Source organism: Rissa tridactyla, chromosome Z, assembly GCF_028500815.1.
Source record: "Rissa tridactyla isolate bRisTri1 chromosome Z, bRisTri1.patW.cur.20221130, whole genome shotgun sequence".
In the NCBI taxonomy this organism is placed as follows: domain Eukaryota; kingdom Metazoa; phylum Chordata; class Aves; order Charadriiformes; family Laridae; genus Rissa; species Rissa tridactyla.
Window position 1 is genome coordinate 30,816,329 of NC_071497.1, and position 71,348 is coordinate 30,887,676.

Here is a 71,348-nt window from a genome sequence, read left to right on the forward strand (position 1 = left end):
ACCTAAGTGGCACCGTTCGAACCACTTCCAGGAAATGCCACCCAAGGAAGAAATATTACCTTGCACCCAGCTACGTTTCATGAAGTGGGCACTTAAGAAGGTCTTGTGTGTCGCGTTAGAATGATCAGTTACAAACCCGTGAAAAAGATGGTTTGTGGCCAAATGTTGTCAGGGTAAAAGAAAACCTCGAAGCCGTTGAGTTAGGCTTTTGTAACTTGGCGTGAACTACTACGCTTATAGTCTACACTGGAATATTGAGACCTTAACTTATGGAACGTATGTGTAGAGTATGTGTGGCAGTCTAAAATATTCCATGAGATATTCCAGCAATAGCTCCTAGGGGAGATGGGAAGAAGAAAGCGTCAGTGTTTCCCCAGGCCATTCCTGAAATGCACGCCATGCAATTTAACTGGATGTCCTATTCTTCAAGGACACATAAGCTTCCTGAGTTTTCATTCTTGAACTTCAGAACCTCTGAACTTCTGACCACTAATGGATATTTGAAGAAACTCAGAGGCCAAAATTCACCCTCACCAGGGTTTTGTGGGGCCCAGAGAAGTTGCTGGCACATCAGGTGCCTGGTGGCAGTTCCCCAAAACCACAGAGGAACGGGCTCGAAGACCAATACTTGGTCTCTTGGCATTCCATGTGACACCATGTTGAGAACAGAACTGCACTGGCTCAGGGCAGGGTCAAAACGGTTTTGAGCTCTCTCTGCACAAACTTGAACCTGAAGGGGCTCTGAATTGCACGAGAGCAGCTGACTTCAAGTGGAAGTCCTCAACATCTGCTCAGTTCTATGGCAAAATGCTGCTTCTCTCGGGTTCCCTATCCAGCCAAGAGATGTTCACGGACATACGAGGAATAAATTTGGCTTTTACATTTCCATGGCGTTTTCTTTTGTGTGTTTGCACTGTGCCATGAAAACCCATCTGTCCTCGGGGAAGGAAAAGGGCAAAACCAGAGTGGTCGTTAAAATGATGTGGTACTTCTTTGGCCTCGCCTTTGTTTGTCTGCTTGTTTTTCTTGTCTTTGTTGGTTGCTGCGTGGCCAAGTTGCACACCGTGTTATAAACACAGGATCAAAATACCAATGACTTTAACCCCCAAACAGCAATCTGCCTCCCCCCCAAAATCCTATGTGAGCAAGGAGAAAGACCATGCAATACGATAAGTAATCTTATGCTTTAACCGTTTAGATCACGTTGCACCACTGGTCTTCAGGTAGAGTCTGTGAGGGTCTCCCGGGCATTCTGGGCGTTCTGGGCATTCCAGCCCCAAAGCCCTGTTGCAAACGGTATCAACAAATCTCAGGAGCGTTGCAAAGTTCAAAGGAGGGGAGGGGAGGGAGATTTTTATCTCAAAATAAAATTGGTTTTTTCACCCATTCACACGCATGCTGTCATTCATATCCACCTATCTGAAAGCAATCAAATGTGTATTTCCACCTAGTCTGGACAGAATTAGCGGAGGTGAAAGAGAGGACAAGAGACACAACCTTTGGAGGCCTCTTCCTGTCTCCTGCATTGTCCCTGCCTGGGTGTCCTGAGAAGCTGCACGCAGATGTGATCTTGACGAAGTGCTAGTGTCAGTGCCATCAACACCTGCCCTTCTCACAACCCTGATTCTGCAAGACCCAAGGCTCCCACGCTCAGAAGTTCCTCTTCATCCTTGGTCACACCAATCACCAAAACACAGACCCTCTCCTACTAGAAGGGGACGGAGGAGGTCTCTCATTCAACACTGGCTCAGGGCAGGGTCAACGATGGGTATAGACCTGTATGCTCTGGGTTGGGGCCACTGAGGTTTTGAAGGTTGACCTCCAGGCCCAGGGATCCCACCCCCTCACTGGGCAACCCTCTCCAGTGCTTCATGATCCTCGCAGGGATTTGGCGGTTAATCCTTTATCTCCAGTCTGAACCTCTCCCGTTTCAGGAGATGCCACCGTCTCTCATCCTCCCACCGGGCAGTGCTGGCGAGCGCCTGTCCCCATCCCCTTGATGCCTTCCCCGTAGGCACTGGGGTGTGCCGTGAGGTGCCCCAACGCCTTCTCTGCTCCATGCTGAACCAGCCCCAGCCCCACAGACCCTCCTTGCCTCCCCTGAGCCTCCCCTCTGCTTCCTGGCCTCCCTCCTGCCCAGGATGCCAGAAAGGGATGTTGTGCCTGGATGAGGCCTGATGGGTGCTGAGCAGAGGGGACCACCCTTGTGAGTCAAGTGCTGCCTGTGTCCCACCATGGGAGGAAGCAGGGCAGCCCAGAGGGCTGGCCAGCAGTGCTGGGGTGTGGGCAGAGCTTGTGGGACTTTGTCCTGCAGCCTCCCAGGGAGGCACGAGGTGTCATCCAATGAACCCTCGTGCCACATGTGCCTGGAGACATCTGCCACAGCCAGAGTGACCTGAGGGGGGCCCGGGAAGACATGGCTGAGGCCTCGGTGACTGGCGTGAAACACTGATGCCGAGCACAAGACAAGGGAAGGAGGCGATGGGTGGAGCGGGCAGTGGCGCTGCAATAGCCCCAGGCGTGTGTGCTGTGGCCACAGCACTGCTGGGCTGAGCACCGCGGTGGAAAATGGCCCGCTGCGATGTCCCTGAGCAATGGGTTCCGCTGTCGCCTAGGGGCAGACTGTGAGGTCAGCTAGTGATGGATTGTAACCAGGTGCCCCGCTGCTCATATCTGGGCACTGAGTCCCAGCCAGCCGGCTCGTGTCCACACTCCAGCTGAGCAAGGTTGCGAGGCTGGAGTGCTGAGGGAAGCCTGGTGCTGGTGCCTCGCCTGGAGAGTTGCTTCTTGCAACTCTCCATAGCAGACCCAGAGCCACTCAAGGACTCGCCCCGGCCCTGCCACGTTCCGGCAGCCGGGGCACCCAGGAGGCGCGCTCGCAGCAGCGCAGGTGAGCTGGGAGGGGAAACCTCAGCCTGGGCAGCTGGGAGGCTTTCCTTCTTGAGGGACCTGGGCATTTCTTCCTCCCCTGCCCGGAGCCGGCAAATGACTGTGGCCTCTCTTCCTTTTCTAGCGTGACACCGGCTGCTGCAGGGCCAGTGGGCAGGGGCAATTTAACATCCTTGGCTCCCCCCAGCCCACCGCAGAGCGTGGAGAGCATGGCCACGGAGCTGGAGGACCGCTGTCCCATCTGCCTGGGCAGCTGGGAGGAGCCCAGCTACGTGCTGCCATGCCTCCACCAGTTCTGCTACACCTGTATCTTGCGGTGGGCTGAGAACAAGCCCGAGTGCCCCCTCTGTAAAAGGAGGGTGAGATCCATCTTGCACTCGGTGCGGGCGGACGACGACTTCCAGGAACATGTCATCTCACCTCCTGTGGCTCCATCAGTCGTCGTCCGCCACCAGCGGGGAGGAGCGTCGGCACAGGCAGCCGCCCACCGCCCCCGTCACCCGGCAGCACCCCGGCCTGCAGCTGCGTCGCCGCTGCCCTGGGCTCCAGAGGGGGGCTTCCATGCCCTCCTCTTCCGCCTCTACCCGGCTGCCCTCCAGCCCCTGCTGCCCTGGCTGCAGCAGGAGCTCGGGCAGCTCTTTGAGGACGCCCAGCAGGCAGCAGCAGTGCAGAGCCTCATCACGTCCAGCCTGCGACACCTTGGGCTGGATGAGGAGGCTCTGGCCCAGCGGCTGCAGGCCTCCCTGGGCTGGCGCACGAGGGCCTTTGTCAGCCGGCTGATTGAGGCCGTCGTGCGCCGGTGCAGTGGGGTGGCCCCACGTCGCGTGGGCCTGGGGGTCACCCGTGCTGCCGGGGGGCGGGAGGACAGTGCCACGGCTGCCCCTGTCCCCGCTGCCTCCCGAGGGGAGCCTCCTGCCCCCAGCCCGGCTCTCCGTGGGGGTCCCGGGAGCCCCCCCTCCACCACCGTTCCCACCCACGGGGAGCAAGAAGAGCAGCCGGAGGAGGCTGTGCCAGGGCCCTCCAGCCACAGCCAGGGCAGGGACCGCTCCCCTGAGGAGCCCCGGCGAGCCCCAAAGAGGAGGGCCGGCAGCCCTGAGGACCCTTCCCAGCCCCCCAGGAAGCCACCCCGCCATCGGTGAACCTGGGAGGGTGCCTCAGGGGCTGCCAAGGCGAGGCCGCAGCTGGGGGACGTGCTGACACCTCTGCGGCAGAAGAGCTCCCCAGCACCTCATCGGCTGCTGTTGGTGGGGGTCCTGCCAGCACCCCTGACGCCCCCGTTCCCACCCACGGGGAGCAGGAAGAGTTCCCAGGACTCTTTACAGCCACCCGAGACCACGACGCCCCGCCAGCAACACTCGAACCAGGCCCCAGGAGCTGCCAAAACCAGGGCCAGGCCAGCAGCTGGGGCACGTGTCAGCTCACAAGACAATCGGCAGGCAAGTGCTGCTCAGCAGTCAAGTGCCCGAAGGCGGGACAGTGTCAGATGCTCTGCATGCCTCCAGGTAGATGATGTCTGTGGCTTTCCCCTTATTCACTCAGGGTGCAGATAAAGCAAGGCTGCAGCTGGGGGACGTGCTGCTGAGGAATGGGAGGAGAGCCCCGCGGCTGCCCCCGTGCCCGCTGCCTCCCAAGAAAGGTCTCCTACTGCTGGCCTCACCCACTCCAGCAGCGTGGAAACAACCAGCATGGATGACCTCCCCAGCACGTCAGCAGCTGCCCTTCATGGGAGTGCCACCAGCACTCTTTCTGCCCACGTTCCTGTTGCTGGGGATCAAGAGGAGCCCCAACAGGAACCTGAGGATGCCGTGGCAACTCCATCTACTTCCAGTGGCGGCAGGGAATGCTCCTCTGCGGGGCCATAGTGTTCTCCGACGAGAAGGAACGGCAGCCCCAAGGCCTCTAAGTCTAATTAGCAGACTGTAAAGCAAATAAAGGCCTTAAGACTGCATGAGATGTCTTGGTGTGTCACTAGCTGTGCACGTGGCGTTGCTATCCCCACCCGTGTTACTTTCTACCCCTTTTCCTGGGGCTGTGCCCACCCTTTCCTGGGTGGACAAACACTGGAACAGGCTTCCTAGGGAGGTGGTCCATGCCCCCAGCCTCTCAATGCCTTAAAAAGAGGCATTTGGACAGTGCCCTTAACAATAGGCCTTAATTTTGGTCAGCCGTGGAGTGGTCAGGTACTTGGACTACATGATCCTTGTATGTCCATGCCAACAGGAACTCCTCCTTTCCATTCCATTCCATTCCATTCCATTCCATTCCATTCCATTCCATTGCAATCAGTGCTTGTGAAAGCTGCTGCACCAATGGAAACAGGAAAGTGTTTTTTTGACATTGCAGCTTAGGGAAGCTGCTGCACCTTTAGAAACCTTTGCTCCCTTTCCCACTGGCAATGTGTCTCTGCCAGTACTTCAGTGAGCATCCCTTCATGGGCTTGTGACAGTTGGGCTACAGCTTGGGGACACTCAGGTCTTGAAGACCTCCAGGCTCTGGGATCCCACCTCCTCTCAGGGCAACCCTCTCCAGTGCTTCATGATCCTCGCAGGGATTTGGAGGTTCATTGCTTATCTCCAGCCTGAACCGCTCCCGTTTCAGGAGGTGCCACCGTCTCTCACCCTCCCACCAGACAGGGCTGGCAAGTGCCTGTCCCCATCCCCTTGATGCCTTCCCGTAGGCACTGGGGTGTGCTATAAGGTGCCCCAACGCCTTCTCTGCTCCATGCTGAACCAGCCCCAGCCCCACAGACCCTCCTTGCCTCCCATGAGCCTCCTCTCTGGTTCGTTGGCCTCCCTCCTGCCCAGGACCCCAACTGGGATGTTGTGCCTGGATGAGGCCTGACGGGTGCTGAGCAGAGGGGACCACCCTTGTGTCCTCTGGCTAGGGGTGAAAGACAGGAGAGAACCCATGAGAGTGAGCCAAGGGCTGCCTGTGTCCCACCATGGGAGGAAGCAGGGCAGCCCAGAGGGCTGGCCAGCAGCGCTGGGGTGTGGGCAGAGCTTGTGGGACGTTGTCCTGCAGCCTCCCAGGGAGGCACGAGGTGTCATCCACGGAACCCTCTTGCCGCATGTGCCTGGAGACGTCTGCCACGGCCAGAGTGACCTGAGGGGGCCCTGGGAAGACACGGCGGAGGCCTTGGTGACTGGCGTGAAACACTGATGCCGAGCACAAGACAAGGGAAGGGGGCGATGGATGGAGTGGGCAGTGGCGCCATGGGTAGGGACGGCCCATAGTGACGTCCCCGAGAAACGGACTGTGATGTCACCAAACGATGCATTGTGACGTCACCAAGCGATGCATTGTGACCTGGCGTCCCTCACTGCTTATATCCGGGTGCCGAGTCCCACTCAGCCAGCTCGTGCCCACATTCCATCGCTCTTTGCAGGACATAGCATCGCGCATCGAGCAGCTATGGAGGAGAGCAGCTCTGCTGGAAGGGACGGCAGCACAAGCCGGACACCACAGGCAGAGTCGGCGACAGCAGCGGCAGCAGACTCCCAGTGCCCCATCTGCCTGGGAGACATCAGAAAGGCAGCCTACGTTGCCTACTGCATGCACTGCTTCTGCTTTGCGTGCATCCGGCGGTGGGCCAGCAGGACAGAGACCTGCCCAGTCTGCAGGCAGCCTTTTGAGCGGCTGCTGCACTCTGTGCGAGGGGACAGTGACTACAAGGAGTACCTGGTCGGCTTGTCCCCCTACCAGCGCAGGAGGCTGGCCATGGAGAGGGCCCGCAGCAGGTCGCCGCAGCACCGCTACGATCTGCGCAGGCGGCCCACTGACAACTAGCCCTCGGCTGGCAGCAGCGGGCCTGCCGGGACCAACCGCACAGCTCCCAGCAGGCTCCCGCACCCAGCACTTCTCAGGAGCCAACACCGCTGAGCGCAGGAGTGCGCCCGCCTGGCCCTGCTCCTGCTCCGGACACCGGCAGTGGCACAGTGTGGCTGTGGCCCCTCACCATCCCCCTCTGGCGCCTCCAATAAAGACCTTGATGCTTTCCAGGGCGTGTGTGCGTGTGTGTTTCTCGACCGCAGAGCAACCTGATGATTAAGGAGCCGGAGCATCCTCTGAGCAAAGGCTGAGCGAGCTGAGACTCTTTAGGCTGGTGAGGAGAAGGCTCGGGGGGGACCTGATCGATGCCTAAAAAGGCCTGAAGGGAGGCTGCAGAGAAGATGGAGCCAGGCTCTTGCCGGTGGTGCCCAGCGACAGGAGACGGCATATCGAAGAGCACTCTGGACATGATCCTGGATAAGTGGCTCTAGCTCAACATCAACAGCAAGATCTCCCATCTCTACTTCCATGATTAGAAATACTAACATATCGAGGCCAGCCGCATAAGCTGTTAAGAATGCCTTTGGTACAGACGATGTCTATTTCTCTGGTATGCATTGCTGACAATCCACTTCTGGAAAAACAGTTTCTCATATACTTCCTCCCATCCAAAAAGAAGTTCTGCTCACTGGTTCAGTTAGGGATGCAAAGGCCGGGATTCCAAATAAATTGTGCGATTATGACTGTATACATCACTTAATTCGAACCCGTTCTGCATTTGTGCTGAGGCAGCTCAACTGCATCAGATAGTGATGTCCTGCTTTTTCTGTACTCTACAGAGACTGTGGGTGTTAGAACACCATGGTGGGTTTGGCCAACTAGCTTGATACTAGTCGCACGCACCTGCCGTACTTTTTGTAAGGCAGTTCTATAAATGCTCTCATAAATATAAATATAATGCTCCCATAGAAATGCTGTCCAGGAGGTCAGACCGTGTGGACAGGCCCTGTGGCCTATGCTAAATGGTCCAGGCCACGCCTGGCATTGATGCTTGCTGGTGTTTATTTCTCAGCATTCAGGTATTATATATTCTCACCACCAGTGTGACGCAGTGCAAGAAGCATTCGGCCTAGGTTCATGCCCAGCAGATGGGTATTCGGGCAACGTTTGTCAGCGGTTTACCCTCAGTTTGTTTGACTTAACTTGTAACGGGACTGTAAAGAATGGGTGACTACACATTTTCCTACGGACCACTTTTGATAACAGTCTGGCATGCACGCAATCGAACACATACTGAGAGGTCCATGTCAAGATATGCGCACGAGAATACACCCTATAATATATTTGGGTTTTTAGCACCAAGGTTACGCACTTCAATGTTAATTGTGATGCCTCCGTAACTTTGCAACACTTACTCTTTTAACTTGCTTTCCCCCCCAAACTCTGTACATATTTTCACTTCAAATAGTGCGGCCTTTCTTCTCGTGTGGAGCTATTAAAAAGAGAAAGAAGAAATACTGAATCGGGAACTTCTCTTGCTAGTCCTGTGAAAAGCCTCTGCAACCTTGAAAAGGAAGAAGGACCGTCCAGAATCTGGGAACGGATCCCACAGACATTTCTACTTCGTGCACCTGAAGACGTTTCCTGCGTGATTTTTCTTTACGTGTGAGAATCGTCCCATACCTATCTTTGCTGAAGTACAGCTCCTGTACTTGCACAAAACCAGTAGATCATCAGCCATCAGGTGAGACGTTTTACAGCCCCCAAACGTGAAGGTTTATAAATTAGATGCACTTCTATGCAACTGCAGAGAATAGTGAAATACCCTCCAGGACATTATCTTTTTGAATGGGAGGTGTTGTGGTTGAAGCTATTCTTTTTAATCAGCTGAAGGAAAAATTTGTTCGTTACTTGTAAAAGTGCCTAGATCATGCTCTGGAAGCGAAACGGTATGCAGAGCTGAAATGCAACCCCTCATCAGAGAGTGTTCTGAGGGCCCCGCAAGCGGCACCACTCACTTTTGAGAGGACTGAAAGCTGGGAAAGTCTTTGTCGACATCAAGGAAATACTGCCCTCTTCTGATTCCATTTGATCTAGAGGTGGCTGCACTTGCGACGAGAGAAAAGAGATCTGAAAAAAGAATAAGCGGACTAGAGATGTGGCTTGGCAAAGGGATGAACCTTCTCCAGCGGTTGTTTAGCGGGGAACCTCCGCCATTTCTGAGTGGCAAAGACAGCATCGAAGCAAGAGACATGCACAGCCTGGATAAAAGCCACATGCGCTGCGCCTGTACATTCTAGGATAATAGCGTAATGAAAAGAAAGGTGGCGTGAAATGCAAGCAGCCGACAGATGATTTAAAGCAAGGAGGAGGAGGGGCTCCTGTAAGTATGCCATGGAGCTTCTTGCTGCCCAGTTTTGCGCATACTGAGCTTTTCAAATGTTCAAAAGCAAGGAACCCAAGCCCAGAAAGAAAAGCACGTTGGAGAGCTATCAAACATCGAGACACGTTCAGGAAGCCTCGGAGCTGCAAACCCCTGAGAGAGTGTGCTGCAAAAATATCACCATTTGCTTCCCTTTTTCTCGTGCCCTTTCCTAGATATTCTCTGCTGGCAACTGCCACTGGCTCCTTTCTGGTATCTTCTGGGCTCTTCTTGGAGAAGCATGCCATCTTTAAGTGCAAAGAATGAGCTTCACACTAGCCACTAGGTGAGGCATTTTGCAGACCTACAAGCAGAAAAACCTCCAAAAATAAGGGGCAGTGGTAGGGAAATCTGGACACGGCGAACCACTTGTCTGATTAGTTTGACCGCTTCTACGATAACTTCCTTACAGAGAATTTCACACCAGAATGATACGCAACGTTCTCCCGGCTGCAAACCGCCACACACTATGAAAATCGGATTGCTTTTCAGAGCTGTCACAAAGGAGACTGGCACAGAAGGATCTTAGCTTCATCGAGCATCTGCACAGCTAAAAGTCTGGGAAATAGCTTTACCCTTTCACAAGATGAGGCCTAACCCTTCTCGCGTGTCCTGCAGCTTCTGCTGCGTGGATGAAAAGTGCTCTTGTTCATGCCTTCCCTTTTTTTGATTTGTCGGCAATCCCATGGAGAGAACTGAGGAAGTAATCCTTATGCCCCCGTCCTGGGAAAACCCACAGCCCCATTCAGCTTTTACACGCGTGCAAAAAAAAAAAAAAAAGAAATCGCCATTTAGGGAAATTTCTGCTTTCTCTCCACCAGCGTGGACTAGCATGGATGCAAATTCCATTTTGACACAATTTTACAAGTGAAAGAATGCTCAAACACAACCAGTTTACAGACAACAAAAATGGTTTGGTACTGAAATAATTTATTTGTGTTTGTACAATTGTATTGTAAAAAATAGAACTGTAAAATACATGTACCGAACAACAATTTAAATTATAGAAATTGTGTCACGTTTTAATACCTGTCAAACTCAGTGCACTTTTGTGCAGAATGTGTAACAGCAGGTGATCTGCTATTCATGTGCATATTTCTTAATTGTGTCTTATAAATTTAAGTGTAAGCAAACCTCTTCCCACTGGAAAAAAGAAAGAAAAGGAGAAAGGAAGGTTTTTGGAAAGGAACATTGTGAGCGACATGCTCCATTCCGCCCTCAGGTGCCCTGTTGGGAGTGAGAGCAGAATTCCCATCACAGAATTTTCAGAGTCGGCTTGGTATGAAAGCTCACTTGCAAAGGAGCCAACCTAAGTGGCACCGTTCGAACCACTTCCAGGAAATGCCACCCAAGGAAGAAATATTACCTTGCACCCAGCTACGTTTCATGAAGTGGGCACTTAAGAAGGTCTTGTGTGTCGCGTTAGAATGATCAGTTACAAACCCGTGAAAAAGATGGTTTGTGGCCAAATGTTGTCAGGGTAAAAGAAAACCTCGAAGCCGTTGAGTTAGGCTTTTGTAACTTGGCGTGAACTACTACGCTTATAGTCTACACTGGAATATTGAGACCTTAACTTATGGAACGTATGTGTAGAGTATGTGCGGCAGTCTAAAATATTCCATGAGATATTCCAGCAATAGCTCCTAGGGGAGATGGGAAGAAGAAAGCGTCAGTGTTTCCCCAGGCCATTCCTGAAATGCACGCCATGCAATTTAACTGGATGTCCTATTCTTCAAGGACACATAAGCTTCCTGAGTTTTCATTCTTGAACTTCAGAACCTCTGAACTTCTGACCACTAATGGATATTTGAAGAAACTCAGAGGCCAAAATTCACCCTCACCAGGGTTTTGTGGGGCCCAGAGAAGTTGCTGGCACATCAGGTGCCTGGTGGCAGTTCCCCAAAACCACAGAGGAACGGGCTCAAAGACCAATACTTGGTCTCTTGGCATTCCATGTGACACCATGTTGAGAACAGAACTGCACTGGCTCAGGGCAGGGTCAAAACGGTTTTGAGCTCTCTCTGCACAAACTTGAACCTGAAGGGGCTCTGAATTGCACGAGAGCAGCTGACTTCAAGTGGAAGTCCTCAACATCTGCTCAGTTCTATGGCAAAATGCTGCTTGTCTCGGGTTCCCTATCCAGCCAAGAGATGTTCACGGACATACGAGGAATAAATTTGGCTTTTACATTTCCATGGCGTTTTCTTTTGTGTGTTTGCACTGTGCCATGAAAACCCATCTGTCCTCGGGGAAGGAAAAGGGCAAAACCAGAGTGGTCGTTAAAATGATGTGGTACTTCTTTGGCCTCGCCTTTGTTTGTTTGCTTGTTTTTCTTGTCTTTGTTGGTTGCTGCGTGGCCAAGTTGCACACCGTGTTATAAACACAGGATCAAAATACCAATGACTTTAACCCCCAAACAGCAATCTGCCTCCCCCCCAAAATCCTATGTGAGCAAGGAGAAAGACCATGCAATACGATAAGTAATCTTATGCTTTAACCGTTTAGATCACGTTGCACCACTGGTCTTCAGGTAGAGTCTGTGAGGGTCTCCCGGGCATTCTGGGCGTTCTGGGCATTCCAGCCCCAAAGCCCTGTTGCAAACGGTATCAACAAATCTCAGGAGCGTTGCAAAGTTCAAAGGAGGGGAGGGGAGGGAGATTTTTATCTCAAAATAAAATTGGTTTTTTCACCCATTCACACGCATGCTGTCATTCATATCCACCTATCTGAAAGCAATCAAATGTGTATTTCCACCTAGTCTGGACAGAATTAGCGGAGGTGAAAGAGAGGACAAGAGACACAACCTTTGGAGGCCTCTTCCTGTCTCCTGCATTGTCCCTGCCTGGGTGTCCTGAGAAGCTGCACGCAGATGTGATCTTGACGAAGTGCTAGTGTCAGTGCCATCAACACCTGCCCTTCTCACAACCCTGATTCTGCAAGACCCAAGGCTCCCACGCTCAGAAGTTCCTCTTCATCCTTGGTCACACCAATCACCAAAACACAGACCCTCTCCTACTAGAAGGGGACGGAGGAGGTCTCTCATTCAACACTGGCTCAGGGCAGGGTCAACGATGGGTATAGACCTGTATGCTCTGGGTTGGGGCCACTGAGGTTTTGAAGGTTGACCTCCAGGCCCAGGGATCCCACCCCCTCACTGGGCAACCCTCTCCAGTGCTTCATGATCCTCGCAGGGATTTGGCGGTTAATCCTTTATCTCCAGTCTGAACCTCTCCCGTTTCAGGAGATGCCACCGTCTCTCATCCTCCCACCGGGCAGTGCTGGCGAGCGCCTGTCCCCATCCCCTTGATGCCTTCCCCGTAGGCACTGGGGTGTGCCGTGAGGTGCCCCAACGCCTTCTCTGCTCCATGCTGAACCAGCCCCAGCCCCACAGACCCTCCTTGCCTCCCCTGAGCCTCCCCTCTGCTTCCTGGCCTCCCTCCTGCCCAGGATGCCAGAAAGGGATGTTGTGCCTGGATGAGGCCTGATGGGTGCTGAGCAGAGGGGACCACCCTTGTGAGTCAAGTGCTGCCTGTGTCCCACCATGGGAGGAAGCAGGGCAGCCCAGAGGGCTGGCCAGCAGTGCTGGGGTGTGGGCAGAGCTTGTGGGACTTTGTCCTGCAGCCTCCCAGGGAGGCACGAGGTGTCATCCAATGAACCCTCGTGCCACATGTGCCTGGAGACATCTGCCACAGCCAGAGTGACCTGAGGGGGGCCCGGGAAGACATGGCTGAGGCCTCGGTGACTGGCGTGAAACACTGATGCCGAGCACAAGACAAGGGAAGGAGGCGATGGGTGGAGCGGGCAGTGGCGCTGCAATAGCCCCAGGCGTGTGTGCTGTGGCCACAGCACTGCTGGGCAGAGCACCGCGGTGGAAAATGGCCCGCTGCGATGTCCCTGAGCAATGGGTTCCGCTGTCGCCTAGGGGCAGACTGTGAGGTCAGCTAGTGATGGATTGTAACCAGGTGCCCCGCTGCTCATATCTGGGCACTGAGTCCCAGCCAGCCGGCTCGTGTCCACACTCCAGCTGAGCAAGGTTGCGAGGCTGGAGTGCTGAGGGAAGCCTGGTGCTGGTGCCTCGCCTGGAGAGTTGCTTCTTGCAACTCTCCATAGCAGACCCAGAGCCACTCAAGGACTCGCCCCGGCCCTGCCACGTTCCGGCAGCCGGGGCACCCAGGAGGCGCGCTCGCAGCAGCGCAGGTGAGCTGGGAGGGGAAACCTCAGCCTGGGCAGCTGGGAGGCTTTCCTTCTTGAGGGACCTGGGCATTTCTTCCTCCCCTGCCCGGAGCCGGCAAATGACTGTGGCCTCTCTTCCTTTTCTAGCGTGACACCGGCTGCTGCAGGGCCAGTGGGCAGGGGCAATTTAACATCCTTGGCTCCCCCCAGCCCACCGCAGAGCGTGGAGAGCATGGCCACGGAGCTGGAGGACCGCTGTCCCATCTGCCTGGGCAGCTGGGAGGAGCCCAGCTACGTGCTGCCATGCCTCCACCAGTTCTGCTACACCTGTATCTTGCGGTGGGCTGAGAACAAGCCCGAGTGCCCCCTCTGTAAAAGGAGGGTGAGATCCATCTTGCACTCGGTGCGGGCGGACGACGACTTCCAGGAACATGTCATCTCACCTCCTGTGGCTCCATCAGTCGTCGTCCGCCACCAGCGGGGAGGAGCGTCGGCACAGGCAGCCGCCCACCGCCCCCGTCACCCGGCAGCACCCCGGCCTGCAGCTGCGTCGCCGCTGCCCTGGGCTCCAGAGGGGGGCTTCCATGCCCTCCTCTTCCGCCTCTACCCGGCTGCCCTCCAGCCCCTGCTGCCCTGGCTGCAGCAGGAGCTCGGGCAGCTCTTTGAGGACGCCCAGCAGGCAGCAGCAGTGCAGAGCCTCATCACGTCCAGCCTGCGACACCTTGGGCTGGATGAGGAGGCTCTGGCCCAGCGGCTGCAGGCCTCCCTGGGCTGGCGCACGAGGGCCTTTGTCAGCCGGCTGATTGAGGCCGTCGTGCGCCGGTGCAGTGGGGTGGCCCCACGTCGCGTGGGCCTGGGGGTCACCCGTGCTGCCGGGGGGCGGGAGGACAGTGCCACGGCTGCCCCTGTCCCCGCTGCCTCCCGAGGGGAGCCTCCTGCCCCCAGCCCGGCTCTCCGTGGGGGTCCCGGGAGCCCCCCCTCCACCACCGTTCCCACCCACGGGGAGCAAGAAGAGCAGCCGGAGGAGGCTGTGCCAGGGCCCTCCAGCCACAGCCAGGGCAGGGACCGCTCCCCTGAGGAGCCCCGGCGAGCCCCAAAGAGGAGGGCCGGCAGCCCTGAGGACCCTTCCCAGCCCCCCAGGAAGCCACCCCGCCATCGGTGAACCTGGGAGGGTGCCTCAGGGGCTGCCAAGGCGAGGCCGCAGCTGGGGGACGTGCTGACACCTCTGCGGCAGAAGAGCTCCCCAGCACCTCATCGGCTGCTGTTGGTGGGGGTCCTGCCAGCACCCCCGACGCCCCCGTTCCCACCCACGGGGAGCAGGAAGAGTTCCCAGGACTCTTTACAGCCACCCGAGACCACGACGCCCCGCCAGCAACACTCGAACCAGGCCCCAGGAGCTGCCAAAACCAGGGCCAGGCCAGCAGCTGGGGCACGTGTCAGCTCACAAGACAATCGGCAGGCAAGTGCTGCTCAGCAGTCAAGTGCCCGAAGGCGGGACAGTGTCAGATGCTCTGCATGCCTCCAGGTAGATGATGTCTGTGGCTTTCCCCTTATTCACTCAGGGTGCAGATAAAGCAAGGCTGCAGCTGGGGGACGTGCTGCTGAGGAATGGGAGGAGAGCCCCGCGGCTGCCCCCGTGCCCGCTGCCTCCCAAGAAAGGTCTCCTACTGCTGGCCTCACCCACTCCAGCAGCATGGAAACAACCAGCATGGATGACCTCCCCAGCACGTCAGCAGCTGCCCTTCATGGGAGTGCCACCAGCACTCTTTCTGCCCACGTTCCTGTTGCTGGGGATCAAGAGGAGCCCCAACAGGAACCTGAGGATGCCGTGGCAACTCCATCTACTTCCAGTGGCGGCAGGGAATGCTCCTCTGCGGGGCCATAGTGTTCTCCGACGAGAAGGAACGGCAGCCCCAAGGCCTCTAAGTCTAATTAGCAGACTGTAAAGCAAATAAAGGCCTTAAGACTGCATGAGATGTCTTGGTGTGTCACTAGCTGTGCACGTGGCGTTGCTATCCCCACCCGTGTTACTTTCTACCCCTTTTCCTGGGGCTGTGCCCACCCTTTCCTGGGTGGACAAACACTGGAACAGGCTTCCTAGGGAGGTGGTCCATGCCCCCAGCCTCTCAATGCCTTAAAAAGAGGCATTTGGACAGTGCCCTTAACAATAGGCCTTAATTTTGGTCAGCCGTGGAGTGGTCAGGTACTTGGACTACATGATCCTTGTATGTCCATGCCAACAGGAACTCCTCCTTTCCATTCCATTCCATTCCATTCCATTCCATTCCATTCCATTCCATTCCAATCAGTGCTTGTGAAAGCTGCTGCACCAATGGAAACAGGAAAGTGTTTTTTTGACATTGCAGCTTAGGGAAGCTGCTGCACCTTTAGAAACCTTTGCTCCCTTTCCCACTGGCAATGTGTCTCTGCCAGTACTTCAGTGAGCATCCCTTCATGGGCTTGTGACAGTTGGGCTACAGCTTGGGGACACTCAGGTCTTGAAGACCTCCAGGCTCTGGGATCCCACCTCCTCTCAGGGCAACCCTCTCCAGTGCTTCATGATCCTCGCAGGGATTTGGAGGTTCATTGCTTATCTCCAGCCTGAACCGCTCCCGTTTCAGGAGGTGCCACCGTCTCTCACCCTCCCACCAGACAGGGCTGGCAAGTGCCTGTCCCCATCCCCTTGATGCCTTCCCGTAGGCACTGGGGTGTGCTATAAGGTGCCCCAACGCCTTCTCTGCTCCATGCTGAACCAGCCCCAGCCCCACAGACCCTCCTTGCCTCCCATGAGCCTCCTCTCTGGTTCGTTGGCCTCCCTCCTGCCCAGGACCCCAAGTGGGATGTTGTGCCTGGATGAGGCCTGACGGGTGCTGAGCAGAGGGGACCACCCTTGTGTCCTCTGGCTAGGGGTGAAAGACAGGAGAGAACCCATGAGAGTGAGCCAAGGGCTGCCTGTGTCCCACCATGGGAGGAAGCAGGGCAGCCCAGAGGGCTGGCCAGCAGCGCTGGGGTGTGGGCAGAGCTTGTGGGACGTTGTCCTGCAGCCTCCCAGGGAGGCACGAGGTGTCATCCACGGAACCCTCTTGCCGCATGTGCCTGGAGACGTCTGCCACGGCCAGAGTGACCTGAGGGGGCCCTGGGAAGACACGGCGGAGGCCTTGGTGACTGGCGTGAAACACTGATGCCGAGCACAAGACAAGGGAAGGGGGCGATGGATGGAGTGGGCAGTGGCGCCATGGGTAGGGACGGCCCATAGTGACGTCCCCGAGAAACGGACTGTGATGTCACCAAACGATGCATTGTGACGTCACCAAGCGATGCATTGTGACCTGGCGTCCCTCACTGCTTATATCCGGGTGCCGAGTCCCACTCAGCCAGCTCGTGCCCACATTCCATCGCTCTTTGCAGGACATAGCATCGCGCATCGAGCAGCTATGGAGGAGAGCAGCTCTGCTGGAAGGGACGGCAGCACAAGCCGGACACCACAGGCAGAGTCGGCGACAGCAGCGGCAGCAGACTCCCAGTGCCCCATCTGCCTGGGAGACATCAGAAAGGCAGCCTACGTTGCCTACTGCATGCACTGCTTCTGCTTTGCGTGCATCCGGCGGTGGGCCAGCAGGACAGAGACCTGCCCAGTCTGCAGGCAGCCTTTTGAGCGGCTGCTGCACTCTGTGCGAGGGGACAGTGACTACAAGGAGTACCTGGTCGGCTTGTCCCCCTACCAGCGCAGGAGGCTGGCCATGGAGAGGGCCCGCAGCAGGTCGCCGCAGCACCGCTACGATCTGCGCAGGCGGCCCACTGACAACTAGCCCTCGGCTGGCAGCAGCGGGCCTGCCGGGACCAACCGCACAGCTCCCAGCAGGCTCCCGCACCCAGCACTTCTCAGGAGCCAACACCGCTGAGCGCAGGAGTGCGCCCGCCTGGCCCTGCTCCTGCTCCGGACACCGGCAGTGGCACAGTGTGGCTGTGGCCCCTCACCATCCCCCTCTGGCGCCTCCAATAAAGACCTTGATGCTTTCCAGGGCGTGTGTGCGTGTGTGTTTCTCGACCGCAGAGCAACCTGATGATTAAGGAGCCGGAGCATCCTCTGAGCAAAGGCTGAGCGAGCTGAGACTCTTTAGGCTGGTGAGGAGAAGGCTCGGGGGGGACCTGATCGATGCCTAAAAAGGCCTGAAGGGAGGCTGCAGAGAAGATGGAGCCAGGCTCTTGCCGGTGGTGCCCAGCGACAGGAGACGGCATATCGAAGAGCACTCTGGACATGATCCTGGATAAGTGGCTCTAGCTCAACATCAACAGCAAGATCTCCCATCTCTACTTCCATGATTAGAAATACTAACATATCGAGGCCAGCCGCATAAGCTGTTAAGAATGCCTTTGGTACAGACGATGTCTATTTCTCTGGTATGCATTGCTGACAATCCACTTCTGGAAAAACAGTTTCTCATATACTTCCTCCCATCCAAAAAGAAGTTCTGCTCACTGGTTCAGTTAGGGATGCAAAGGCCGGGATTCCAAATAAATTGTGCGATTATGACTGTATACATCACTTAATTCGAACCCGTTCTGCATTTGTGCTGAGGCAGCTCAACTGCATCAGATAGTGATGTCCTGCTTTTTCTGTACTCTACAGAGACTGTGGGTGTTAGAACACCACGGTGGGTTTGGCCAACTAGCTTGATACTAGTCGCACGCACCTGCCGTACTTTTTGTAAGGCAGTTCTATAAATGCTCTCATAAATATAAATATAATGCTCCCATAGAAATGCTGTCCAGGAGGTCAGACCGTGTGGACAGGCCCTGTGGCCTATGCTAAATGGTCCAGGCCACGCCTGGCATTGATGCTTGCTGGTGTTTATTTCTCAGCATTCAGGTATTATATATTCTCACCACCAGTGTGACGCAGTGCAAGAAGCATTCGGCCTAGGTTCATGCCCAGCAGATGGGTATTCGGGCAACGTTTGTCAGCGGTTTACCCTCAGTTTGTTTGACTTAACTTGTAACGGGACTGTAAAGAATGGGTGACTACACATTTTCCTACGGACCACTTTTGATAACAGTCTGGCATGCACGCAATCGAACACATACTGAGAGGTCCATGTCAAGATATGCGCACGAGAATACACCCTATAATATATTTGGGTTTTTAGCACCAAGGTTACGCACTTCAATGTTAATTGTGATGCCTCCGTAACTTTGCAACACTTACTCTTTTAACTTGCTTTCCCCCCCAAACTCTGTACATATTTTCACTTCAAATAGTGCGGCCTTTCTTCTCGTGTGGAGCTATTAAAAAGAGAAAGAAGAAATACTGAATCGGGAACTTCTCTTGCTAGTCCTGTGAAAAGCCTCTGCAACCTTGAAAAGGAAGAAGGACCGTCCAGAATCTGGGAACGGATCCCACAGACATTTCTACTTCGTGCACCTGAAGACGTTTCCTGCGTGATTTTTCTTTACGTGTGAGAATCGTCCCATACCTATCTTTGCTGAAGTACAGCTCCTGTACTTGCACAAAACCAGTAGATCATCAGCCATCAGGTGAGACGTTTTACAGCCCCCAAACGTGAAGGTTTATAAATTAGATGCACTTCTATGCAACTGCAGAGAATAGTGAAATACCCTCCAGGACATTATCTTTTTGAATGGGAGGTGTTGTGGTTGAAGCTATTCTTTTTAATCAGCTGAAGGAAAAATTTGTTCGTTACTTGTAAAAGTGCCTAGATCATGCTCTGGAAGCGAAACGGTATGCAGAGCTGAAATGCAACCCCTCATCAGAGAGTGTTCTGAGGGCCCCGCAAGCGGCACCACTCACTTTTGAGAGGACTGAAAGCTGGGAAAGTCTTTGTCGACATCAAGGAAATACTGCCCTCTTCTGATTCCATTTGATCTAGAGGTGGCTGCACTTGCGACGAGAGAAAAGAGATCTGAAAAAAGAATAAGCGGACTAGAGATGTGGCTTGGCAAAGGGATGAACCTTCTCCAGCGGTTGTTTAGCGGGGAACCTCCGCCATTTCTGAGTGGCAAAGACAGCATCGAAGCAAGAGACATGCACAGCCTGGATAAAAGCCACATGCGCTGCGCCTGTACATTCTAGGATAATAGCGTAATGAAAAGAAAGGTGGCGTGAAATGCAAGCAGCCGACAGATGATTTAAAGCAAGGAGGAGGAGGGGCTCCTGTAAGTATGCCATGGAGCTTCTTGCTGCCCAGTTTTGCGCATACTGAGCTTTTCAAATGTTCAAAAGCAAGGAACCCAAGCCCAGAAAGAAAAGCACGTTGGAGAGCTATCAAACATCGAGACACGTTCAGGAAGCCTCGGAGCTGCAAACCCCTGAGAGAGTGTGCTGCAAAAATATCACCATTTGCTTCCCTTTTTCTCGTGCCCTTTCCTAGATATTCTCTGCTGGCAACTGCCACTGGCTCCTTTCTGGTATCTTCTGGGCTCTTCTTGGAGAAGCATGCCATCTTTAAGTGCAAAGAATGAGCTTCACACTAGCCACTAGGTGAGGCATTTTGCAGACCTACAAGCAGAAAAACCTCCAAAAATAAGGGGCAGTGGTAGGGAAATCTGGACACGGCGAACCACTTGTCTGATTAGTTTGACCGCTTCTACGATAACTTCCTTACAGAGAATTTCACACCAGAATGATACGCAACCTTCTCCCGGCTGCAAACCGCCACACACTATGAAAATCGGATTGCTTTTCAGAGCTGTCACAAAGGAGACTGGCACAGAAGGATCTTAGCTTCATCGAGCATCTGCACAGCTAAAAGTCTGGGAAATAGCTTTACCCTTTCACAAGATGAGGCCTAACCCTTCTCGCGTGTCCTGCAGCTTCTGCTGCGTGGATGAAAAGTGCTCTTGTTCATGCCTTCCCTTTTTTTGATTTGTCGGCAATCCCATGGAGAGAACTGAGGAAGTAATCCTTATGCCCCCGTCCTGGGAAAACCCACAGCCCCATTCAGCTTTTACACGCGTGCAAAAAAAAAAAAAAAAGAAATCGCCATTTAGGGAAATTTCTGCTTTCTCTCCACCAGCGTGGACTAGCATGGATGCAAATTCCATTTTGACACAATTTTACAAGTGAAAGAATGCTCAAACACAACCAGTTTACAGACAACAAAAATGGTTTGGTACTGAAATAATTTATTTGTGTTTGTACAATTGTATTGTAAAAAATAGAACTGTAAAATACATGTACCGAACAACAATTTAAATTATAGAAATTGTGTCACGTTTTAATACCTGTCAAACTCAGTGCACTTTTGTGCAGAATGTGTAACAGCAGGTGATCTGCTATTCATGTGCATATTTCTTAATTGTGTCTTATAAATTTAAGTGTAAGCAAACCTCTTCCCACTGGAAAAAAGAAAGAAAAGGAGAAAGGAAGGTTTTTGGAAAGGAACATTGTGAGCGACATGCTCCATTCCGCCCTCAGGTGCCCTGTTGGGAGTGAGAGCAGAATTCCCATCACAGAATTTTCAGAGTCGGCTTGGTATGAAAGCTCACTTGCAAAGGAGCCAACCTAAGTGGCACCGTTCGAACCACTTCCAGGAAATGCCACCCAAGGAAGAAATATTACCTTGCACCCAGCTACGTTTCATGAAGTGGGCACTTAAGAAGGTCTTGTGTGTCGCGTTAGAATGATCAGTTACAAACCCGTGAAAAAGATGGTTTGTGGCCAAATGTTGTCAGGGTAAAAGAAAACCTCGAAGCCGTTGAGTTAGGCTTTTGTAACTTGGCGTGAACTACTACGCTTATAGTCTACACTGGAATATTGAGACCTTAACTTATGGAACGTATGTGTAGAGTATGTGCGGCAGTCTAAAATATTCCATGAGATATTCCAGCAATAGCTCCTAGGGGAGATGGGAAGAAGAAAGCGTCAGTGTTTCCCCAGGCCATTCCTGAAATGCACGCCATGCAATTTAACTGGATGTCCTATTCTTCAAGGACACATAAGCTTCCTGAGTTTTCATTCTTGAACTTCAGAACCTCTGAACTTCTGACCACTAATGGATATTTGAAGAAACTCAGAGGCCAAAATTCACCCTCACCAGGGTTTTGTGGGGCCCAGAGAAGTTGCTGGCACATCAGGTGCCTGGTGGCAGTTCCCCAAAACCACAGAGGAACGGGCTCAAAGACCAATACTTGGTCTCTTGGCATTCCATGTGACACCATGTTGAGAACAGAACTGCACTGGCTCAGGGCAGGGTCAAAACGGTTTTGAGCTCTCTCTGCACAAACTTGAACCTGAAGGGGCTCTGAATTGCACGAGAGCAGCTGACTTCAAGTGGAAGTCCTCAACATCTGCTCAGTTCTATGGCAAAATGCTGCTTGTCTCGGGTTCCCTATCCAGCCAAGAGATGTTCACGGACATACGAGGAATAAATTTGGCTTTTACATTTCCATGGCGTTTTCTTTTGTGTGTTTGCACTGTGCCATGAAAACCCATCTGTCCTCGGGGAAGGAAAAGGGCAAAACCAGAGTGGTCGTTAAAATGATGTGGTACTTCTTTGGCCTCGCCTTTGTTTGTTTGCTTGTTTTTCTTGTCTTTGTTGGTTGCTGCGTGGCCAAGTTGCACACCGTGTTATAAACACAGGATCAAAATACCAATGACTTTAACCCCCAAACAGCAATCTGCCTCCCCCCCAAAATCCTATGTGAGCAAGGAGAAAGACCATGCAATACGATAAGTAATCTTATGCTTTAACCGTTTAGATCACGTTGCACCACTGGTCTTCAGGTAGAGTCTGTGAGGGTCTCCCGGGCATTCTGGGCGTTCTGGGCATTCCAGCCCCAAAGCCCTGTTGCAAACGGTATCAACAAATCTCAGGAGCGTTGCAAAGTTCAAAGGAGGGGAGGGGAGGGAGATTTTTATCTCAAAATAAAATTGGTTTTTTCACCCATTCACACGCATGCTGTCATTCATATCCACCTATCTGAAAGCAATCAAATGTGTATTTCCACCTAGTCTGGACAGAATTAGCGGAGGTGAAAGAGAGGACAAGAGACACAACCTTTGGAGGCCTCTTCCTGTCTCCTGCATTGTCCCTGCCTGGGTGTCCTGAGAAGCTGCACGCAGATGTGATCTTGACGAAGTGCTAGTGTCAGTGCCATCAACACCTGCCCTTCTCACAACCCTGATTCTGCAAGACCCAAGGCTCCCACGCTCAGAAGTTCCTCTTCATCCTTGGTCACACCAATCACCAAAACACAGACCCTCTCCTACTAGAAGGGGACGGAGGAGGTCTCTCATTCAACACTGGCTCAGGGCAGGGTCAACGATGGGTATAGACCTGTATGCTCTGGGTTGGGGCCACTGAGGTTTTGAAGGTTGACCTCCAGGCCCAGGGATCCCACCCCCTCACTGGGCAACCCTCTCCAGTGCTTCATGATCCTCGCAGGGATTTGGCGGTTAATCCTTTATCTCCAGTCTGAACCTCTCCCGTTTCAGGAGATGCCACCGTCTCTCATCCTCCCACCGGGCAGTGCTGGCGAGCGCCTGTCCCCATCCCCTTGATGCCTTCCCCGTAGGCACTGGGGTGTGCCGTGAGGTGCCCCAACGCCTTCTCTGCTCCATGCTGAACCAGCCCCAGCCCCACAGACCCTCCTTGCCTCCCCTGAGCCTCCCCTCTGCTTCCTGGCCTCCCTCCTGCCCAGGATGCCAGAAAGGGATGTTGTGCCTGGATGAGGCCTGATGGGTGCTGAGCAGAGGGGACCACCCTTGTGAGTCAAGTGCTGCCTGTGTCCCAGCATGGGAGGAAGCAGGGCAGCCCAGAGGGCTGGCCAGCAGTGCTGGGGTGTGGGCAGAGCTTGTGGGACTTTGTCCTGCAGCCTCCCAGGGAGGCACGAGGTGTCATCCAATGAACCCTCGTGCCACATGTGCCTGGAGACATCTGCCACAGCCAGAGTGACCTGAGGGGGGCCCGGGAAGACATGGCTGAGGCCTCGGTGACTGGCGTGAAACACTGATGCCGAGCACAAGACAAGGGAAGGAGGCGATGGGTGGAGCGGGCAGTGGCGCTGCAATAGCCCCAGGCGTGTGTGCTGTGGCCACAGCACTGCTGGGCAGAGCACCGCGGTGGAAAATGGCCCGCTGCGATGTCCCTGAGCAATGGGTTCCGCTGTCGCCTAGGGGCAGACTGTGAGGTCAGCTAGTGATGGATTGTAACCAGGTGCCCCGCTGCTCATATCTGGGCACTGAGTCCCAGCCAGCCGGCTCGTGTCCACACTCCAGCTGAGCAAGGTTGCGAGGCTGGAGTGCTGAGGGAAGCCTGGTGCTGGTGCCTCGCCTGGAGAGTTGCTTCTTGCAACTCTCCATAGCAGACCCAGAGCCACTCAAGGACTCGCCCCGGCCCTGCCACGTTCCGGCAGCCGGGGCACCCAGGAGGCGCGCTCGCAGCAGCGCAGGTGAGCTGGGAGGGGAAACCTCAGCCTGGGCAGCTGGGAGGCTTTCCTTCTTGAGGGACCTGGGCATTTCTTCCTCCCCTGCCCGGAGCCGGCAAATGACTGTGGCCTCTCTTCCTTTTCTAGCGTGACACCGGCTGCTGCAGGGCCAGTGGGCAGGGGCAATTTAACATCCTCGGCTCCCCCCAGCCCACCGCAGAGCGTGGAGAGCATGGCCACGGAGCTGGAGGACCGCTGTCCCATCTGCCTGGGCAGCTGGGAGGAGCCCAGCTACGTGCTGCCATGCCTCCACCAGTTCTGCTACACCTGTATCTTGCGGTGGGCTGAGAACAAGCCCGAGTGCCCCCTCTGTAAAAGGAGGGTGAGATCCATCTTGCACTCGGTGCGGGCGGACGACGACTTCCAGGAACATGTCATCTCACCTCCTGTGGCTCCATCAGTCGTCGTCCGCCACCAGCGGGGAGGAGCGTCGGCACAGGCAGCCGCCCACCGCCCCCGTCACCCGGCAGCACCCCGGCCTGCAGCTGCGTCGCCGCTGCCCTGGGCTCCAGAGGGGGGCTTCCATGCCCTCCTCTTCCGCCTCTACCCGGCTGCCCTCCAGCCCCTGCTGCCCTGGCTGCAGCAGGAGCTCGGGCAGCTCTTTGAGGACGCCCAGCAGGCAGCAGCAGTGCAGAGCCTCATCACGTCCAGCCTGCGACACCTTGGGCTGGATGAGGAGGCTCTGGCCCAGCGGCTGCAGGCCTCCCTGGGCTGGCGCACGAGGGCCTTTGTCAGCCGGCTGATTGAGGCCGTCGTGCGCCGGTGCAGTGGGGTGGCCCCACGTCGCGTGGGCCTGGGGGTCACCCGTGCTGCCGGGGGGCGGGAGGACAGTGCCACGGCTGCCCCTGTCCCCGCTGCCTCCCGAGGGGAGCCTCCTGCCCCCAGCCCAGCTCTCCGTGGGGGTCCCGGGAGCCCCCCCTCCACCACCGTTCCCACCCACGGGGAGCAAGAAGAGCAGCCGGAGGAGGCTGTGCCAGGGCCCTCCAGCCACAGCCAGGGCAGGGACCGCTCCCCTGAGGAGCCCCGGCGAGCCCCAAAGAGGAGGGCCGGCAGCCCTGAGGACCCTTCCCAGCCCCCCAGGAAGCCACCCCGCCATCGGTGAACCTGGGAGGGTGCCTCAGGGGCTGCCAAGGCGAGGCCGCAGCTGGGGGACGTGCTGACACCTCTGCGGCAGAAGAGCTCCCCAGCACCTCATCGGCTGCTGTTGGTGGGGGTCCTGCCAGCACCCCCGACGCCCCCGTTCCCACCCACGGGGAGCAGGAAGAGTTCCCAGGACTCTTTACAGCCACCCGAGACCACGACGCCCCGCCAGCAACACTCGAACCAGGCCCCAGGAGCTGCCAAAACCAGGGCCAGGCCAGCAGCTGGGGCACGTGTCAGCTCACAAGCCAATCGGCAGGCAAGTGCTGCTCAGCAGTCAAGTGCCCGAAGGCGGGACAGTGTCAGATGCTCTGCATGCCTCCAGGTAGATGATGTCTGTGGCTTTCCCCTTATTCACTCAGGGTGCAGATAAAGCAAGGCTGCAGCTGGGGGACGTGCTGCTGAGGAATGGGAGGAGAGCCCCGCGGCTGCCCCCGTGCCCGCTGCCTCCCAAGAAAGGTCTCCTACTGCTGGCCTCACCCACTCCAGCAGCGTGGAAACAACCAGCATGGATGACCTCCCCAGCACGTCAGCAGCTGCCCTTCATGGGAGTGCCACCAGCACTCTTTCTGCCCACGTTCCTGTTGCTGGGGATCAAGAGGAGCCCCAACAGGAACCTGAGGATGCCGTGGCAACTCCATCTACTTCCAGTGGCGGCAGGGAATGCTCCTCTGCGGGGCCATAGTGTTCTCCGACGAGAAGGAACGGCAGCCCCAAGGCCTCTAAGTCTAATTAGCAGACTGTAAAGCAAATAAAGGCCTTAAGACTGCATGAGATGTCTTGGTGTGTCACTAGCTGTGCACGTGGCGTTGCTATCCCCACCCGTGTTACTTTCTACCCCTTTTCCTGGGGCTGTGCCCACCCTTTCCTGGGTGGACAAACACTGGAACAGGCTTCCTAGGGAGGTGGTCCATGCCCCCAGCCTCTCAATGCCTTAAAAAGAGGCATTTGGACAGTGCCCTTAACAATAGGCCTTAATTTTGGTCAGCCGTGGAGTGCTCAGGTACTTGGACTACATGATCCTTGTATGTCCATGCCAACAGGAACTCCTCCTTTCCATTCCATTCCATTCCATTCCATTCCATTCCATTCCAATCAGTGCTTGTGAAAGCTGCTGCACCAATGGAAACAGGAAAGTGTTTTTTTGACATTGCAGCTTAGGGAAGCTGCTGCACCTTTAGAAACCTTTGCTCCCTTTCCCACTGGCAATGTGTCTCTGCCAGTACTTCAGTGAGCATCCCTTCATGGGCTTGTGACAGTTGGGCTACAGCTTGGGGACACTCAGGTCTTGAAGACCTCCAGGCTCTGGGATCCCACCTCCTCTCAGGGCAACCCTCTCCAGTGCTTCATGATCCTCGCAGGGATTTGGAGGTTCATTGCTTATCTCCAGCCTGAACCGCTCCCGTTTCAGGAAGTGCCACCGTCTCTCACCCTCCCACCAGACAGGGCTGGCAAGTGCCTGTCCCCATCCCCTTGATGCCTTCCCGTAGGCACTGGGGTGTGCTATAAGGTGCCCCAACGCCTTCTCTGCTCCATGCTGAACCAGCCCCAGCCCCACAGACCCTCCTTGCCTCCCATGAGCCTCCTCTCTGGTTCGTTGGCCTCCCTCCTGCCCAGGACCCCAAGTGGGATGTTGTGCCTGGATGAGGCCTGACGGGTGCTGAGCAGAGGGGACCACCCTTGTGTCCTCTGGCTAGGGGTGAAAGACAGGAGAGAACCCATGAGAGTGAGCCAAGGGCTGCCTGTGTCCCACCATGGGAGGAAGCAGGGCAGCCCAGAGGGCTGGCCAGCAGCGCTGGGGTGTGGGCAGAGCTTGTGGGACGTTGTCCTGCAGCCTCCCAGGGAGGCACGAGGTGTCATCCACGGAACCCTCTTGCCGCATGTGCCTGGAGACGTCTGCCACGGCCAGAGTGACCTGAGGGGGCCCTGGGAAGACACGGCGGAGGCCTTGGTGACTGGCGTGAAACACTGATGCCGAGCACAAGACAAGGGAAGGGGGCGATGGATGGAGTGGGCAGTGGCGCCATGGGTAGGGACGGCCCATAGTGACGTCCCCGAGAAACGGACTGTGATGTCACCAAACGATGCATTGTGACGTCACCAAGCGATGCATTGTGACCTGGCGTCCCTCACTGCTTATATCCGGGTGCCGAGTCCCACTCAGCCAGCTCGTGCCCACATTCCATCGCTCTTTGCAGGACATAGCATCGCGCATCGAGCAGCTATGGAGGAGAGCAGCTCTGCTGGAAGGGACGGCAGCACAAGCCGGACACCACAGGCAGAGTCGGCGACAGCAGCGGCAGCAGACTCCCAGTGCCCCATCTGCCTGGGAGACATCAGAAAGGCAGCCTACGTTGCCTACTGCATGCACTGCTTCTGCTTTGCGTGCATCCGGCGGTGGGCCAGCAGGACAGAGACCTGCCCAGTCTGCAGGCAGCCTTTTGAGCGGCTGCTGCACTCTGTGCGAGGGGACAGTGACTACAAGGAGTACCTGGTCGGCTTGTCCCCCTACCAGCGCAGGAGGCTGGCCATGGAGAGGGCCCGCAGCAGGTCGCCGCAGCACCGCTACGATCTGCGCAGGCGGCCCACTGACAACTAGCCCTCGGCTGGCAGCAGCGGGCCTGCCGGGACCAACCGCACAGCTCCCAGCAGGCTCCCGCACCCAGCACTTCTCAGGAGCCAACACCGCTGAGCGCAGGAGTGCGCCCGCCTGGCCCTGCTCCTGCTCCGGACACCGGCAGTGGCACAGTGTGGCTGTGGCCCCTCACCATCCCCCTCTGGCGCCTCCAATAAAGACCTTGATGCTTTCCAGGGCGTGTGTGCGTGTGTGTTTCTCGACCGCAGAGCAACCTGATGATTAAGGAGCCGGAGCATCCTCTGAGCAAAGGCTGAGCGAGCTGAGACTCTTTAGGCTGGTGAGGAGAAGGCTCGGGGGGGACCTGATCGATGCCTAAAAAGGCCTGAAGGGAGGCTGCAGAGAAGATGGAGCCAGGCTCTTGCCGGTGGTGCCCAGCGACAGGAGACGGCATATCGAAGAGCACTCTGGACATGATCCTGGATAAGTGGCTCTAGCTCAACATCAACAGCAAGATCTCCCATCTCTACTTCCATGATTAGAAATACTAACATATCGAGGCCAGCCGCATAAGCTGTTAAGAATGCCTTTGGTACAGACGATGTCTATTTCTCTGGTATGCATTGCTGACAATCCACTTCTGGAAAAACAGTTTCTCATATACTTCCTCCCATCCAAAAAGAAGTTCTGCTCACTGGTTCAGTTAGGGATGCAAAGGCCGGGATTCCAAATAAATTGTGCGATTATGACTGTATACATCACTTAATTCGAACCCGTTCTGCATTTGTGCTGAGGCAGCTCAACTGCATCAGATAGTGATGTCCTGCTTTTTCTGTACTCTACAGAGACTGTGGGTGTTAGAACACCACGGTGGGTTTGGCCAACTAGCTTGATACTAGTCGCACGCACCTGCCGTACTTTTTGTAAGGCAGTTCTATAAATGCTCTCATAAATATAAATATAATGCTCCCATAGAAATGCTGTCCAGGAGGTCAGACCGTGTGGACAGGCCCTGTGGCCTATGCTAAATGGTCCAGGCCACGCCTGGCATTGATGCTTGCTGGTGTTTATTTCTCAGCATTCAGGTATTATATATTCTCACCACCAGTGTGACGCAGTGCAAGAAGCATTCGGCCTAGGTTCATGCCCAGCAGATCGGTATTCGGGCAACGTTTGTCAGCGGTTTACCCTCAGTTTGTTTGACTTAACTTGTAACGGGACTGTAAAGAATGGGTGACTACACATTTTCCTACGGACCACTTTTGATAACAGTCTGGCATGCACGCAATCGAACACATACTGAGAGGTCCATGTCAAGATATGCGCACGAGAATACACCCTATAATATATTTGGGTTTTTAGCACCAAGGTTACGCACTTCAATGTTAATTGTGATGCCTCCGTAACTTTGCAACACTTACTCTTTTAACTTGCTTTCCCCCCCAAACTCTGTACATATTTTCACTTCAAATAGTGCGGCCTTTCTTCTCGTGTGGAGCTATTAAAAAGAGAAAGAAGAAATACTGAATCGGGAACTTCTCTTGCTAGTCCTGTGAAAAGCCTCTGCAACCTTGAAAAGGAAGAAGGACCGTCCAGAATCTGGGAACGGATCCCACAGACATTTCTACTTCGTGCACCTGAAGACGTTTCCTGCGTGATTTTTCTTTACGTGTGAGAATCGTCCCATACCTATCTTTGCTGAAGTACAGCTCCTGTACTTGCACAAAACCAGTAGATCATCAGCCATCAGGTGAGACGTTTTACAGCCCCCAAACGTGAAGGTTTATAAATTAGATGCACTTCTATGCAACTGCAGAGAATAGTGAAATACCCTCCAGGACATTATCTTTTTGAATGGGAGGTGTTGTGGTTGAAGCTATTCTTTTTAATCAGCTGAAGGAAAAATTTGTTCGTTACTTGTAAAAGTGCCTAGATCATGCTCTGGAAGCGAAACGGTATGCAGAGCTGAAATGCAACCCCTCATCAGAGAGTGTTCTGAGGGCCCCGCAAGCGGCACCACTCACTTTTGAGAGGACTGAAAGCTGGGAAAGTCTTTGTCGACATCAAGGAAATACTGCCCTCTTCTGATTCCATTTGATCTAGAGGTGGCTGCACTTGCGACGAGAGAAAAGAGATCTGAAAAAAGAATAAGCGGACTAGAGATGTGGCTTGGCAAAGGGATGAACCTTCTCCAGCGGTTGTTTAGCGGGGAACCTCCGCCATTTCTGAGTGGCAAAGACAGCATCGAAGCAAGAGACATGCACAGCCTGGATAAAAGCCACATGCGCTGCGCCTGTACATTCTAGGATAATAGCGTAATGAAAAGAAAGGTGGCGTGAAATGCAAGCAGCCGACAGATGATTTAAAGCAAGGAGGAGGAGGGGCTCCTGTAAGTATGCCATGGAGCTTCTTGCTGCCCAGTTTTGCGCATACTGAGCTTTTCAAATGTTCAAAAGCAAGGAACCCAAGCCCAGAAAGAAAAGCACGTTGGAGAGCTATCAAACATCGAGACACGTTCAGGAAGCCTCGGAGCTGCAAACCCCTGAGAGAGTGTGCTGCAAAAATATCACCATTTGCTTCCCTTTTTCTCGTGCCCTTTCCTAGATATTCTCTGCTGGCAACTGCCACTGGCTCCTTTCTGGTATCTTCTGGGCTCTTCTTGGAGAAGCATGCCATCTTTAAGTGCAAAGAATGAGCTTCACACTAGCCACTAGGTGAGGCATTTTGCAGACCTACAAGCAGAAAAACCTCCAAAAATAAGGGGCAGTGGTAGGGAAATCTGGACACGGCGAACCACTTGTCTGATTAGTTTGACCGCTTCTACGATAACTTCCTTACAGAGAATTTCACACCAGAATGATACGCAACGTTCTCCCGGCTGCAAACCGCCACACACTATGAAAATCGGATTGCTTTTCAGAGCTGTCACAAAGGAGACTGGCACAGAAGGATCTTAGCTTCATCGAGCATCTGCACAGCTAAAAGTCTGGGAAATAGCTTTACCCTTTCACAAGATGAGGCCTAACCCTTCTCGCGTGTCCTGCAGCTTCTGCTGCGTGGATGAAAAGTGCTCTTGTTCATGCCTTCCCTTTTTTTGATTTGTCGGCAATCCCATGGAGAGAACTGAGGAAGTAATCCTTATGCCCCCGTCCTGGGAAAACCCACAGCCCCATTCAGCTTTTACACGCGTGCAAAAAAAAAAAAAAAAGAAATCGCCATTTAGGGAAATTTCTGCTTTCTCTCCACCAGCGTGGACTAGCATGGATGCAAATTCCATTTTGACACAATTTTACAAGTGAAAGAATGCTCAAACACAACCAGTTTACAGACAACAAAAATGGTTTGGTACTGAAATAATTTATTTGTGTTTGTACAATTGTATTGTAAAAAATCGAACTGTAAAATACATGTACCAAACAACAATTTAAATTATAGAAATTGTGTCACGTTTTAATACCTGTCAAACTCAGTGCACTTTTGTGCAGAATGTGTAACAGCAGGTGATCTGCTATTCATGTGCATATTTCTTAATTGTGTCTTATAAATTTAAGTGTAAGCAAACCTCTTCCCACTGGAAAAAAGAAAGAAAAGGAGAAAGGAAGGTTTTTGGAAAGGAACATTGTGAGCGACATGCTCCATTCCGCCCTCAGGTGCCCTGTTGGGAGTGAGAGCAGAATTCCCATCACAGAATTTTCAGAGTCGGCTTGGTATGAAAGCTCACTTGCAAAGGAGCCAACCTAAGTGGCACCGTTCGAACCACTTCCAGGAAATGCCACCCAAGGAAGAAATATTACCTTGCACCCAGCTACGTTTCATGAAGTGGGCACTTAAGAAGGTCTTGTGTGTCGCGTTAGAATGATCAGTTACAAACCCGTGAAAAAGATGGTTTGTGGCCAAATGTTGTCAGGGTAAAAGAAAACCTCGAAGCCGTTGAGTTAGGCTTTTGTAACTTGGCGTGAACTACTACGCTTATAGTCTACACTGGAATATTGAGACCTTAACTTATGGAACGTATGTGTAGAGTATGTGCGGCAGTCTAAAATATTCCATGAGATATTCCAGCAATAGCTCCTAGGGGAGATGGGAAGAAGAAAGCGTCAGTGTTTCCCCAGGCCATTCCTGAAATGCACGCCATGCAATTTAACTGGATGTCCTATTCTTCAAGGACACATAAGCTTCCTGAGTTTTCATTCTTGAACTTCAGAACCTCTGAACTTCTGACCACTAATGGATATTTGAAGAAACTCAGAGGCCAAAATTCACCCTCACCAGGGTTTTGTGGGGCCCAGAGAAGTTGCTGGCACATCAGGTGCCTGGTGGCAGTTCCCCAAAACCACAGAGGAACGGGCTCAAAGACCAATACTTGGTCTCTTGGCATTCCATGTGACACCATGTTGAGAACAGAACTGCACTGGCTCAGGGCAGGGTCAAAACGGTTTTGAGCTCTCTCTGCACAAACTTGAACCTGAAGGGGCTCTCAATTGCACGAGAGCAGCTGACTTCAAGTGGAAGTCCTCAACATCTGCTCAGTTCTATGGCAAAATGCTGCTTCTCTCGGGTTCCCTATCCAGCCAAGAGATGTTCACGGACATACGAGGAATAAATTTGGCTTTTACATTTCCATGGCGTTTTCTTTTGTGTGTTTGCACTGTGCCATGAAAACCCATCTGTCCTCGGGGAAGGAAAAGGGCAAAACCAGAGTGGTCGTTAAAATGATGTGGTACTTCTTTGGCCTCGCCTTTGTTTGTTTGCTTGTTTTTCTTGTCTTTGTTGGTTGCTGCGTGGCCAAGTTGCACACCGTGTTATAAACACAGGATCAAAATACCAATGACTTTAACCCCCAAACAGCAATCTGCCTCCCCCCCAAAATCCTATGTGAGCAAGGAGAAAGACCATGCAATACGATAAGTAATCTTATGCTTTAACCGTTTAGATCACGTTGCACCACTGGTCTTCAGGTAGAGTCTGTGAGGGTCTCCCGGGCATTCTGGGCGTTCTGGGCATTGCAGCCCCAAAGCCCTGTTGCAAACGGTATCAACAAATCTCAGGAGCGTTGCAAAGTTCAAAGGAGGGGAGGGGAGGGAGATTTTTATCTCAAAATAAAATTGGTTTTTTCACCCATTCACACGCATGCTGTCATTCATATCCACCTATCTGAAAGCAATCAAATGTGTATTTCCACCTAGTCTGGACAGAATTAGCGGAGGTGAAAGAGAGGACAAGAGACACAACCTTTGGAGGCCTCTTCCTGTCTCCTGCATTGTCCCTGCCTGGGTGTCCTGAGAAGCTGCACGCAGATGTGATCTTGACGAAGTGCTAGTGTCAGTGCCATCAACACCTGCCCTTCTCACAACCCTGATTCTGCAAGACCCAAGGCTCCCACGCTCAGAAGTTCCTCTTCATCCTTGGTCACACCAATCACCAAAACACAGACCCTCTCCTACTAGAAGGGGACGGAGGAGGTCTCTCATTCAACACTGGCTCAGGGCAGGGTCAACGATGGGTATAGACCTGTATGCTCTGGGTTGGGGCCACTGAGGTTTTGAAGGTTGACCTCCAGGCCCAGGGATCCCACCCCCTCACTGGGCAACCCTCTCCAGTGCTTCATGATCCTCGCAGGGATTTGGCGGTTAATCCTTTATCTCCAGTCTGAACCTCTCCCGTTTCAGGAGATGCCACCGTCTCTCATCCTCCCACCGGGCAGTGCTGGCGAGCGCCTGTCCCCATCCCCTTGATGCCTTCCCCGTAGGCACTGGGGTGTTGCCGTGAGGTGCCCCAACGCCTTCTCTGCTCCATGCTGAACCAGCCCCAGCCGCACAGACCCTCCTTGCCTCCCATGAGCCTCCCCTCTGCTTCCTGGCCTCCCTCCTGCCCAGGATGCCAGAAAGGGATGTAGTGCCTGGATGAGGCCTGATGGGTGCTGAGCAGAGGGGACCACCCTTGTGAGTCAAGTGCTGCCTGTGTCCCACCATGGGAGGAAGCAGGGCAGCCCAGAGGGCTGGCCAGCAGTGCTGGGGTGTGGGCAGAGCTTGTGGGACTTTGTCCTGCAGCCTCCCAGGGAGGCACGAGGTGTCATCCAATGAACCCTCGTGCCACATGTGCCTGGAGACATCTGCCACAGCCAGAGTGACCTGAGGGGGGCCCGGGAAGACATGGCTGAGGCCTCGGTGACTGGCGTGAAACACTGATGCCGAGCACAAGACAAGGGAAGGAGGCGATGGGTGGAGCGGGCAGTGGCGCTGCAATAGCCCCAGGCGTGTGTGCTGGGGCCACAGCACTGCTGGGCTGAGCACCGCGGTCGAAAATGGCCCGCTGCGATGTCCCTGAGCAATGGGTTCCGCTGTCACCTAGGGGCAGACTGTGAGGTCAGCTAGTGATGGATTGTAACCAGGTGCCCCGCTGCTCATATCTGGGCACTGAGTCCCAGCCAGCCGGCTCGTGTCCACACTCCAGCTGAGCAAGGTTGCGAGGCTGGAGTGCTGAGGGAAGCCTGGTGCTGGTGCCTCGCCTGGAGAGTTGCTTCTTGCAACTCTCCATAGCAGACCCAGAGCCACTCAAGGACTCGCCCCGGCCCTGCCACGTTCCGGCAGCCGGGGCACCCAGGAGGCGCGCTCGCAGCAGCGCAGGTGAGCTGGGAGGGGAAACCTCAGCCTGGGCAGCTGGGAGGCTTTCCTTCTTGGGGGACCTGGGCATTTCTTCCTCCCCTGCCCGGAGCCGGCAAATGACTGTGGCCTCTCTTCCTTTTCTAGCGTGACACCGGCTGCTGCAGGGCCAGTGGGCAGGGGCAATTTAACATCCTTGGCTCCCCCCAGCCCACCGCAGAGCGTGGAGAGCATGGCCACGGAGCTGGAGGACCGCTGTCCCATCTGCCTGGGCAGCTGGGAGGAGCCCAGCTACGTGCTGCCATGCCTCCACCAGTTCTGCTACACCTGCATCCTGCGGTGGGCTGAGAACAAGCCCGAGTGCCCCCTCTGTAAAAGGAGGGTGAGATCCATCTTGCACTCGGTGCGGGCGGACGACGACTTCCAGGAACATGTCATCTCACCTCCTGTGGCTCCATCAGTCGTCGTCCGCCACCAGTGAGGAGGAGCGTCGGCACAGGCAGCCGCCCACCGCCCCCGTCACCCGGCAGCACCCCGGCCTGCAGCTGCGTCGCCGCTGCCCTGGGCTCCAGAGGGGGGCTTCCATGCCCTCCTCTTCCGCCTCTACCCGGCTGCCCTCCAGCCCCTGCTGCCCTGGCTGCAGCAGGAGCTCGGGCAGCTCTTTGAGGACGCCCAGCAGGCAGCAGCAGTGCAGAGCCTCATCACGTCCAGCCTGCGACACCTTGGGCTGGATGAGGAGGCTCTGGCCCAGCGGCTGCAGGCCTCCCTGGGCTGGCGCACGAGGGCCTTTGTCAGCCGGCTGATTGAGGCCGTCGTGCGCCGGTGCAGTGGGGTGGCCCCACGTCGCGTGGGCCTGGGGGTCACCCGTGCTGCCGGGGGGCGGGAGGACAGTGCCACGGCTGCCCCTGTCCCCGCTGCCTCCCGAGGGGAGCCTCCTGCCCCCAGCCCGGCTCTCCGTGGGGGTCCCGGGAGCCCCCCCTCCACCACCGTTCCCACCCACGGGGAGCAAGAAGAGCAGCCGGAGGAGGCTGTGCCAGGGCCCTCCAGCCACAGCCAGGGCAGGGACCGCTCCCCTGAGGAGCCCCGGCGAGCCCCAAAGAGGAGGGCCGGCAGCCCTGAGGACCCTTCCCAGCCCCCCAGGAAGCCACCCCGCCATCGGTGAACCTGGGAGGGTGCCTCAGGGGCCAGACAAACCAAGGCCGCAGCTGGGGGACGTGCTGACACCTCTGCGGCAGAAGAGCTCCCCAGCACCTCATCGGCTGCTGTTGGTGGGGGTCCTGCCAGCACCCCCGACGCCCCCGTTCCCACCCACGGGGAGCAGGAAGAGTTCCCAGGACTCTTTACAGCCACCCGAGACCACGACGCCCCGCCAGCAACACTCGAACCAGGCCCCAGGAGCTGCCAAAACCAGGGCCAGGCCAGCAGCTGGGGCACGTGTCAGCTCACAAGACAATCGGCAGGCAAGTGCTGCTCAGCAGTCAAGTGCCCGAAGGCGGGACAGTGTCAGATGCTCTGCATGCCTCCAGGTAGATGATGTCTGTGGCTTTCCCCTTATTCACTCAGGGTGCAGATAAAGCAAGGCTGCAGCTGGGGGACGTGCTGCTGAGGAATGGGAGGAGAGCCCCGCGGCTGCCCCCGTGCCCGCTGCCTCCCAAGAAAGGTCTCCTACTGCTGGCCTCACCCACTCCAGCAGCGTGGAAACAACCAGCATGGATGACCTCCCCAGCACGTCAGCAGCTGCCCTTCATGGGAGTGCCACCAGCACTCTTTCTGCCCACGTTCCTGTTGCTGGGGATCAAGAGGAGCCCCAACAGGAACCTGAGGATGCCGTGGCAACTCCATCTACTTCCAGTGGCGGCAGGGAATGCTCCTCTGCGGGGCCATAGTGTTCTCCGACGAGAAGGAACGGCAGCCCCAAGGCCTCTAAGTCTAATTAGCAGACTGTAAAGCAAATAAAGGCCTTAAGACTGCATGAGATGTCTTGGTGTGTCACTAGCTGTGCACGTGGCGTTGCTATCCCCACCCGTGTTACTTTCTACCCCTTTTCCTGGGGCTGTGCCCACCCTTTCCTGGGTGGACAAACACTGGAACAGGCTTCCTAGGGAGGTGGTCCATGCCCCCAGCCTCTCAATGCCTTAAAAAGAGGCATTTGGACAGTGCCCTTAACAATAGGCCTTAATTTTGGTCAGCCGTGGAGTGGTCAGGTACTTGGACTACATGATCCTTGTATGTCCATGCCAACAGGAACTCCTCCTTTCCATTCCATTCCATTCCATTCCATTCCATTCCATTGCAACCAGTGCTTGTGAAAGCTGCTGCACCAATGGAAACAGGAAAGTGGTTTTTTGACATTGCAGCTTAGGGAAGCTGCTGCACCTTTGGAAACCTTTGCTCCCTTTCCCACTGGCAATGTGTCTCTGCCAGTACTTCAGTGAGCATCCCTTCATGGGCTTGTGACAGTTGGGCTACAGCTTGGGGACACTCAGGTCTTGAAGACCTCCAGGCTCTGGGATCCCACCTCCTCTCAGGGCAACCCTCTCCAGTGCTTCATGATCCTCGCAGGGATTTGGAGGTTCATTGCTTATCTCCAGCCTGAACCGCTCCCGTTTCAGGAGGTGCCACCGTCTCTCACCCTCCCACCAGACAGGGCTGGCAAGTGCCTGTCCCCATCCCCTTGATGCCTTCCCGTAGGCACTGGGGTGTGCTATAAGGTGCCCCAACGCCTTCTCTGCTCCATGCTGAACCAGCCCCAGCCCCACAGACCCTCCTTGCCTCCCATGAGCCTCCTCTCTGGTTCGTTGGCCTCCCTCCTGCCCAGGACCCCAACTGGGACGTTGTGCCTGGATGAGGCCTGACGGGTGCTGAGCAGAGGGGACCACCCTTGTGTCCTCTGGCTAGGGGTGAAAGACAGGAGAGAACCCATGAGAGTGAGCCAAGGGCTGCCTGTGTCCCACCATGGGAGGAAGCAGGGCAGCCCAGAGGGCTGGCCAGCAGCGCTGGGGTGTGGGCAGAGCTTGTGGGACGTTGTCCTGCAGCCTCCCAGGGAGGCACGAGGTGTCATCCACGGAACCCTCTTGCCGCATGTGCCTGGAGACGTCTGCCACGGCCAGAGTGACCTGAGGGGGCCCTGGGAAGACACGGCGGAGGCCTTGGTGACTGGCGTGAAACACTGATGCCGAGCACAAGACAAGGGAAGGGGGCGATGGATGGAGTGGGCAGTGGCGCCATGGGTAGGGACGGCCCATAGTGACGTCCCCGAGAAACGGACTGTGATGTCACCAAACGATGCATTGTGACGTCACCAAGCGATGCATTGTGACCTGGCGTCCCTCACTGCTTATATCCGGGTGCCGAGTCCCACTCAGCCAGCTCGTGCCCACATTCCATCGCTCTTTGCAGGACATAGCATCGCGCATCGAGCAGCTATGGAGGAGAGCAGCTCTGCTGGAAGGGACGGCAGCACAAGCCGGACACCACAGGCAGAGTCGGCGACAGCAGCGGCAGCAGACTCCCAGTGCCCCATCTGCCTGGGAGACATCAGAAAGGCAGCCTACGTTGCCTACTGCATGCACTGCTTCTGCTTTGCGTGCATCCGGCGGTGGGCCAGCAGGACAGAGACCTGCCCAGTCTGCAGGCAGCCTTTTGAGCGGCTGCTGCACTCTGTGCGAGGGGACAGTGACTACAAGGAGTACCTGGTCGGCTTGTCCCCCTACCAGCGCAGGAGGCTGGCCATGGAGAGGGCCCGCAGCAGGTCGCCGCAGCACCGCTACGATCTGCGCAGGCGGCCCACTGACAACTAGCCCTCGGCTGGCAGCAGCGGGCCTGCCGGGACCAACCGCACAGCTCCCAGCAGGCTCCCGCACCCAGCACTTCTCAGGAGCCAACACCGCTGAGCGCAGGAGTGCGCCCGCCTGGCCCTGCTCCTGCTCCGGACACCGGCAGTGGCACAGTGTGGCTGTGGCCCCTCACCATCCCCCTCTGGCGCCTCCAATAAAGACCTCGATGCTTTCCAGGGCGTGTGTGCGTGTGTGTTTCTCGACCGCAGAGCAACCTGATGATTAAGGAGCCGGAGCATCCTCTGAGCAAAGGCTGAGCGAGCTGAGACTCTTTAGGCTGGTGAGGAGAAGGCTCGGGGGGGACCTGATCGATGCCTAAAAAGGCCTGAAGGGAGGCTGCAGAGAAGATGGAGCCAGGCTCTTGCCGGTGGTGCCCAGCGACAGGAGACGGCATATCGAAGAGCACTCTGGACATGATCCTGGATAAGTGGCTCTAGCTCAACATCAACAGCAAGATCTCCCATCTCTACTTCCATGATTAGAAATACTAACATATCGAGGCCAGCCGCATAAGCTGTTAAGAATGCCTTTGGTACAGACGATGTCTATTTCTCTGGTATGCATTGCTGACAATCCACTTCTGGAAAAACAGTTTCTCATATACTTCCTCCCATCCAAAAAGAAGTTCTGCTCACTGGTTCAGTTAGGGATGCAAAGGCCGGGATTCCAAATAAATTGTGCGATTATGACTGTATACATCACTTAATTCGAACCCGTTCTGCATTTGTGCTGAGGCAGCTCAACTGCATCGGATAGTGATGTCCTGCTTTTTCTGTACTCTACAGAGACTGTGGGTGTTAGAACACCACGGTGGGTTTGGCCAACTAGCTTGATACTAGTCGCACGCACCTGCCGTACTTTTTGTAAGGCAGTTCTATAAATGCTCTCATAAATATAAATATAATGCTCCCATAGAAATGCTGTCCAGGAGGTCAGACCGTGTGGACAGGCCCTGTGGCCTATGCTAAATGGTCCAGGCCACGCCTGGCATTGATGCTTGCTGGTGTTTATTTCTCAGCTTTCAGGTATTATATATTCTCACCACCAGTGTGACGCAGTGCAAGAAGCATTCGGCCTAGGTTCATGCCCAGCAGATGGGTATTCGGGCAACGTTTGTCAGCGGTTTACCCTCAGTTTGTTTGACTTAACTTGTAACGGGACTGTAAAGAATGGGTGACTACACATTTTCCTACGGACCACTTTTGATAACAGTCTGGCATGCACGCAATCGAACACATACTGAGAGGTCCATGTCAAGATATGCGCACGAGAATACACCCTATAATATATTTGGGTTTTTAGCACCAAGGTTACGCACTTCAATGTTAATTGTGATGCCTCCGTAACTTTGCAACACTTACTCTTTTAACTTGCTTTCCCCCCCAAACTCTGTACATATTTTCCCTTCAAATAGTGCGGCCTTTCTTCTCGTGTGGAGCTATTAAAAAGAGAAAGAAGAAATACTGAATCGGGAACTTCTCTTGCTAGTCCTGTGAAAAGGCTCTGCAACCTTAAAAAGGAAGAAGGACCGTCCAGAATCTGGGAACGGATCCCACAGACATTCCTACTTCGTGCACCTGAAGACGTTTCCTGCGTGATTTTTCTTTACGTGTGAGAATCAGACTGACTATCAGGATACCCTTCCCTTCTACAGATTGGCACTGGGATCAACTGCTTTCTGCAGTCATGCTACATCTCTGCCTCAATGTTCGCACAGGCCTGGATCCCATAAACACGGCTCCATCATGGGTATGCGTGTTTCCAGTTTATAGCTGAAAACTACACGAAGGAAACTTCGCAGGTTAGCAAAAACATACACACGTTTCTTGTAGTGACAAGGAAATGGCAGGTATGTAGTTCGATATAAAACGATAATTCGCTAAAACAATGACAATGAGAAAAAAGCACGAACCAAATGCCACTCCTTGACCCTAGCACCCAACGTGACGCTTTCAGAAATTGTGTCTTTTTCCCTGCAAGCAGATGTATGTCTGTGACTAACTGACCCTTCGAACCAGTGTAGCTCCAAAGGGACGCAGGACTGGATACGTATTCGCAGAGATGTGTGCACACAACACACATGCATAATTTTGGGGCCAGGCTCAAACGGCATTTTCCGACTCAGGGTACTTCTAACTGCAAGCATAGTGGAAGAGTCAGTTCCAGGGTATTACAACCTTTTGCATCGTCCCATACCTATCTTTGCTGAAGTACAGCTCCTGTACTTGCACAAAACCAGTAGATCATCAGCCATCAGGTGAGACGTTTTACAGCCCCCAAACGTGAAGGTTTATAAATTAGATGCACTTCTATGCAACTGCAGAGAATAGTGAAATACCCTCCAGGACATTATCTTTCTGAATGGGAGGTGTTGTGGTTGAAGCTATTCTTTTTAATCAGCTGAAGGAAAAATTTGTTCGTTACTTGTAAAAGTGCCTAGATCATGCTCTGGAAGCGAAACGGTATGCAGAGCTGAAATGCAACCCCTCATCAGAGAGTGTTCTGAGGGCCCCGCAAGCGGCACCACTCACTTTTGAGAGGACTGAAAGCTGGGAAAGTCTTTGTCGACATCAAGGAAATACTGCCCTCTTCTGATTCCATTTGATCTAGAGGTGGCTGCACTTGCGACGAGAGAAAAGAGATCTGAAAAAAGAATAAGCGGACTAGAGATGTGGCTTGGCAAAGGGATGAACGTTCTCCAGTGGTTGTTTAGCGGGGAACCTCCGCCATTTCTGAGTGGCAAAGACAGCATCGAAGCAAGAGACATGCACAGCCTGGATAAAAGCCACATGCGCTGCGCCTGTACATTCTAGGATAATAGCGTAATGAAAAGAAAGGTGGCGTGAAATGCAAGCAGCCGACAGATGATTTAAAGCAAGGAGGAGGAGGGGCTCCTGTAAGTATGCCATGGAGCTTCTTGCTGCCCAGTTTTGCGCATACTGAGCTTTTCAAATGTTCAAAAGCAAGGAACCCAAGCCCAGAAAGAAAAGCACGTTGGAGAGCTATCAAACATCGAGACACGTTCAGGAAGCCTCGGAGCTGCAAACCCCTGAGAGAGTGTGCTGCAAAAATATCACCATTTGCTTCCCTTTTTCTCGTGCCCTTTCCTAGATATTCTCTGCTGGCAACTGCCACTGGCTCCTTTCTGGTATCTTCTGGGCTCTTCTTGGAGAAGCATGCCATCTTTAAGTGCAAAGAATGAGCTTCACACTAGCCACCAGGTGAGGCATTTTGCAGACCTACAAGCAGAAAAAGCTCCAAAAATAAGAGGCAGTGGTAGGGAAATCTGGACACGGCGAACCACTTGTCTGATTAGTTTGACCGCTTCTACGATAACTTCCTTACAGAGAATTTCACACCAGAATGATACGCAACCTTCTCCCGGCTGCAAACCGCCACACACTATGAAAATCGGATTGCTTTTCAGAGCTGTCACAAAGGAGACTGGCACAGAAGGATCTTAGCTTCATCGAGCATCTGCACAGCTAAAAGTCTGGGAAATAGCTTTACCCTTTCACAAGATGAGGCCTAACCCTTCTCGCGTGTCCTGCAGCTTCTGCTGCGTGGATGAAAAGTGCTCTTGTTCATGCCTTCCCTTTTTTTGATTTGTCGGCAATCCCATGGAGAGAACTGAGGAAGTAATCCTTATGCCCCCGTCCTGGGAAAACCCACAGCCCCATTCAGCTTTTACACGCGTGCAAAAAAAAAAAAAAAAGAAATCGCCATTTAGGGAAATTTCTGCTTTCTCTCCACCACCGTGGACTAGCATGGATGCAAATTCCATTTTGACACAATTTTACAAGTGAAAGAATGCTCAAACACAACCAGTTTACAGACAACAAAAATGGTTTGGTACTGAAATAATTTATTTGTGTTTGTACAATTGTATTGTAAAAAATCGAACTGTAAAATACATGTACCGAACAACAATTTAAATTATAGAAATTGTGTCACGTTTTAATACCTGTCAAACTCAGTGCACTTTTGTGCAGAATGTGTAACAGCAGGTGATCTGCTATTCATGTGCATATTTCTTAATTGTGTCTTATAAATTTAAGTGTAAGCAAACCTCTTCCCACTGGAAAAAAGAAAGAAAAGGAGAAAGGAAGGTTTTTGGAAAGGAACATTGTGAGCGACATGCTCCGTTCCGCCCTCAGGTGCCCTGTTGGGAGTGAGAGCAGAATTCCCATCACAGAATTTTCAGAGTCGGCTTGGTATGAAAGCTCACTTGCAAAGGAGCCAACCTAAGTGGCACCGTTCGAACCACTTCCAGGAAATGCCACCCAAGGAAGAAATATTACCTTGCACCCAGCTACGTTTCATGAAGTGGGCACTTAAGAAGGTCTTGTGTGTCGCGTTAGAATGATCAGTTACAAACCCGTGAAAAAGATGGTTTGTGGCCAAATGTTGTCAGGGTAAAAGAAAACCTCGAAGCCGTTGAGTTAGGCTTTTGTAACTTGGCGTGAACTACTACGCTTATAGTCTACACTGGAATATTGAGACCTTAACTTATGGAACGTATGTGTAGAGTATGTGTGGCAGTCTAAAATATTCCATGAGATATTCCAGCAATAGCTCCTAGGGGAGATGGGAAGAAGAAAGCGTCAGTGTTTCCCCAGGCCATTCCTGAAATGCACGCCATGCAATTTAACTGGATGTCCTATTCTTCAAGGACACATAAGCTTCCTGAGTTTTCATTCTTGAACTTCAGAACCTCTGAACTTCTGACCACTAATGGATATTTGAAGAAACTCAGAGGCCAAAATTCACCCTCACCAGGGTTTTGTGGGGCCCAGAGAAGTTGCTGGCACATCAGGTGCCTTGTGGCAGTTCCCCAAAACCACAGAGGAACGGGCTCGAAGACCAATACTTGGTCTCTTGGCATTCCATGTGACACCATGTTGAGAACAGAACTGCACTGGCTCAGGGCAGGGTCAAAACGGTTTTGAGCTCTCTCTGCACAAACTTGAACCTGAAGGGGCTCTGAATTGCACGAGAGCAGCTGACTTCAAGTGGAAGTCCTCAACATCTGCTCAGTTCTATGGCAAAATGCTGCTTGTCTCGGGTTCCCTATCCAGCCAAGAGATGTTCACGGACATACGAGGAATAAATTTGGCTTTTACATTTCCATGGCGTTTTCTTTTGTGTGTTTGCACTGTGCCATGAAAACCCATCTGTCCTCGGGGAAGGAAAAGGGCAAAACCAGAGTGGTCGTTAAAATGATGTGGTACTTCTTTGGCCTCGCCTTTGTTTGTTTGCTTGTTTTTCTTGTCTTTGTTGGTTGCTGCGTGGCCAAGTTGCACACCGTGTTATAAACACAGGATCAAAATACCAATGACTTTAACCCCCAAACAGCAATCTGCCTCCCCCCCAAAATCCTATGTGAGCAAGGAGAAAGACCATGCAATACGATAAGTAATCTTATGCTTTAACCGTTTAGATCACGTTGCACCACTGGTCTTCAGGTAGAGTCTGTGAGGGTCTCCCGGGCATTCTGGGCGTTCTGGGCATTCCAGCCCCAAAGCCCTGTTGCAAACGGTATCAACAAATCTCAGGAGCGTTGCAAAGTTCAAAGGAGGGGAGGGGAGGGAGATTTTTATCTCAAAATAAAATTGGTTTTTTCACCCATTCACACGCATGCTGTCATTCATATCCACCTATCTGAAAGCAATCAAATGTGTATTTCCACCTAGTCTGGACAGAATTAGCAGAGGTGAAAGAGAGGACAAGAGACACAACCTTTGGAGGCCTCTTCCTGTCTCCTGCATTGTCCCTGCCTGGGTGTCCTGAGAAGCTGCACGCAGATGTGATCTTGACGAAGTGCTAGTGTCAGTGCCATCAACACCTGCCCTTCTCACAACCCTGATTCTGCAAGACCCAAGGCTCCCACGCTCAGAAGTTCCTCTTCATACTTGGTCACACCAATCACCAAAACACAGACCCTCTCCTACTAGAAGGGGACGGAGGAGGTCTCTCATTCAACACTGGCTCAGGGCAGGGTCAACAATGGGTATAGACCTGTATGCTCTGGGTTGGGGCCACTGAGGTTTTGAAGGTTGACCTCCAGGCCCAGGGATCCCACCCCCTCACTGGGCAACCCTCTCCAGTGCTTCATGATCCTCGCAGGGATTTGGCGGTTAATCCTTTATCTCCAGTCTGAACCTCTCCCGTTTCAGGAGATGCCACCGTCTCTCATCCTCCCACCGGGCAGTGCTGGCGAGCGCCTGTCCCCATCCCCTTGATGCCTTCCCCGTAGGCACTGGGGTGTTGCCGTGAGGTGCCCCAACGCCTTCTCTGCTCCATGCTGAACCAGCCCCAGCCGCACAGACCCTCCTTGCCTCCCATGAGCCTCCCCTCTGCTTCCTGGCCTCCCTCCTGCCCAGGATGCCAGAAAGGGATGTAGTGCCTGGATGAGGCCTGATGGGTGCTGAGCAGAGGGGACCACCCTTGTGAGTCAAGTGCTGCCTGTGTCCCACCATGGGAGGAAGCAGGGCAGCCCAGAGGGCTGGCCAGCAGCGCTGGGGTGTGGGCAGAGCTTGTGGGACTTTGTCCTGCAGCCTCCCAGGGAGGCACGAGGTGTCATCCAATGAACCCTCGTGCCACATGTGCCTGGAGACATCTGCCACAGCCAGAGTGACCTGAGGGGGGCCCGGGAAGACATGGCTGAGGCCTCGGTGACTGGCGTGAAACACTGATGCCGAGCACAAGACAAGGGAAGGAGGCGATGGGTGGAGCGGGCAGTGGCGCTGCAATAGCCCCAGGCGTGTGTGCTGGGGCCACAGCACTGCTGGGCTGAGCACCGCGGTCGAAAATGGCCCGCTGCGATGTCCCTGAGCAATGGGTTCCGCTGTCACCTAGGGGCAGACTGTGAGGTCAGCTAGTGATGGATTGTAACCAGGTGCCCCGCTGCTCATATCTGGGCACTGAGTCCCAGCCAGCCGGCTCGTGTCCACACTCCAGCTGAGCAAGGTTGCGAGGCTGGAGTGCTGAGGGAAGCCTGGTGCTGGTGCCTCGCCTGGAGAGTTGCTTCTTGCAACTCTCCATAGCAGACCCAGAGCCACTCAAGGACTCGCCCCGGCCCTGCCACGTTCCGGCAGCCGGGGCACCCAGGAGGCGCGCTCGCAGCAGCGCAGGTGAGCTGGAGGGGAAACCTCAGCCTGGGCAGCTGGGAGGCTTTCCTTCTTGGGGGACCTGGGCATTTCTTCCTCCCCTGCCCGGAGCCGGCAAATGACTGTGGCCTCTCTTCCTTTTCTAGCGTGACACCGGCTGCTGCAGGGCCAGTGGGCAGGGGCAATTTAACATCCTTGGCTCCCCCCAGCCCACCGCAGAGCATGGAGAGCATGGCCACGGAGCTGGAGGACCGCTGTCCCATCTGCCTGGGCAGCTGGGAGGAGCCCAGCTACGTGCTGCCATGCCTCCACCAGTTCTGCTACACCTGCATCCTGCGGTGGGCTGAGAACAAGCCCGAGTGCCCCCTCTGTAAAAGGAGGGTGAGATCCATCTTGCACTCGGTGCGGGCGGACGACGACTTCCAGGAACATGTCATCTCACCTCCTGTGGCTCCATCAGTCGTCGTCCGCCACCAGCGGGGAGGAGCGTCGGCACAGGCAGCCGCCCACCGCCCCCATCACCCGGCAGCACCCCGGCCTGCAGCTGCGTCGCCGCTGCCCTGGGCTCCAGAGGGGGGCTTCCATGCCCTCCTCTTCCGCCTCTACCCGGCTGCCCTCCAGCCCCTGCTGCCCTGGCTGCAGCAGGAGCTCGGGCAGCTCTTTGAGGACGCCCAGCAGGCAGCAGCAGTGCAGAGCCTCATCACGTCCAGCCTGCGACACCTTGGGCTGGATGAGGAGGCTCTGGCCCAGCGGCTGCAGGCCTCCCTGGGCTGGCGCACGAGGGCCTTTGTCAGCCGGCTGATTGAGGCCGTCGTGCGCCGGTGCAGTGGGGTGGCCCCACGTCGCGTGGGCCTGGGGGTCACCCGTGCTGCCGGGGGGCGGGAGGACAGTGCCACGGCTGCCCCTGTCCCCGCTGCCTCCCGAGGGGAGCCTCCTGCCCCCAGCCCAGCTCTCCGTGGGGGTCCCGGGAGCCCCCCCTCCACCACCGTTCCCACCCACGGGGAGCAAGAAGAGCAGCCGGAGGAGGCTGTGCCAGGGCCCTCCAGCCACAGCCAGGGCAGGGACCGCTCCCCTGAGGAGCCCCGGCGAGCCCCAAAGAGGAGGGCCGGCAGCCCTGAGGACCCTTCCCAGCCCCCCAGGAAGCCACCCCGCCATCGGTGAACCTGGGAGGGTGCCTCAGGGGCTGCCAAGGCGAGGCCGCAGCTGGGGGACGTGCTGACACCTCTGCGGCAGAAGAGCTCCCCAGCACCTCATCGGCTGCTGTTGGTGGGGGTCCTGCCAGCACCCCCGACGCCCCCGTTCCCACCCACGGGGAGCAGGAAGAGTTCCCAGGACTCTTTACAGCCACCCGAGACCACGACGCCCCGCCAGCAACACTCGAACCAGGCCCCAGGAGCTGCCAAAACCAGGGCCAGGCCAGCAGCTGGGGCACGTGTCAGCTCACAAGACAATCGGCAGGCAAGTGCTGCTCAGCAGTCAAGTGCCCGAAGGCGGGACAGTGTCAGATGCTCTGCATGCCTCCAGGTAGATGATGTCTGTGGCTTTCCCCTTATTCACTCAGGGTGCAGATAAAGCAAGGCTGCAGCTGGGGGACGTGCTGCTGAGGAATGGGAGGAGAGCCCCGCGGCTGCCCCCGTGCCCGCTGCCTCCCAAGAAAGGTCTCCTACTGCCGGCCTCACCCACTCCAGCAGCGTGGAAACAACCAGCATGGATGACCTCCCCAGCACGTCAGCAGCTGCCCTTCATGGGAGTGCCACCAGCACTCTTTCTGCCCACGTTCCTGTTGCTGGGGATCAAGAGGAGCCCCAACAGGAACCTGAGGATGCCGTGGCAACTCCATCTACTTCCAGTGGCGGCAGGGAATGCTCCTCTGCGGGGCCATAGTGTTCTCCGACGAGAAGGAACGGCAGCCCCAAGGCCTCTAAGTCTAATTAGCAGACTGTAAAGCAAATAAAGGCCTTAAGACTGCATGAGATGTCTTGGTGTGTCACTAGCTGTGCACGTGGCGTTGCTATCCCCACCCGTGTTACTTTCTACCCCTTCTCCTGGGGCTGTGCCCACCCTTTCCTGGGTGGACAAACACTGGAACAGGCTTCCTAGGGAGGTGGTCCATGCCCCCAGCCTCTCAATGCCTTAAAAAGAGGCATTTGGACAGTGCCCTTAACAATAGGCCTTAATTTTGGTCAGCCGTGGAGTGGTCAGGTACTTGGACTACATGATCCTTGTATGTCCATGCCAACAGGAACTCCTCCTTTCCATTCCATTCCATTCCATTCCATTCCATTCCATTCCATTCCATTCCATTCCATTGCAATCAGTGCTTGTGAAAGCTGCTGCACCAACGGAAACAGGAAAGTGTTTTTTTGACATTGCAGCTTAGGGAAGCTGCTGCACCTTTAGAAACCTTTGCTCCCTTTCCCACTGGCAATGTGTCTCTGCCAGTACTTCAGTGAGCATCCCTTCATGGGCTTGTGACAGTTGGGCTACAGCTTGGGGACACTCAGGTCTTGAAGACCTCCAGGCTCTGGGATCCCACCTCCTCTCAGGGCAGCCCTCTCCAGTGCTTCATGATCCTCGCAGGGATTTGGAGGTTCATTGCTTATCTCCAGCCTGAACCGCTCCCGTTTCAGGAGGTGCCACCGTCTCTCACCCTCCCACCAGACAGGGCTGGCAAGCGCCTGTCCCCATCCCCTTGATGCCTTCCCGTAGGCACTGGGGTGTGCTATAAGGTGCCCCAACGCCTTCTCTGCTCCATGCTGAACCAGCCCCAGCCCCACAGACCCTCCTTGCCTCCCATGAGCCTCCCCTCTGGTTCGTTGGCCTCCCTCCTGCCCAGGACCCCAAGTGGGATGTTGTGCCTGGATGAGGCCTGACGGGTGCTGAGCAGAGGGGACCACCCTTGTGTCCTCTGGCTAGGGGTGAAAGACAGGAGAGAACCCATGAGAGTGAGCCAAGGGCTGCCTGTGTCCCACCATGGGAGGAAGCAGGGCAGCCCAGAGGGCTGGCCAGCAGCGCTGGGGTGTGGGCAGAGCTTGTGGGACGTTGTCCTGCAGCCTCCCAGGGAGGCACGAGGTGTCATCCACGGAACCCTCTTGCCGCATGTGCCTGGAGACGTCTGCCACGGCCAGAGTGACCTGAGGGGGCCCTGGGAAGACACGGCGGAGGCCTTGGTGACTGGCGTGAAACACTGATGCCGAGCACAAGACAAGGGAAGGGGGCGATGGATGGAGTGGGCAGTGGCGCCATGGGTAGGGACGGCCCATAGTGACGTCCCCGAGAAACGGACTGTGATGTCACCAAACGATGCATTGTGACGTCACCAAGCGATGCATTGTGACCTGGCGTCCCTCACTGCTTATATCCGGGTGCCGAGTCCCACTCAGCCAGCTCGTGCCCACATTCCATCGCTCTTTGCAGGACATAGCATCGCGCATCGAGCAGCTATGGAGGAGAGCAGCTCTGCTGGAAGGGACGGCAGCACAAGCCGGACACCACAGGCAGAGTCGGCGACAGCTGCGGCAGCAGACTCCCAGTGCCCCATCTGCCTGGGAGACATCAGAAAGGCAGCCTACGTTGCCTACTGCATGCACTGCTTCTGCTTTGCGTGCATCCGGCGGTGGGCCAGCAGGACAGAGACCTGCCCAGTCTGCAGGCAGCCTTTTGAGCGGCTGCTGCACTCTGTGCGAGGGGACAGTGACTACAAGGAGTACCTGGTCGGCTTGTCCCCCTACCAGCGCAGGAGGCTGGCCATGGAGAGGGCCCGCAGCAGGTCGCCGCAGCACCGCTACGATCTGCGCAGGCGGCCCACTGACAACTAGCCCTCGGCTGGCAGCAGCGGGCCTGCCGGGACCAACCGCACAGCTCCCAGCAGGCTCCCGCACCCAGCACTTCTCAGGAGCCAACACCGCTGAGCGCAGGAGTGCGCCCGCCTGGCCCTGCTCCTGCTCCGGACACCGGCAGTGGCACAGTGTGGCTGTGGCCCCTCACCATCCCCCTCTGGCGCCTCCAATAAAGACCTCGATGCTTTCCAGGGCGTGTGTGCGTGTGTGTTTCTCGACCGCAGAGCAACCTGATGATTAAGGAGCCGGAGCATCCTCTGAGCAAAGGCTGAGCGAGCAGAGACTCTTTAGGCTGGTGAGGAGAAGGCTCGGGGGGGACCTGATCGATGCCTAAAAAGGCCTGAAGGGAGGCTGCAGAGAAGATGGAGCCAGGCTCTTGCCGGTGGTGCCCAGCGACAGGAGACGGCATATCGAAGAGCACTCTGGACATGATCCTGGATAAGTGGCTCTAGCTCAACATCAACAGCAAGATCTCCCATCTCTACTTCCATGATTAGAAATACTAACATATCGAGGCCAGCCGCATAAGCTGTTAAGAATGCCTTTGGTACAGACGATGTCTATTTCTCTGGTATGCATTGCTGACAATCCACTTCTGGAAAAACAGTTTCTCATATACTTCCTCCCATCCAAAAAGAAGTTCTGCTCACTGGTTCAGTTAGGGATGCAAAGGCCGGGATTCCAAATAAATTGTGCGATTATGACTGTATACATCACTTAATTCGAACCCGTTCTGCATTTGTGCTGAGGCAGCTCAACTGCATCAGATAGTGATGTCCTGCTTTTTCTGTACTCTACAGAGACTGTGGGTGTTAGAACACCACGGTGGGTTTGGCCAACTAGCTTGATACTAGTCGCACGCACCTGCCGTACTTTTTGTAAGGCAGTTCTATAAATGCTCTCATAAATATAAATATAATGCTCCCATAGAAATGCTGTCCAGGAGGTCAGACCGTGTGGACAGGCCCTGTGGCCTATGCTAAATGGTCCAGGCCACGCCTGGCATTGATGCTTGCTGGTGTTTATTTCTCAGCATTCAGGTATTATATATTCTCACCACCAGTGTGACGCAGTGCAAGAAGCATTCGGCCTAGGTTCATGCCCAGCAGATGGGTATTCGGGCAACGTTTGTCAGCGGTTTACCCTCAGTTTGTTTGACTTGTAACGGGACTGTAAAGAATGGGTGACTACACATTTTCCTACGGACCACTTTTGATAACAGTCTGGCATGCACGCAATCGAACACATACTGAGAGGTTCATGTCAAGATATGCGCACGAGAATACACCCTATAATACATTTGGGTTTTTAGCACCAAGGTTACGCACTTCAATGTTAATTGTGATGCCTCCGTAACTTTGCAACGCTTACTCTTTGAACTTGCTTTCCCCCCCAAACTCTGTACATATTTTCACTTCAAATAGTGCGGCCTTTCTTCTCGTGTGGAGCTATTAAAAAGAGAAAGAAGAAATACTGAATCGGGAACTTCTCTTGCTAGTCCTGTGAAAAGGCTCTGCAACCTTAAAAAGGAAGAAGGACCGTCCAGAATCTGGGAACGGATCCCACAGACATTCCTACTTCGTGCACCTGAAGACGTTTCCTGCGTGATTTTTCTTTACGTGTGAGAATCAGACTGACTATCAGGATACCCTTCCCTTCTACAGATTGGCACTGGGATCAACTGCTTTCTGCAGTCATGCTACATCTCTGCCTCAATCTTCGCACAGGCCTGGATCCCATAAACACGGCTCCATCATGGGTATGCGTGTTTCCAGTTTATAGCTGAAAACTACACGAAGGAAACTTCGCAGGTTAGCAAAAACATACACACGTTTCTTGTAGTGACAAGGAAATGGCAGGTATGTAGTTCGATATAAAACGATAATTCGCTAAAACAATGACAATGAGAAAAAAGCACGAACCAAATGCCACTCCTTGACCCTAGCACCCAACGTGACGCTTTCAGAAATTGTGTCTTTTTCCCTGCAAGCAGATGTATGTCTGTGACTAACTGACCCTTCGAACCAGTGTAGCTCCAAAGGGACGCAGGACTGGATACGTATTCGCAGAGATGTGTGCACACAACACACATGCATAATTTTGGGGCCAGGCTCAAACGGCATTTTCCGACTCAGGGTACTTCTAACTGCAAGCATAGTGGAAGAGTCAGTTCCAGGGTATTACAACCTTTTGCATCGTCCCATACCTATCTTTGCTGAAGTACAGCTCCTGTACTTGCACAAAACCAGTAGATCATCAGCCATCAGGTGAGACGTTTTACAGCCCCCAAACGTGAAGGTTTATAAATTAGATGCACTTCTATGCAACTGCAGAGAATAGTGAAATACCCTCCAGGACATTATCTTTCTGAATGGGAGGTGTTGTGGTTGAAGCTATTCTTTTTAATCAGCTGAAGGAAAAATTTGTTCGTTACTTGTAAAAGTGCCTAGATCATGCTCTGGAAGCGAAACGGTATGCAGAGCTGAAATGCAACCCCTCATCAGAGAGTGTTCTGAGGGCCCCGCAAGCGGCACCACTCACTTTTGAGAGGACTGAAAGCTGGGAAAGTCTTTGTCGACATCAAGGAAATACTGCCGTCTTCTGATTCCATTTGATCTAGAGGTGGCTGCACTTGCGACGAGAGAAAAGAGATCTGAAAAAAGAATAAGCGGACTAGAGATGTGGCTTGGCAAAGGGATGAACCTTCTCCAGCGGTTGTTTAGCGGGGAACCTCCGCCATTTCTGAGTGGCAAAGACAGCATCGAAGCAAGAGACATGCACAGCCTGGATAAAAGCCACATGCGCTGCGCCTGTACATTCTAGGATAATAGCGTAATGAAAAGAAAGGTGGCGTGAAATGCAAGCAGCCGACAGATGATTTAAAGCAAGGAGGAGGAGGGGCTCCTGTAAGTATGCCATGGAGCTTCTTGCTGCCCAGTTTTGCGCATACTGAGCTTTTCAAATGTTCAAAAGCAAGGAACCCAAGCCCAGAAAGAAAAGCACGTTGGAGAGCTATCAAACATCGAGACACGTTCAGGAAGCCTCGGAGCTGCAAACCCCTGAGAGAGTGTGCTGCAAAAATATCACCATTTGCTTCCCTTTTTCTCGTGCCCTTTCCTAGATATTCTCTGCTGGCAACTGCCACTGGCTCCTTTCTGGTATCTTCTGGGCTCTTCTTGGAGAAGCATGCCATCTTTAAGTGCAAAGAATGAGCTTCACACTAGCCACCAGGTGAGGCATTTTGCAGACCTACAAGCAGAAAAAGCTCCAAAAATAAGGGGCAGTGGTAGGGAAATCTGGACACGGCGAACCACTTGTCTGATTAGTTTGACCGCTTCTACGATAACTTCCTTACAGAGAATTTCACACCAGAATGATACGCAACCTTCTCCCGGCTGCAAACCGCCACACACTATGAAAATCGGATTGCTTTTCAGAGCTGTCACAAAGGAGACTGGCACAGAAGGATCTTAGCTTCATCGAGCATCTGCACAGCTAAAAGTCTGGGAAATAGCTTTACCCTTTCACAAGATGAGGCCTAACCCTTCTCGCGTGTCCTGCAGCTTCTGCTGCGTGGATGAAAAGTGCTCTTGTTCATGCCTTCCCTTTTTTTGATTTGTCGGCAATCCCATGGAGAGAACTGAGGAAGTAATCCTTATGCCCCCGTCCTGGGAAAACCCACAGCCCCATTCAGCTTTTACACGCGTGCAAAAAAAAAAAAAAAAGAAATCGCCATTTAGGGAAATTTCTGCTTTCTCTCCACCAGCGTGGACTAGCATGGATGCAAATTCCATTTTGACACAATTTTACAAGTGAAAGAATGCTCAAACACAACCAGTTTACAGACAACAAAAATGGCTTGGTACTGAAATAATTTATTTGTGTTTGTACAATTGTATTGTAAAAAATCGAACTGTAAAATACATGTACCGAACAACAATTTAAATTATAGAAATTGTGTCACGTTTTAATACCTGTCAAACTCAGTGCACTTTTGTGCAGAATGTGTAACAGCAGGTGATCTGCTATTCATGTGCATATTTCTTAATTGTGTCTTATAAATTTAAGTGTAAGCAAACCTCTTCCCACTGGAAAAAAGAAAGAAAAGGAGAAAGGAAGGTTTTTGGAAAGGAACATTGTGAGCGACATGCTCCATTCCGCCCTCAGGTGCCCTGTTGGGAGTGAGAGCAGAATTCCCATCACAGAATTTTCAGAGTCGGCTTGGTATGAAAGCTCACTTGCAAAGGAGCCAACCTAAGTGGCACCGTTCGAACCACTTCCAGGAAATGCCACCCAAGGAAGAAATATTACCTTGCACCCAGCTACGTTTCATGAAGTGGGCACTTAAGAAGGTCTTGTGTGTCGCGTTAGAATGATCAGTTACAAACCCGTGAAAAAGATGGTTTGTGGCCAAATGTTGTCAGGGTAAAAGAAAACCTCGAAGCCGTTGAGTTAGGCTTTTGTAACTTGGCGTGAACTACTACGCTTATAGTCTACACTGGAATATTGAGACCTTAACTTATGGAACGTATGTGTAGAGTATGTGTGGCAGTCTAAAATATTCCATGAGATATTCCAGCAATAGCTCCTAGGGGAGATGGGAAGAAGAAAGCGTCAGTGTTTCCCCAGGCCATTCCTGAAATGCACGCCATGCAATTTAACTGGATGTCCTATTCTTCAAGGACACATAAGCTTCCTGAGTTTTCATTCTTGAACTTCAGAACCTCTGAACTTCTGACCACTAATGGATATTTGAAGAAACTCAGAGGCCAAAATTCACCCTCACCAGGGTTTTGTGGGGCCCAGAGAAGTTGCTGGCACATCAGGTGCCTTGTGGCAGTTCCCCAAAACCACAGAGGAACGGGCTCGAAGACCAATACTTGGTCTCTTGGCATTCCATGTGACACCATGTTGAGAACAGAACTGCACTGGCTCAGGGCAGGGTCAAAACGGTTTTGAGCTCTCTCTGCACAAACTTGAACCTGAAGGGGCTCTCAATTGCACGAGAGCAGCTGACTTCAAGTGGAAGTCCCCAGCATCTGCTCAGTTCTATGGCAAAATGCTGCTTCTCTCGGGTTCCCTATCCAGCCAAGAGATGTTCACGGACATACGAGGAATAAATTTGGCTTTTACATTTCCATGGCGTTTTCTTTTGTGTGTTTGCACTGTGCCATGAAAACCCATCTGTCCTCGGGGAAGGAAAAGGGCAAAACCAGAGTGGTCGCTAAAATGATGTGGTACTTCTTTGGCCTCGCCTTTGTTTGTTTGCTTGTTTTTCTTGTCTTTGTTGGTTGCTGCGTGGCCAAGTTGCACACCGTGTTATAAACACAGGATCAAAATACCAATGACTTTAACCCCCAAACAGCAATCTGCCTCCCCCCCAAAATCCTATGTGAGCAAGGAGAAAGACCATGCAATACGATAAGTAATCTTATGCTTTAACCGTTTAGATCACGTTGCACCACTGGTCTTCAGGTAGAGTCTGTGAGGGTCTCCCGGGCATTCTGGGCGTTCTGGGCATTCCAGCCCCAAAGCCCTGTTGCAAACGGTATCAACAAATCTCAGGAGCGTTGCAAAGTTCAAAGGAGGGGAGGGGAGGGAGATTTTTATCTCAAAATAAAATTGGTTTTTTCACCCATTCACACGCATGCTGTCATTCATATCCACCTATCTGAAAGCAATCAAATGTGTATTTCCACCTAGTCTGGACAGAATTAGCGGAGGTGAAAGAGAGGACAAGAGACACAACCTTTGGAGGCCTCTTCCTGTCTCCTGCATTGTCCCTGCCTGGGTGTCCTGAGAAGCTGCACGCAGATGTGATCTTGACGAAGTGCTAGTGTCAGTGCCATCAACACCTGCCCTTCTCACAACCCTGATTCTGCAAGACCCAAGGCTCCCACGCTCAGAAGTTCCTCTTCATCCTTGGTCACACCAATCACCAAAACACAGACCCTCTCCTACTAGAAGGGGACGGAGGAGGTCTCTCATTCAACACTGGCTCAGGGCAGGGTCAACGATGGGTATAGACCTGTATGCTCTGGGTTGGGGCCACTGAGGTTTTGAAGGTTGACCTCCAGGCCCAGGGATCCCACCCCCTCACTGGGCAACTCTCTCCAGTGCTTCATGATCCTCGCAGGGATTTGGCGGTTAATCCTTTATCTCCAGTCTGAACCTCTCCCGTTTCAGGAGATGCCACCGTCTCTCATCCTCCCACCGGGCAGTGCTGGCGAGCGCCTGTCCCCATCCCCTTGATGCCTTCCCCGTAGGCACTGGGGTGTGCCGTGAGGTGCCCCAACGCCTTCTCTGCTCCATGCTGAACCAGCCCCAGCCCCACAGACCCTCCTTGCCTCCCCTGAGCCTCCCCTCTGGCTTCCTGGCCTCCCTCCTGCCCAGGATGCCAGAAAGGGATGTAGTGCCTGGATGAGGCCTCATGGGTGCTGAGCAGAGGGGACCACCCTTGTGAGTCAAGTGCTGCCTGTGTCCCAGCATGGGAGGAAGCAGGGCAGCCCAGAGGGCTGGCCAGCAGTGCTGGGGTGTGGGCAGAGCTTGTGGGACTTTGTCCTGCAGCCTCCCAGGGAGGCACGAGGTGTCATCCAATGAACCCTCGTGCCACATGTGCCTGGAGACATCTGCCACAGCCAGAGTGACCTGAGGGGGGCCCGGGAAGACATGGCTGAGGCCTCGGTGACTGGCGTGAAACACTGATGCCGAGCACAAGACAAGGGAAGGAGGCGATGGGTGGAGCGGGCAGTGGCGCTGCAATAGCCCCAGGCGTGTGTGCTGTGGCCACAGCACTGCTGGGCTGAGCACCGCGGTCGAAAATGGCCCGCTGCGATGTCCCTGAGCAATGGGTTCCGCTGTCGCCTAGGGGCAGACTGTGAGGTCAGCTAGTGATGGATTGTAACCAGGTGCCCCGCTGCTCATATCTGGGCACTGAGTCCCAGCCAGCCGGCTCGTGTCCACACTCCAGCTGAGCAAGGTTGCGAGGCTGGAGTGCTGAGGGAAGCCTGGTGCTGGTGCCTCGCCTGGAGAGTTGCTTCTTGCAACTCTCCATAGCAGACCCAGAGCCACTCAAGGACTCGCCCCGGCCCTGCCACGTTCCGGCAGCCGGGGCACCCAGGAGGCGCGCTCGCAGCAGCGCAGGTGAGCTGGGAGGGGAAACCTCAGCCTGGGCAGCTGGGAGGCTTTCCTTCTTGAGGGACCTGGGCATTTCTTCCTCCCCTGCCCGGAGCCGGCAAATGACTGTGGCCTCTCTTCCTTTTCTAGCGTGACACCGGCTGCTGCAGGGCCAGTGGGCAGGGGCAATTTAACATCCTTGGCTCCCCCCAGCCCACCGCAGAGCGTGGAGAGCATGGCCACGGAGCTGGAGGACCGCTGTCCCATCTGCCTGGGCAGCTGGGAGGAGCCCAGCTACGTGCTGCCATGCCTCCACCAGTTCTGCTACACCTGTATCCTGCGGTGGGCTGAGAACAAGCCCGAGTGCCCCCTCTGTAAAAGGAGGGTGAGATCCATCTTGCACTCGGTGCGGGCGGACGACGACTTCCAGGAACATGTCATCTCACCTCCTGTGGCTCCATCAGTCGTCGTCCGCCACCAGCGGGGAGGAGCGTCGGGACAGGCAGCCGCCCACCGCCCCCATCACCCGGCAGCACCCCGGCCTGCAGCTGCGTCGCCGCTGCCCTGGGCTCCAGAGGGGGGCTTCCATGCCCTCCTCTTCCGCCTCTACCCGGCTGCCCTCCAGCCCCTGCTGCCCTGGCTGCAGCAGGAGCTCGGGCAGCTCTTTGAGGACGCCCAGCAGGCAGCAGCAGTGCAGAGCCTCATCACGTCCAGCCTGCGACACCTTGGGCTGGATGAGGAGGCTCTGGCCCAGCGGCTGCAGGCCTCCCTGGGCTGGCGCACGAGGGCCTTTGTCAGCCGGCTGATTGAGGCCGTCGTGCGCCGGTGCAGTGGGGTGGCCCCACGTCGCGTGGGCCTGGGGGTCACCCGTGCTGCCGGGGGGCGGGAGGACAGTGCCACGGCTGCCCCTGTCCCCGCTGCCTCCCGAGGGGAGCCTCCTGCCCCCAGCCCGGCTCTCCGTGGGGGTCCCGGGAGCCCCCCCTCCACCACCGTTCCCACCCACGGGGAGCAAGAAGAGCAGCCGGAGGAGGCTGTGCCAGGGCCCTCCAGCCACAGCCAGGGCAGGGACCGCTCCCCTGAGGAGCCCCGGCGAGCCCCAAAGAGGAGGGCCGGCAGCCCTGAGGACCCTTCCCAGCCCCCCAGGAAGCCACCCCGCCATCGGTGAACCTGGGAGGGTGCCTCAGGGGCTGCCAAGGCGAGGCCGCAGCTGGGGGACGTGCTGACACCTCTGCGGCAGAAGAGCTCCCCAGCACCTCATCGGCTGCTGTTGGTGGGGGTCCTGCCAGCACCCCCGACGCCCCCGTTCCCACCCACGGGGAGCAGGAAGAGTTCCCAGGACTCTTTACAGCCACCCGAGACCACGACGCCCCGCCAGCAACACTCGAACCAGGCCCCAGGAGCTGCCAAAACCAGGGCCAGGCCAGCAGCTGGGGCACGTGTCAGCTCACAAGCCAATCGGCAGGCAAGTGCTGCTCAGCAGTCAAGTGCCCGAAGGCGGGACAGTGTCAGATGCTCTGCATGCCTCCAGGTAGATGATGTCTGTGGCTTTCCCCTTATTCACTCAGGGTGCAGATAAAGCAAGGCTGCAGCTGGGGGACGTGCTGCTGAGGAATGGGAGGAGAGCCCCGCGGCTGCCCCCGTGCCCGCTGCCTCCCAAGAAAGGTCTCCTACTGCTGGCCTCACCCACTCCAGCAGTGTGGAAACAACCAGCATGGATGACCTCCCCGGCACGTCAGCAGCTGCCCTTCATGGGAGTGCCACCAGCACTCTTTCTGCCCACGTTCCTGTTGCTGGGGATCAAGAGGAGCCCCAACAGGAACCTGAGGATGCCGTGGCAACTCCATCTACTTCCAGTGGCGGCAGGGAATGCTCCTCTGCGGGGCCATAGTGTTCTCCGACGAGAAGGAACGGCAGCCCCAAGGCCTCTAACTCTAATTAGCAGACTGTAAAGCAAATAAAGGCCTTAAGACTGCATGAGATGTCTTGGTGTGTCACTAGCTGTGCACGTGGCGTTGCTATCCCCACCCGTGTTACTTTCTACCCCTTTTCCTGGGGCTGTGCCCACCCTTTCCTGGGTGGACAAACACTGGAACAGGCTTCCTAGGGAGGTGGTCCATGCCCCCAGCCTCTCAATGCCTTAAAAAGAGGCATTTGGACAGTGCCCTTAACAATAGGCCTTAATTTTGGTCAGCCGTGGAGTGGTCAGGTACTTGGACTACATGATCCTTGTATGTCCATGCCAACAGGAACTCCTTCTTTCCATTCCATTCCATTCCATTCCATTCCATTCCATTCCATTCCATTGCAACCAGTGCTTGTGAAAGCTGCTGCACCAACGGAAACAGGAAAGTGGTTTTTTGACATTGCAGCTTAGGGAAGCTGCTGCACCTTTAGAAACCTTTGCTCCCTTTCCCACTGGCAATGTGTCTCTGCCAGTACTTCAGTGAGCATCCCTTCATGGGCTTGTGACAGTTGGGCTACAGCTTGGGGACACTCAGGTCTTGAAGACCTCCAGGCTCTGGGATCCCACCTCCTCTCAGGGCAACCCTCTCCAGTGCTTCATGATCCTCGCAGGGATTTGGAGGTTCATTGCTTATCTCCAGCCTGAACCGCTCCCGTTTCAGGAGGTGCCACCGTCTCTCACCCTCCCACCAGACAGGGCTGGCAAGCGCCTGTCCCCATCCCCTTGATGCCTTCCCGTAGGCACTGGGGTGTGCTATAAGGTGCCCCAACGCCTTCTCTGCTCCATGCTGAACCAGCCCCAGCCCCACAGACCCTCCTTGCCTCCCATGAGCCTCCTCTCTGGTTCGTTGGCCTCCCTCCTGCCCAGGACCCCAACTGGGACGTTGTGCCTGGATGAGGCCTGACGGGTGCTGAGCAGAGGGGACCACCCTTGTGTCCTCTGGCTAGGGGTGAAAGACAGGAGAGAACCCATGAGAGTGAGCCAAGGGCTGCCTGTGTCCCACCATGGGAGGAAGCAGGGCAGCCCAGAGGGCTGGCCAGCAGCGCTGGGGTGTGGGCAGAGCTTGTGGGACGTTGTCCTGCAGCCTCCCAGGGAGGCACGAGGTGTCATCCACGGAACCCTCTTGCCGCATGTGCCTGGAGACGTCTGCCACGGCCAGAGTGACCTGAGGGGGCCCTGGGAAGACACGGCGGAGGCCTTGGTGACTGGCGTGAAACACTGATGCCGAGCACAAGACAAGGGAAGGGGGCGATGGATGGAGTGGGCAGTGGCGCCATGGGTAGGGACGGCCCATAGTGACGTCCCCGAGAAACAGACTGTGATGTCACCAAACGATGCATTGTGACGTCACCAAGCGATGCATTGTGACCTGGCGTCCCTCACTGCTTATATCCGGGTGCCGAGTCCCACTCAGCCAGCTCGTGCCCACATTCCATCGCTCTTTGCAGGACATAGCGTCGCGCATCGAGCAGCTATGGGGGAGAGCAGCTCTGCTGGAAGGGACGGCAGCACAAGCCGGACACCACAGGCAGAGTCGGCGACAGCAGCGGCAGCAGACTCCCAGTGCCCCATCTGCCTGGGAGACATCAGAAAGGCAGCCTACGTTGCCCGCTGCATGCACTGCTTCTGCTTTGCGTGCATCCGGCGGTGGGCCAGCAGGACAGAGACCTGCCCAGTCTGCAGGCAGCCTTTTGAGCGGCTGCTGCACTCTGTGCGAGGGGACAGTGACTACAAGGAGTACCTGGTCGGCTTGTCCCCCTACCAGCGCAGGAGGCTGGCCATGGAGAGGGCCCGCAGCAGGTCGCCGCAGCACCGCTACGATCTGCGCAGGCGGCCCACTGACAACTAGCCCTCGGCTGGCAGCAGCGGGCCTGCCGGGACCAACCGCACAGCTCCCAGCAGGCTCCCGCACCCAGCACTTCTCAGGAGCCAACACCGCTGAGCGCAGGAGTGCGCCCGCCTGGCCCTGCTCCTGCTCCGGACACCGGCAGTGGCACAGTGTGGCTGTGGCCCCTCACCATCCCCCTCTGGCGCCTCCAATAAAGACCTCGATGCTTTCCAGGGCGTGTGTGCGTGTGTGTTTCTCGACCGCAGAGCAACCTGATGATTAAGGAGCCGGAGCATCCTCTGAGCAAAGGCTGAGCGAGCTGAGACTCTTTAGGCTGGTGAGGAGAAGGCTCGGGGGGGACCTGATCGATGCCTAAAAAGGCCTGAAGGGAGGCTGCAGAGAAGATGGAGCCAGGCTCTTGCCGGTGGTGCCCAGCGACAGGAGACGGCATATCGAAGAGCACTCTGGACATGATCCTGGATAAGTGGCTCTAGCTCAACATCAACAGCAAGATCTCCCATCTCTACTTCCATGATTAGAAATACTAACATATCGAGGCCAGCCGCATAAGCTGTTAAGAATGCCTTTGGTACAGACGATGTCTATTTCTCTGGTATGCATTGCTGACAATCCACTTCTGGAAAAACAGTTTCTCATATACTTCCTCCCATCCAAAAAGAAGTTCTGCTCACTGGTTCAGTTAGGGATGCAAAGGCCGGGATTCCAAATAAATTGTGCGATTATGACTGTATACATCACTTAATTCGAACCCGTTCTGCATTTGTGCTGAGGCAGCTCAACTGCATCAGATAGTGATGTCCTGCTTTTTCTGTACTCTACAGAGACTGTGGGTGTTAGAACACCACGGTGGGTTTGGCCAACTAGCTTGATACTAGTCGCACGCACCTGCCGTACTTTTTGTAAGGCAGTTCTATAAATGCTCTCATAAATATAAATATAATGCTCCCATAGAAATGCTGTCCAGGAGGTCAGACCGTGTGGACAGGCCCTGTGGCCTATGCTAAATGGTCCAGGCCACGCCTGGCATTGATGCTTGCTGGTGTTTATTTCTCAGCATTCAGGTATTATATATTCTCACCACCAGTGTGACGCAGTGCAAGAAGCATTCGGCCTAGGTTCATGCCCAGCAGATGGGTATTCGGGCAACGTTTGTCAGCGGTTTACCCTCAGTTTGTTTGACTTGTAACGGGACTGTAAAGAATGGGTGACTACACATTTTCCTACGGACCACTTTTGATAACAGTCTGGCATGCACGCAATCGAACACATACTGAGAGGTTCATGTCAAGATATGCGCACGAGAATACACCCTATAATACATTTGGGTTTTTAGCACCAAGGTTACGCACTTCAATGTTAATTGTGATGCCTCCGTAACTTTGCAACACTTACTCTTTGAACTTGCTTTCCCCCCCAAACTCTGTACATATTTTCCCTTCAGATAGTGCGGCCTTTCTTCTCGTGTGGAGCTATTAAAAAGAGAAAGAAGAAATACTGAATCGGGAACTTCTCTTGCTAGTCCTGTGAAAAGGCTCTGCAACCTTAAAAAGGAAGAAGGACCGTCCAGAATCTGGGAACGGATCCCACAGACATTCCTACTTCGTGCACCTGAAGACGTTTCCTGCGTGATTTTTCTTTACGTGTGAGAATCAGACTGACTATCAGGATACCCTTCCCTTCTACAGATTGGCACTGGGATCAACTGCTTTCTGCAGTCATGCTACATCTCTGCCTCAATCTTCGCACAGGCCTGGATCCCATAAACACGGCTCCATCATGGGTATGCGTGTTTCCAGTTTATAGCTGAAAACTACACGAAGGAAACTTCGCAGGTTAGCAAAAACATACACACGTTTCTTGTAGTGACAAGGAAATGGCAGGTATGTAGTTCGATATAAAACGATAATTCGCTAAAACAATGACAATGAGAAAAAAGCACGAACCAAATGCCACTCCTTGACCCTAGCACCCAACGTGACGCTTTCAGAAATTGTGTCTTTTTCCCTGCAAGCAGATGTATGTCTGTGACTAACTGACCCTTCGAACCAGTGTAGCTCCAAAGGGACGCAGGGCTGGATACGTATTCGCAGAGATGTGTGCACACAACACACATGCATAATTTTGGGGCCAGGCTCAAACGGCATTTTCCGACTCAGGGTACTTCTAACTGCAAGCATAGTGGAAGAGTCAGTTCCAGGGTATTACAACCTTTTGCATCGTCCCATACCTATCTTTGCTGAAGTACAGCTCCTGTACTTGCACAAAACCAGTAGATCATCAGCCATCAGGTGAGACGTTTTACAGCCCCCAAACGTGAAGGTTTATAAATTAGATGCACTTCTATGCAACTGCAGAGAATAGTGAAATACCCTCCAGGACATTATCTTTTTGAATGGGAGGTGTTGTGGTTGAAGCTATTCTTTTTAATCAGCTGAAGGAAAAATTTGTTCGTTACTTGTAAAAGTGCCTAGATCATGCTCTGGAAGCGAAACGGTATGCAGAGCTGAAATGCAACCCCTCATCAGAGAGTGTTCTGAGGGCCCCGCAAGCGGCACCACTCACTTTTGAGAGGACTGAAAGCTGGGAAAGTCTTTGTCGACATCAAGGAAATACTGCCCTCTTCTGATTCCATTTGATCTAGAGGTGGCTGCACTTGCGACGAGAGAAAAGAGATCTGAAAAAAGAATAAGCGGACTAGAGATGTGGCTTGGCAAAGGGATGAACCTTCTCCAGCGGTTGTTTAGCGGGGAACCTCCGCCATTTCTGAGTGGCAAAGACAGCATCGAAGCAAGAGACATGCACAGCCTGGATAAAAGCCACATGCGCTGCGCCTGTACATTCTAGGATAATAGCGTAATGAAAAGAAAGGTGGCGTGAAATGCAAGCAGCCGACAGATGATTTAAAGCAAGGAGGAGGAGGGGCTCCTGTAAGTATGCCATGGAGCTTCTTGCTGCCCAGTTTTGCGCATACTGAGCTTTTCAAATGTTCAAAAGCAAGGAACCCAAGCCCAGAAAGAAAAGCACGTTGGAGAGCTATCAAACATCGAGACACGTTCAGGAAGCCTCGGAGCTGCAAACCCCTGAGAGAGTGTGCTGCAAAAATATCACCATTTGCTTCCCTTTTTCTCGTGCCCTTTCCTAGATATTCTCTGCTGGCAACTGCCACTGGCTCCTTTCTGGTATCTTCTGGGCTCTTCTTGGAGAAGCATGCCATCTTTAAGTGCAAAGAATGAGCTTCACACTAGCCACCAGGTGAGGCATTTTGCAGACCTACAAGCAGAAAAAGCTCCAAAAATAAGAGGCAGTGGTAGGGAAATCTGGACACGGCGAACCACTTGTCTGATTAGTTTGACCGCTTCTACGATAACTTCCTTACAGAGAATTTCACACCAGAATGATACGCAACCTTCTCCCGGCTGCAAACCGCCACACACTATGAAAATCGGATTGCTTTTCAGAGCTGTCACAAAGGAGACTGGCACAGAAGGATCTTAGCTTCATCGAGCATCTGCACAGCTAAAAGTCTGGGAAATAGCTTTACCCTTTCACAAGATGAGGCCTAACCCTTCTCGCGTGTCCTGCAGCTTCTGCTGCGTGGATGAAAAGTGCTCTTGTTCATGCCTTCCCTTTTTTTGATTTGTCGGCAATCCCATGGAGAGAACTGAGGAAGTAATCCTTATGCCCCCGTCCTGGGAAAACCCACAGCCCCATTCAGCTTTTACACGCGTGCAAAAAAAAAAAAAAAAGAAATCGCCATTTAGGGAAATTTCTGCTTTCTCTCCACCAGCGTGGACTAGCATGGATGCAAATTCCATTTTGACACAATTTTACAAGTGAAAGAATGCTCAAACACAACCAGTTTACAGACAACAAAAATGGTTTGGTACTGAAATAATTTATTTGTGTTTGTACAATTGTATTGTAAAAAATCGAACTGTAAAATACATGTACCGAACAACAATTTAAATTATAGAAATTGTGTCACGTTTTAATACCTGTCAAACTCAGTGCACTTTTGTGCAGAATGTGTAACAGCAGGTGATCTGCTATTCATGTGCATATTTCTTAATTGTGTCTTATAAATTTAAGTGTAAGCAAACCTCTTCCCACTGGAAAAAAGAAAGAAAAGGAGAAAGGAAGGTTTTTGGAAAGGAACATTGTGAGCGACATGCTCCATTCCGCCCTCAGGTGCCCTGTTGGGAGTGAGAGCAGAATTCCCATCACAGAATTTTCAGAGTCGGCTTGGTATGAAAGCTCACTTGCAAAGGAGCCAACCTAAGTGGCACCGTTCGAACCACTTCCAGGAAATGCCACCCAAGGAAGAAATATTACCTTGCACCCAGCTACGTTTCATGAAGTGGGCACTTAAGAAGGTCTTGTGTGTCGCGTTAGAATGATCAGTTACAAACCCGTGAAAAAGATGGTTTGTGGCCAAATGTTGTCAGGGTAAAAGAAAACCTCGAAGTCGTTGAGTTAGGCTTTTGTAACTTGGCGTGAACTACTACGCTTATAGTCTACACTGGAATATTGAGACCTTAACTTATGGAACGTATGTGTAGAGTATGCGTGGCAGTCTAAAATATTCCATGAGATATTCCAGCAATAGCTCCTAGGGGAGATGGGAAGAAGAAAGCGTCAGTGTTTCCCCAGGCCATTCCTGAAATGCACGCCATGCAATTTAACTGGATGTCCTATTCTTCAAGGACACATAAGCTTCCTGAGTTTTCATTCTTGAACTTCAGAACCTCTCAACTTCTGACCACTAATGGATATTTGAAGAAACTCAGAGGCCAAAATTCACCCTCACCAGGGTTTTGTGGGGCCCAGAGAAGTTGCTGGCACATCAGGTGCCTGGTGGCAGTTCCCCAAAACCACAGAGGAACGGGCTCGAAGACCAATACTTGGTCTCTTGGCATTCCATGTGACACCATGTTGAGAACAGAACTGCACTGGCTCAGGGCAGGGTCAAAACGGTTTTGAGCTCTCTCTGCACAAACTTGAACCTGAAGGGGCTCTGAATTGCACGAGAGCAGCTGACTTCAAGTGGAAGTCCTCAACATCTGCTCAGTTCTATGGCAAAATGCTGCTTCTCTCGGGTTCCCTATCCAGCCAAGAGATGTTCACGGACATACGAGGAATAAATTTGGCTTTTACATTTCCATGGCGTTTTCTTTTGTGTGTTTGCACTGTGCCATGAAAACCCATCTGTCCTCGGGGAAGGAAAAGGGCAAAACCAGAGTGGTCGTTAAAATGATGTGGTACTTCTTTGGCCTCGCCTTTGTTTGTTTGCTTGTTTTTCTTGTCTTTGTTGGTTGCTGCGTGGCCAAGTTGCACACCGTGTTATAAACACAGGATCAAAATACCAATGACTTTAACCCCCAAACAGCAATCTGCCTCCCCCCCAAAATCCTATGTGAGCAAGGAGAAAGACCATGCAATACGATAAGTAATCTTATGCTTTAACCGTTTAGATCACGTTGCACCACTGGTCTTCAGGTAGAGTCTGTGAGGGTCTCCCGGGCATTCTGGGCGTTCTGGGCATTCCAGCCCCAAAGCCCTGTTGCAAACGGTATCAACAAATCTCAGGAGCGTTGCAAAGTTCAAAGGAGGGGAGGGGAGGGAGATTTTTATCTCAAAATAAAATTGGTTTTTTCACCCATTCACACGCATGCTGTCATTCATATCCACCTATCTGAAAGCAATCAAATGTGTATTTCCACCTAGTCTGGACAGAATTAGCGGAGGTGAAAGAGAGGACAAGAGACACAACCTTTGGAGGCCTCTTCCTGTCTCCTGCATTGTCCCTGCCTGGGTGTCCTGAGAAGCTGCACGCAGATGTGATCTTGACGAAGTGCTAGTGTCAGTGCCATCAACACCTGCCCTTCTCACAACCCTGATTCTGCAAGACCCAAGGCTCCCACGTTCAGAAGTTCCTCTTCATCCTTGGTCACACCAATCACCAAAACACAGACCCTCTCCTACTAGAAGGGGACGGAGGAGGTCTCTCATTCAACACTGGCTCAGGGCAGGGTCAACGATGGGTATAGACCTGTATGCTCTGGGTTGGGGCCACTGAGGTTTTGAAGGTTGACCTCCAGGCCCAGGGATCCCACCCCCTCACTGGGCAACCCTCTCCAGTGCTTCATGATCCTCGCAGGGATTTGGCGGTTAATCCTTTATCTCCAGTCTGAACCTCTCCCGTTTCAGGAGATGCCACCGTCTCTCATCCTCCCACCGGGCAGTGCTGGCGAGCGCCTGTCCCCATCCCCTTGATGCCTTCCCCGTAGGCACTGGGGTGTGCCGTGAGGTGCCCCAACGCCTTCTCTGCTCCATGCTGAACCAGCCCCAGCCCCACAGACCCTCCTTGCCTCCCATGAGCCTCCCCTCTGCTTCCTGGCCTCCCTCCTGCCCAGGATGCCAGAAAGGGATGTTGTGCCTGGATGAGGCCTGATGGGTGCTGAGCAGAGGGGACCACCCTTGTGAGTCAAGTGCTGCCTGTGTCCCACCATGGGAGGAAGCAGGGTAGCCCAGAGGGCTGGCCAGCAGCGCTGGGGTGTGGGCAGAGCTTGTGGGACTTTGTCCTGCAGCCTCCCAAGGAGGCACGAGGTGTCATCCAATGAACCCTCGTGCCACATGTGCCTGGAGACATCTGCCACAGCCAGAGTGACCTGAGGGGGGCCCGGGAAGACATGGCTGAGGCCTCGGTGACTGGCGTGAAACACTGATGCCGAGCACAAGACAAGGGAAGGAGGCGATGGGTGGAGCGGGCAGTGGCGCTGCAATAGCCCCAGGCGTGTGTGCTGGGGCCACAGCACTGCTGGGCTGAGCACTGCGGTCGAAAATGGCCCGCTGCGATGTCCCTGAGCAATGGGTTCCGCTGTCACCTAGGGGCAGACTGTGAGGTCAGCTAGTGATGGATTGTAACCAGGTGCCCCGCTGCTCATATCTGGGCACTGAGTCCCAGCCAGCCGGCTCGTGTCCACACTCCAGCTGAGCAAGGTTGCGAGGCTGGAGTGCTGAGGGAAGCCTGGTGCTGGTGCCTCGCCTGGAGAGTTGCTTCTTGCAACTCTCCATAGCAGACCCAGAGCCACTCAAGGACTCGCCCCGGCCCTGCCACGTTCCGGCAGCCGGGGCACCCAGGAGGCGCGCTCGCAGCAGCGCAGGTGAGCTGGGAGGGGAAACCTCAGCCTGGGCAGCTGGGAGGCTTTCCTTCTTGGGGGACCTGGGCATTTCTTCCTCCCCTGCCCGGAGCCGGCAAATGACTGTGGCCTCTCTTCCTTTTCTAGCGTGACACCGGCTGCTGCAGGGCCAGTGGGCAGGGGCAATTTAACATCCTTGGCTCCCCCCAGCCCACCGCAGAGCGTGGAGAGCATGGCCACGGAGCTGGAGGACCGCTGTCCCATCTGCCTGGGCAGCTGGGAGGAGCCCAGCTACGTGCTGCCATGCCTCCACCAGTTCTGCTACACCTGCATCCTGCGGTGGGCTGAGAACAAGCCCGAGTGCCCCCTCTGTAAAAGGAGGGTGAGATCCATCTTGCACTCGGTGCGGGCGGACGACGACTTCCAGGAACATGTCATCTCACCTCCTGTGGCTCCATCAGTCGTCGTCCGCCACCAGCGGGGAGGAGCGTCGGGACAGGCAGCCGCCCACCGCCCCCATCACCCGGCAGCACCCCGGCCTGCAGCTGCGTCGCCGCTGCCCTGGGCTCCAGAGGGGGGCTTCCATGCCCTCCTCTTCCGCCTCTACCCGGCTGCCCTCCAGCCCCTGCTGCCCTGGCTGCAGCAGGAGCTCGGGCAGCTCTTTGAGGACGCCCAGCAGGCAGCAGCAGTGCAGAGCCTCATCACGTCCAGCCTGCGACACCTTGGGCTGGATGAGGAGGCTCTGGCCCAGCGGCTGCAGGCCTCCCTGGGCTGGCGCACGAGGGCCTTTGTCAGCCGGCTGATTGAGGCCGTCGTGCGCCGGTGCAGTGGGGTGGCCCCACGTCGCGTGGGCCTGGGGGTCACCCGTGCTGCCGGGGGGCGGGAGGACAGTGCCACGGCTGCCCCTGTCCCCGCTGCCTCCCGAGGGGAGCCTCCTGCCCCCAGCCCGGCTCTCCGTGGGGGTCCCGGGAGCCCCCCCTCCACCACCGTTCCCACCCACGGGGAGCAAGAAGAGCAGCCGGAGGAGGCTGTGCCAGGGCCCTCCAGCCACAGCCAGGGCAGGGACCGCTCCCCTGAGGAGCCCCGGCGAGCCCCAAAGAGGAGGGCCGGCAGCCCTGAGGACCCTTCCCAGCCCCCCAGGAAGCCACCCCGCCATCGGTGAACCTGGGAGGGTGCCTCAGGGGCTGCCAAGGCGAGGCCGCAGCTGGGGGACGTGCTGACACCTCTGCGGCAGAAGAGCTCCCCAGCACCTCATCGGCTGCTGTTGGTGGGGGTCCTGCCAGCACCCCCGACGCCCCCGTTCCCACCCACGGGGAGCAGGAAGAGTTCCCAGGACTCTTTACAGCCACCCGAGACCACGACGCCCCGCCAGCAACACTCGAACCAGGCCCCAGGAGCTGCCAAAACCAGGGCCAGGCCAGCAGCTGGGGCACGTGTCAGCTCACAAGCCAATCGGCAGGCAAGTGCTGCTCAGCAGTCAAGTGCCCGAAGGCGGGACAGTGTCAGATGCTCTGCATGCCTCCAGGTAGATGATGTCTGTGGCTTTCCCCTTATTCACTCAGGGTGCAGATAAAGCAAGGCTGCAGCTGGGGGACGTGCTGCTGAGGAATGGGAGGAGAGCCCCGCGGCTGCCCCCGTGCCCGCTGCCTCCCAAGAAAGGTCTCCTACTGCTGGCCTCACCCACTCCAGCAGTGTGGAAACAACCAGCATGGATGACCTCCCCGGCACGTCAGCAGCTGCCCTTCATGGGAGTGCCACCAGCACTCTTTCTGCCCACGTTCCTGTTGCTGGGGATCAAGAGGAGCCCCAACAGGAACCTGAGGATGCCGTGGCAACTCCATCTACTTCCAGTGGCGGCAGGGAATGCTCCTCTGCGGGGCCATAGTGTTCTCCGACGAGAAGGAACGGCAGCCCCAAGGCCTCTAACTCTAATTAGCAGACTGTAAAGCAAATAAAGGCCTTAAGACTGCATGAGATGTCTTGGTGTGTCACTAGCTGTGCACGTGGCGTTGCTATCCCCACCCGTGTTACTGTCTACCCCTTTTCCTGGGGCTGTGCCCACCCTTTCCTGGGTGGACAAACACTGGAACAGGCTTCCTAGGGAGGTGGTCCATGCCCCCAGCCTCTCAATGCCTTAAAAAGAGGCATTTGGACAGTGCCCTTAACAATAGGCCTTAATTTTGGTCAGCCGTGGAGTGGTCAGGTACTTGGACTACATGATCCTTGTATGTCCATGCCAACAGGAACTCCTTCTTTCCATTCCATTCCATTCCATTCCATTCCATTCCATTCCATTGCAATCAGTGCTTGGAAAGCTGCTGCACCAACGGAAACAGGAAAGTGGTTTTTTGACATTGCAGCTTAGGGAAGCTGCTGCACCTTTAGAAACCTTTGCTCCCTTTCCCACTGGCAATGTGTCTCTGCCAGTACTTCAGTGAGCATCCCTTCATGGGCTTGTGACAGTTGGGCTACAGCTTGGGGACACTCAGGTCTTGAAGACCTCCAGGCTCTGGGATCCCACCTCCTCACTGGGCAGCCCTCTCCAGTGCTTCATGATCCTCGCAGGGATTTGGAGGTTCATTGCTTATCTCCAGCCTGAACCGCTCCCGTTTCAGGAGGTGCCACCGTCTCTCACCCTCCCACCAGACAGAGCTGGCAAGCGCCTGTCCCCATCCCCTTGATGCCTTCCCGTAGGCACTGGGGTGTGCTATAAGGTGCCCCAACGCCTTCTCTGCTCCATGCTGAACCAGCCCCAGCCCCACAGACCCTCCTTGCCTCCCATGAGCCTCCTCTCTGGTTCGTTGGCCTCCCTCCTGCCCAGGACCCCAACTGGGACGTTGTGCCTGGATGAGGCCTGACGGGTGCTGAGCAGAGGGGACCACCCTTGTGTCCTCTGGCTAGGGGTGAAAGACAGGAGAGAACCCATGAGAGTGAGCCAAGGGCTGCCTGTGTCCCACCATGGGAGGAAGCAGGGCAGCCCAGAGGGCTGGCCAGCAGCGCTGGGGTGTGGGCAGAGCTTGTGGGACGTTGTCCTGCAGCCTCCCAGGGAGGTACGAGGTGTCATCCACGGAACCCTCTTGCCGCATGTGCCTGGAGACGTCTGCCACGGTCAGAGTGACCTGAGGGGGCCCTGGGAAGACACGGCGGAGGCCTTGGTGACTGGCGTGAAACACTGATGCCGAGCACAAGACAAGGGAAGGGGGCGATGGATGGAGTGGGCAGTGGCGCCATGGGTAGGGACGGCCCATAGTGACGTCCCCGAGAAACGGACTGTGATGTCACCAAACGATGCATTGTGACGTCACCAAGCGATGCATTGTGACCTGGCGTCCCTCACTGCTTATATCCGGGTGCCGAGTCCCACTCAGCCAGCTCGTGCCCACATTCCATCGCTCTTTGCAGGACATAGCATCGCGCATCGAGCAGCTATGGAGGAGAGCAGCTCTGCTGGAAGGGACGGCAGCACAAGCCGGACACCACAGGCAGAGTCGGCGACAGCAGCGGCAGCAGACTCCCAGTGCCCCATCTGCCTGGGAGACATCAGAAAGGCAGCCTACGTTGCCCGCTGCATGCACTGCTTCTGCTTTGCGTGCATCCGGCGGTGGGCCAGCAGGACAGAGACCTGCCCAGTCTGCAGGCAGCCTTTTGAGCGGCTGCTGCACTCTGTGCGAGGGGACAGTGACTACAAGGAGTACCTGGTCGGCTTGTCCCCCTACCAGCGCAGGAGGCTGGCCATGGAGAGGGCCCGCAGCAGGTCGCCGCAGCACCGCTACGATCTGCGCAGGCAGCCCACTGACAACTAGCCCTCGGCTGGCAGCAGCGGGCCTGCCGGGACCAACCGCACAGCTCCCAGCAGGCTCCCGCACCCAGCACTTCTCAGGAGCCAACACCGCTGAGCGCAGGAGTGCGCCCGCCTGGCCCTGCTCCTGCTCCGGACACCGGCAGTGGCACAGTGTGGCTGTGGCCCCTCACCATCCCCCTCTGGCGCCTCCAATAAAGACCTCGATGCTTTCCAGGGCGTGTGTGCGTGTGTGTTTCTCGACCGCAGAGCAACCTGATGATTAAGGAGCCGGAGCATCCTCTGAGCAAAGGCTGAGCGAGCTGAGACTCTTTAGGCTGGTGAGGAGAAGGCTCGGGGGGGACCTGATCGATGCCTAAAAAGGCCTGAAGGGAGGCTGCAGAGAAGATGGAGCCAGGCTCTTGCCGGTGGTGCCCAGCGACAGGAGACGGCATATCGAAGAGCACTCTGGACATCATCCTGGATAAGTGGCTCTAGCTCAACATCAACAGCAAGATCTCCCATCTCTACTTCCATGATTAGAAATACTAACATATCGAGGCCAGCCGCATAAGCTGTTAAGAATGCCTTTGGTACAGACGATGTCTATTTCTCTGGTATGCATTGCTGACAATCCACTTCTGGAAAAACAGTTTCTCATATACTTCCTCCCATCCAAAAAGAAGTTCTGCTCACTGGTTCAG